The following is a 72,089-nucleotide window of genomic DNA, read 5'->3' as shown; positions in this document are numbered from 1 at the left end:
ACAAGAAAAAGAAGAAGAAAAAAACAAACATATATTGATTGCATTTTGCTATTATGAGGGTTGAATAATCATTGTTGATTGGATTAGATGCAGAGGTTTGGTAATCAGACAATGGTCAGTAAATGTATTTATCCAGCTAAGGACTGTTCCAATAGAAATAAAACCAGATCAACCCGAGAATAACTGAGCCTTGGTCAGTAGCCCAGATGTTCTCCTCTACAGGTGCTCATCCACTAAACCGTCTTCTGGGTGGCCACATCCAAATAGTGGATGTCCGTGAGTGAACTTTGTTTCGGTTTGCTTAATTAGCTCCAACAGTCATCTTTCTTGTTCTGCCTCCCTCGATTCTCCCTCTCCTCGGTTAGCTGCCGTCATTTAAAAGCAAAAGATTTCCCACTAGAAATGCTACATCACGACACTAACCCTAGGCAGCTGGAAAGCCCATCAAGCGGGGTACTCCAAACGTAGCCATTGCCTCTATGGGCCTGCATACATTCTGCACTCTAAATTCATGAGCAACACTGAGGCAATGGCTGGAATGAAGACTAAACAGAACTTTCCCTGTCAGCCTATTGCTGGATTCGTCATATGTCAGAGCTGGGAAATCGGAAGTCAAAATTGCATCACTTACAAACTTTGTGTGTTTGTGCTACACAAGTGGGAAACTAAACATGGATTCCCCCATGAAAGCTGGTGTTCCAGCAACAAACATTAACAAATAGTTCTAATAGTCTGATTGAAGAAAAAACCAATGAGGACAGAAAGGCTCAAAACACATGTGGTCATGTCTAAAAAAGATTTGTATGCTCTTGGCAATGATAAATGGTACTGTTTCTGCTTGGAAGTTGCAATTCACCAAAGCAACCATTGAATGCAATGTACAAACAGCACCAGGTATCATCGGTTGGTTAGTCTGTGTTTTGTCATGGTAGAGTAATATATATATTGCTCTACTTTCCCCTATTGTATTATTAATATGTAGCCTTAGAATGCCTAATCTCACAGACTTACCACTGTCTATAAGGTATTATTTTATATAACTTATCCCCACCTTCCCTTCTATATCTATAACCTCAGGTTATAGTACATTTGAATATTGGCAACCATACAACCTGATCAAATAGTGATGTGTAACTCAGGTGGCACACAGTGTTGTAGTTACTTAAAATGTCTCTAGTTAAGGCATCATTGGTGCTCAGCTTTCTTCAGAACAGGCCTCAAGCCTGTCTCAATATGGCTGAAGCTGTGCTCTTCATTGTGCTGTTCTTGTCAGTTCATGGTGTGATGGTCTTCTTCATCAGTTGTTAACAAGAGTAAGATACTTCTACATCATCACAGGTTAGCAAGAGAGAGAGAATGTGGTTGAGCGAGCAAATTTATAGGTTTTCTGTCCAACCCCTACAGCCAATAGGACATCATGGTACTTAAAGGTCTCTGAGACAAGCCAATTCCAAACGGCCATATCTCAGACCAATGGGGGAAATAGTGCATCTTATGTTAAGCTAATCTGGCTTTGTGTGGGGGATGACAGAAAGAATTTAGCAAAGAAACACTCGCCAAACTGGTTTAAGACACATCCCCCTAAATCCTGTCGTAAAATTACAAATAGACTCAGTCATTTTTTGGGGTATGGGGGCAAACACATATGCCTCTCACCAAAGTAACACTAAATTACATTGCTTCGCCTAAATTACAAATGAAGACATACAAAACATTTATCAAGTTATATGCAAAATCTTACATCACAACAGTCTGTTACTGTTCTTTCTGATAATGTTAATATTTATGTTCTCAATTGTTCAGTATTATGGATTGAGGTGATTCATTTAAAGTGAATTCTTCTAATAAACAAATTTAGCCTTTAAATTGTTACTGTACTTAACTGTTCATAGTGGACATTGCCATTTTAGATTGGCGTCATAATCTGAAGTCAAACAAACTCGGACATGAGAGACCAGACTCAAGCTAATGAGTAGTCATTCTGGGTTTGGGGCAGATTTCTTTGCATTTTCAATGTCAGAGGTCAGAAATTGTGAGTTCTGAGTTTTTGTCGGATACAGCATAAAGCATTGTAGCCTTGCTACACGGTAACCTACTGCAGTATTGTGGTTAAAAGAGGTTATACTGTATTTAGGGGGGTATTGTGATTCTCCTCCTACATCATCGAAGGCATGCATTTCAGGTACAGTTTGGCTGGGTGTGTGTGTGTGTGTTTGTGTTTGAGGTAAATGATTTCCGTGATGTGTAGGGTTCTTGTTCTGTCTCCTAATAATGCTGAACTGGATTCTGTTGTTTTGAAGTTGTTATATCTCTTATGATTATGAGAGTCTGATCACTTCAAATAAAGCTAAATCACTGTACATTAAACAACTGGTTATCATGGCAGAGAACACCAGGTCGAAATATAAAAACAGAAGTCAGGGACATGCCTGTGTCAAAAATAATAAATGAAGCTAAAATCATAACATGAACCAAAGTCACTGTCAGAAACAAGCTTGAGTATGTTAAAAGTACACTCACTAAGCACAGTGGAGGGAGTCCACATTTTGTAAATGGATAAAAATGTCTTTATTTTTAGTTAAAACAATGCCCTCTGCTGGTTATTTAAAAAAGGCAGATGTGAGGAGATCTAGCCACACTGCTCAGTGACATAGATAGATAGATAGATAGATAGATAGATAGATAGATAGATAGATAGATAGATAGATAGATGTGAAAGGCACTATATAATAGATAGATAGATAGATAGATAGATAGATAGATAGATAGATAGATAGATAGATAGATGTGAAAGGCACTATATAATAGATAGATAGATAGATAGATAGATGTGAAAGGCACTATATAATAGATAGATAGATAGATAGATAGATAGATATGAAAAGCACTGTATATAACAGATAGATCATATCATACTCATTAGCATAAGATTTATCATAGTCTTCTGTGGGATTTGTAACACTTTACACCTGTGAAACTGAAATTTGTTGTTTTCTCCATTATAATTGTTGGTGCATTTATAGTTTTTTTAAACATATGCAAAAGAAATATGCAATTAGGAAAAAAAAGTCAATTTGTTACACTCATTGTGATTTTTGCAATTATCATTTCTATTGCATCCAAAGCTTCTTTATCTCAAATCAATTACAAAATTACTGCAAAATGTATTCATGTCATTTTTATGTATATTGTTTTGTTAACTGAAAGACTTGCATAGTTTGTCATTTACTTTTAGTTTGTATTCATGTTATCACAATTTCTTCAAACATGTTAACAATGGCTTACTTGGTTGTTATATATTATAATGTTAACATCAGTCATTTCAAACTACTGAATTTCATTTGGTTGAATACAGTGGTAAATGAATTTATCTTAGATTTGAACCCAGAACAGATATAAGTGAAAAGTAAATTTTAAGGCATTAGACATCTCACACATGAAACTATGGATCTGGAATGGATATATAAATATATAGATATAGATATTTAGATATATACACATACAGTATATATATTGTCACAATTGGGGAATAACTTACAGTCTTAGTTCATGACAATATTACCACCTGAGGGCAGTGTACAATAACGGTATCTCCTTTTCTTTCCCCTCTGTAGAAACGACTGATGTGCCACCATCCATGACGTCACTTCCTCATACAATACCACAGCTCCCCACGAGGCACCCTGTCATATACTTTCTCCAGGTCCACAAAGACGCAATGCAACTCCTTCTGGACTTCTCTAAACTTCTCCATCAACATCCCCAGAGCAAACATCGCATCTGTGGTGCTCTTTCTTGGTATGAAACCATACTGCTGCTCACTAATCATCACCTCACTTCTTAACCGAGCTTCCACTACTCTTTCCCATAACTTCATGCCATGGCACATAATTTTTATCCCCCTGTAGTTACTACAGTCCTGCACATCCCCTTATTCTTAAATATCGGCACCAGTACACTTCTTCTCCACTCCTCAGGCATCCTGTCACTTTCCAAGATTCCTTTAAACAATCTGGTTAAAAACTCCACGGCCATCTCTCCTAAACACCTCCATGCTTCCACAGGTATGTCATTTGGACCAACGGCCTTTCCATTTTCCATCCTCTTCATAGCTGTCCTTACTTCCTCCTTGCTAATCCATTGCACTTCCCGATTCACTATCTCCACATTATCCAACCTCTTCTCTCTCGTTCTCTTCATTCATCAGCCTCTCAAAGTACTTTTTCCATCTACTCAGCACACTCTCCTCGCGTGTGAGTACGTTTCCATCTTTATCCTTTATGACCCTAACCTGTTGCACATCTTTCCCAGCTCGGTCCCTCTGTCTAGCCAATCAGTACAGGTTCTTTTCTCCCTCATTAGTGTCCAACCTCTCATACAACTCATCATACGCCTTTTCTTAAGCCTTCGCCACCTCTCTCTTCACCTTGCTCCTTATCTCCTTGTACTCTTGTCTACGTTCTGCATCTCTCTGACTATCCCACTTGTTCTTTGCCATCCTCTTCCTCTGTATACTCTCCTGTATTTCTTCATTCCACCACCAGGTTTCCTCTTCCTCCTTCCTCTTTCTAGATGTCACTCCAAGCACCCTTCTTGCTGTCACCCTTACTACATCTGCTGTAGTTTCCTAGCTGTCTGGTAACTCTTTATTGCCACCCAGTGCCTGTCTCACCTCCTCCCTAAACTCAACCTTGCAGTCTTCCTTTTTCAACTTCCTCCATTTGATCCTTGGCTCTGCCCTCACTCTCTTCCTCTTCTTGATCTCCAACGTCATCCTACAGACCACAATCCTATGCTGCTTAACTACACTTTCCCCTGTCACCACTTTGCAGTCTTTAATCTCCTTCAGATCAACTCTTCTGCATAGGATGTAATCTACATGTGTGCATCTTCCTCCAATCTTGTATGTAACCCTGTGTTCCTTCCTTTTCTTAAAATACGTATTCACCACAGCCATGTCCATCCTTTTGGCAAAATCCACTATCATCTCACCTTCTTTATTCTTCTCCTTGACACCATACCTACCCATCACCTCCTCGTCTCCACTATTCCCTTCACCAACATGCCCATTGAAATCTGCTCCAATCACCACTTTCTGTCCCTTTGGTACACTGTAAAAATCTTCTTTCTCACCCATTGCACACCCAACTTGCGGGGCATATGCACTAACAACATTCATCATCACACCTCCAATTTCCAGCTTCATAATCATTATTCTGTCTGACACTCTTTTCACCTCAAAAACACTCTTGACATACTGTTCCTTCAGAATAACCCCTACTCTATTTCTCCTCCCATCCACACCATGATAGAACAATTTGAATCCACCTCCAATCCACCTGGCCTTACTCCTCTTCCATTTAGTCTCTTCCACGCACAATATATCAATCTTGGCCACTCCCCAGCGTGGCGGAAGTGCCGGCTGTTCTCCCGGTGTCCTTATAAATCTTCCCACCAGCACTTCCTGGTGTGGCGGAAGGGCTGAGGTCACAAGTCCCAAAGGCATTGGGTCACCTCCTGGCAGTGACCACGGGCACCTACAGGGTGGGGCTTCCATGCCCTGAACCCGTGGCCCCCAAAGAAACCAGGAAGGCGGCCCCCACGTGATCCCAGAAGGGTGCATGCCCACTTCCGGTCCTTCAAGGCGTCCCAGCCGGGTCATGGCCCCTGGCATCCTGGACAATATATATATAGCCCATTTATCTAACCTGCTTATTCAGGTCAGGGTCAATGAGAAACAGTGCAGATCCTGGCAGCAACCAACTCTAGATGGAATGGCAGTCCATAACAGGGAAAACATCACATACGCCAAGAATATTTACATACATTTATTTAATTAGCAGATGATTTTATACAAGGTGACTTACAAAAGAGGCTGAGAAATAATTCAGTAAGCATCAGTCTGTGGGACTGTTTAGGACCAAATGTTACACGATAAGGGTATAAAACTGACCAACAAATGTGAAGATCTCAGAATAAAATACAAGCAAGTTACAATTCCTAGGTAACAAAACTTGAAACACCATTTTCAATTAGACACTCATCAAGGTAGTCAGATTTCTGAATTGAAGTGGGTAGCTGGACTGAGATTTAAGATTTTGAGTCACCGAGAAGGTAGTACAGGACCTCCCAGGTGTCTCCATATACTCAGGTGCTGACCCATTAACTACTTTGTAGGCAAGCATCAAGGATTTGAACTTAATACAGGAGCCAATGCAGTGATCTGAAAATAGGAGTGACATCTGCCCGCCTCAGCTGCTTGAACACCAGATGTGTCTCAACATTATGAATCATCTGCAGCAGGTTGGTGACACATGCTGTTAATGCTGCCAGCAGAGAGTTGCAGTAGTCCAGATAGGACAAGACCAAAGTCCTGACCAGTTGTTGGGTTGCATACTCTTTTTAGATACGGTCTGATCTTGTAGATGTTGTACTGAGTGAATCTTCAAGACCAAGAGACCATTGCAACATGATTAGAGAAGAATGGGTAATCAACCTAAGTTGACGGTCATTGGGGTGTGAGAGAAAAATATACTCATACACAAGGAGAACAAGAAAACACACAGGTAGCAACCGGGCTAAAGTCTGAACACAGGATGTTAGTAGATGTGAGGCAGCAGCCCTAACCACTGAGCCACAATGCTACATAAGTAGCATTAAAAATCACATTTTACACTGTTGCGTCGACCTTTGAGGGGACAGCATGTAAAAAGAAAGAAAAAATAATAATTTAGTACTGTGAAGTGTGAAGGATCTAAGAGGATACAATAACCTAACGGACATCTTCAAGTTGAGACCCCTGCATTTACCTGGAAAGAGCTGTCAAACTCCAATGAAAGGACCTGGGTAAGCAGTCAAACCTGGATGGAATTTTCTTTGATTTATTGATTAAGAAAAAAAAAATCAATCATTCACTGGAGGCTGTCTGTTTAATTGGAAGTTTCTGGGTTTCTTACCTGCCAGTTAACAACAGTTCTGAAAACAGAAGTCAGCTCTAAATTAGAGAGGCCAAATACAACTGTGTGATGTAAAGTGATGAAAAAAGAGAAAGCTGCAGGCATGGCTGACAGAAAAGCTAATCAAAAAAGAAAAAGTGTTGAGATCAAGACAAGCCATTAGACTGTTAGACAAAGACTGGACGACTGAAAAAAACTAAAACCCTGTAGGAAGGGAACTTGTTTGTGCTTTATATCACATTTGAGCTCCTCAGTGTGCCAGACGCGCAGTTGGAATGCAATTCTGGAGGCAGGCAACCGTGGCTTCCTAGTGAGTCACATTTATAAAAATGGTGTACTGTATTCCCAAAAAAAGAGGCGCAGAATGTGGACACAACTCTACATGCAAAAGTCGAGATTTATAAATGAAAACTTGAGTGGAGAAGGTGCGTGTATTTGTGTCAACTATGACCCACGTGTATGCAACACTTCAGAGAAAGTGGTGTGAATAAGTTGTTATAATAATAATAAATTATTATATATACAGCCCCTACTTGATTGCCTAATTGACCTAAGGAGTTGGATGGCATTACATTTTCTACATTTTAATGAGAACAAGACAGAAGTCATGCTATTTAGACCCAATGGCCCCAGCGGGACCCCCTGCATCGACCCTTTCCACTGTGGCTCAATATGAGAAATCCATGATCACAAATTTAGGTGTTAAAATGGATTCTACTTCAAAACTAGATAGCCATGTGAACGCAGTGGTAAAATCTTGCTTTTTCCAGTCAAAAAATCAAGCCTGTTTTGTCTAAACGCAAACCTTGAAACAGTGATACAAGCTTTTGTAACCTCTCGCCTACATTACTGCAATGTGCTTCTTTTTGGAATTAGCCAGGCCTCCATTGCTCGCCTACAGCTGGTGCAAAATGCCATTGCTCGATTTTTAACTGATACAAGCCAGCATGAGCACGCCACCCTGATTTTGGCTTCCCTTCACTGGCTTCCAGTTCGTTTTCAAATCCATTTTAAGATCCTTGTATTTGTTTTGAAATCCTTTAATGGTTGTGCCCCATTTTATTTGTCGGAACTGCTAAATCCTTATGTAGCTCAGCAGATCAGATGCTTTTACTTGTTCCTAAGGCTCGATGCAAACTTAGAGGTGATCGGGCTTTTTCAGTTGCAACCCCAAAACTCTGGAACGATTTGCCATTGCATGTTAGGTCGGCTCCTTCACTCTTATTTACAAACACACTTTTACTCCCTGGCCTTAAACCCAGTATGATATGTTGACTATCTGTGTGCTTTTTATTATGAATTTCTTCAGCTCTTATGTGGTTATGTGTTTCTACCCTTTGGTTATTGTGTGTCTGATAGGTTGGGTTTTATTGTACAGCACTTTGGTCAACCTTGATGTTGTTTTAAAAATGTGCTTAAATAAATAAATAAATAAAACAGAAGAACAGAGAAAAAGGTTTGGGATATCCACCCCGTATACTTCAAGATTCTGGCAAGCAAAATAACAACAATAAGTCTTTACAGACGTGAGTCCAAAACAGAACTGTCTTCATGGCAGAAAGATGGCAGTTTTATAGTTGGTCGGAGGAAGTGATGTCACTGGGACCGGGACAGGAAGTGATGTTGAGAGGGCCAGGTGGGATTTCCCATGAGTGGTGTGCAGGAGAAAGGGAGAAAGGGTTAGTGCACACTGCCACCCCCTGGTCTGGTATGGAATTACCATTTTTCAAGCCATTTAGCTGGCACCCATGTGCATGGCAAATGATGACACCCTTGGTAAAGAAGAAAAAAGCACCAAACCAGCAAAAAGAGACTTCTGCACACAATAATTTGTGTCACTGAACTGTTACTATACATGAGGATCGATGTTACAAACATGTTAAACCTCAGAGTGACGACTTTTTTCATTTTTCAGAGAGCCAATGCTGCATATTTCCACTGTAGAGCCATTGTGGTTTTTTGTCAGTTTACATCGGCTACCTGTTGTTACTTCTCAGGATTACAAACCAACGGAATCCCTTGTTGTTAATAATCGTGTGAAGTAAAAACCCTGCTGTGTACAGAAGTCTCTAAATCGCATGCCCTATAGCCTATTCATAGCCTAATGGTTTGACACAACAAGGCTTGTTTGGTGCTCCTTGAATATTATTCTAACTAGCAAAATACGCGTGCTTCGCAGCAGAGAAGTAGTGTGTTAAAGAAGTTATGAAAAAGAAAAGGAAACATTTTAAAAATAATGTAACATGATTGTCAATGGAATTGTTTTGTCACTGTTATGAGTGTTGCTGTCATCAAAGATTTGATTATCAATATTTCTTTCAATCAGGTTCGTATTTGGAGGACGTGTTGTGTTCAAGTTATATTCCGTGTTTGTCAACCGTTGTAAAGATAACAGGTTTCATTCATCGAAGTGTTCACTACCCAAATCGCTAAAGGCAAGGAGGTGCGTATTTTGAACGAAAAGGGAGAAGACAGCGAAGGAGCGGAAAAGTGAGAAGGAAAACTGTTTAAATAAAGAGCTAGGAAGGTGAATAGAAAGAAGCAGCCAGCGGTAAAGCAAGGAAGTCTCAGTAATAAGGACGGTTGGGTGCACATAGAAGGTGTAATAATAGGATTGTTAAGCCTTATGATAATGTTCCCACACAGAGGAACGTGCGTCTCTCTAAACCCTCCGTGCGGAAACATTATCATAAGGCTTAACAATCCTATTATTACAGAAGGGGTGCCTGCTAATCTAAAAGGGATATTCGGACCTCACGGCTTTAGTTGTCTGTTGTGGAGCGGGCGTTTGATTTATAATATATAGCAAAATACCTGCGCTTCGCAGTGGAGATGTAGTGTGTTAAAGAAGTTATGAAAAAGAAAAGGAAACATTTTAAAAATAACTCTGTGGCGGACCGTGTATTTCACACCTAGGCCTTCAGTACTGCTCCGTCTGAATCAACCCGCCCCTCAAAAACTAATTTATGGTTATAAAAACCATTTTAATATGCAGAAATACAGCATAAAGAGCCGCTGCATTGCAGATAGATACCTACTGTAGCCACAATAAATGACTTTATTGAATAGACAAACCAGGGGTGAGCAAGTTCCTTTCTACTGCAGCTACAGCCGCGACACACATAAAAAACATCAATAATAACTGATAAACTTGCAATATTATTTAGGAAAATCACAACATTTTACTCACCAAAAATTCAGATTATTTGTAAACAGAATCCATCCTCCTCTTTTTCCTCAAAAACAGTTCAATTACTCGGTCGTACGGATTATCCGTGCGCTTCAGTTCCATCAAAAAGTCCCTTTCTATCGCCATCGAAGCTCATGCTGAAAGTCGAACCTGCCCTGTCGTATTTCTGCCATAAGTTTTAATTTCGCTTTAGGGCTGAAAATGTCCGCTCGACAGAAGCAGTGTACACAGGAATGGTCACCGCCAAACATACCAATGTGAACAGCTGCCTCATGCTCTCATTCTGATTTTTCTGATGAAGGAAGTCAAGGTGATCAGTGGGAGATTTTCCTGCAAAATCATCCATGGCATACATTACAGTCAGTTCTGTTTTTAGCCGAGACAGCCGCTCCGTGGCTATTGTGTTAAACTGGAGAAGGCTGCATGTGTGAAATTTGTATTGTATTCCCGAAACTTCTGGGGGTCGAGGAGCGTGACAAACATCAGGGTTTCGTGGTCTTGAAATCGGGTCTTTGTCTGGCAAATCATATTGTCCAGAATCCTGCCATGGAGTTGGCGGTAGTGCGCGCGATGATCTTGTGCTTGACCTCTTTGTGCGCTCGGAGCGCCTGCGATGCGTTCAGTGGCCGTAGAGTTGCTCATATCGGCTTCTATCTCACTCAACGGTGTCACAGAACTCCTTTACCCTAGCTAGACAAAACTGCACGTCCAGTTTTTTGTCCTGTAGTATTGAAAAGAGCACGTCTGAATACTCAAAAATGCCATTGAATGTGTGAAGCAAAAAACAAAACTCAAAATCATCCAGACATGCTTTAAATCCATCAGCACAGTGCACTGTGTCCTCATCATACTCGTCATGATGCTATTACACCATCCTATCCAATCAATGTGTCTGAATACGGTGACGTTGCCGTACGCCTGCTAGAGGGCCCTACTGACACCAACTCAAAATCTGATTGGTTGAAGCAACAGGTTAATTGACATTTATTTTGTGTTAGAGGGCCTGCAGAACAGATTGTGAAGGCCTCGTTGACTTTGACTCTGCCTGGCAACAAATGATGGCTGAAATGTGATTGGTTAAATGCTTTAATACGAAAATACATGTCTGGAAGCAGCACAACCATCGGAAAAGCTATGAAAGGAAGCGGACAGACTATTTGGAATTATTTAATAAGTATTCATGGACAAAATATAATTAACATCAGTTTGTGATTCACATATTTTTTTAGGCCAGCAGAGAATGCCTTGGAGGCCCTGACGGCCCACCACATTAAATGCGTCACTCGCTTCATATCGTTTTGCAGCCTTCTCAATTGTGTAATGCGTTTTTGAACAGGTTTCATTCATCGATGTGATCACTACCCAAATCGGTACTCGTGAATCTAAGATGTTTAACAGGCATTCTCGGTATTAAGTTGTGGATTTGCCTGTGAATATTTAGCGGCAGCGTGTCTATGAACGTAATTTAAACTTAAGCTTTACACCTTGCTTTTCTATTGATATGTCTACAAAGGCTTGTTCAGTGTCAGAGGGTTTCCGCAGTAGCTGCACTTATGAATATGCTAAGCACAGTCCTTCACCCGCGAATATTTAGCGGCAGCGTGTCTCCCTGACCATCTCATCTTCGTTTGCATAAGCGCAGCGAATATTTACCTTATATGGGCAGGCACTCAATTACGTGGGAGGCGTGATGATGCGGGACGCAACTCTGCCTCACATGGCGACCGAGCTGCAGGCTATGGCTGTATATATGGACGTAAGTAGGTTCCAGTTATGACCCTTACGCGTAGAATTTCGAAATGAAACCTGCCTAAATTTTGTAAGTAAGCTGTAAGGAATGAGCCTGCCAAATTTCAGCCATCTACCTACACGGGAAGTTGGAGAATTAGTGATGAGTCAGTGAGTCAGTCAGTCAGTCAGTCAGTGAGGGCTTTGCCTTTTATTAGTATAGATCATCATTTAAGAAGGAAATAAGCCTTTACGGCTGGCAGGACTTTTACTCATGATGATGGCTTACTTCATGATTTATTCTTTCAAGAACTCTCTTAAAACTATCTGCAGAGTTGGGCCAGGCATTCGAAAGTCACACTGCCCAAAATCAGACTCTGCCTGTTCACATGCAGGTCTTAACAACACTTGGCATTCTGCTAACAGGCAACTACCAGAGGGAACTGGCTGAAATGTCAGGAATATCTCAGCCAAGCTTCATCTCCATCACACCCACTGTGCTGAAATCCATGCATTGACTAACAAGGTGCTATATTCCATTTCAGCAGGCCACCATTAAAAGTTAATCTGCAGCAGTGTGTGGGCAATTGACTTCACTCATAATGCTAAAATGGCACTTACTGAAAATGAACTATAAGCAGTGACGTTCCATTAACAAACAAGTTATCTTTGATGTCCAGATGAAACTGACAGATTCTAGGGCTTGATGACTTTGGCCAACCCATGATTCATATTTATTGTGGCAAAGTAGCTTCGGGAGAAGATTTGCTGATGGTGCTGTATGTGATGGCTGACTTGCTGGTAAGGCAACTTGCTGAACCCCCTCAGTTTTTCATATGGGCTGTACAATTCATTGTAACATGTGCCAGGTGATGAAAGCTACCCGCTCAGATGCTTGCACTTTATGCCCATCATCCATGTCAAAAGGAAAGAAGAGAGACACTACAATACGCACATGCTCTTGGCACACTCAGATATGAAGATCACCGTACCACTCCTCACATGTAGGTGCTGGTGTCTTAGTGTTTTAGGTAAGAGGCTGCCCTACCAACCAATGAAGGTTTGCAGCATTGTGATGACGTGCGCTGTACTTCATAATGTGGCAGAGCATAATAATCTTCCACCCACTGACCTCATTGATATTGAGCCAGATGACTGTTTGGCTTTTTTATGATGACAAAAATCTATTAAAGCTTTTATGTATGCACATCCACACCATATGAAAACTGTAGTGCCTCATCGGCTAGATAGTGGTGTTCAGCAAGTGGGCATAATGGAATGAAGCTTGGTCAAAAAATTTCTGACTTGTTCTGTTCCCTGAAAAGCAGGTAGCCGATATACTCTGAAAAAAATAGAAAAATGTTCTTTATTGCAAATACGCAACATTGGCCCTCCTAAAATGGGAACTAAAACACAGACTGTACATAAGATTCATCTCTTTTGGTGTGAAATATTTTTGTCATTTTAACGCACATTATAAAAACGTCTCGGTAGTATAAATTACTATACACGTAAGTCATCATTTAGCTAGTTTGACTGCATTTGAGCCTCTGTTTTTGCATATGCAAGCTTTTATAAATGAGATCTCAGTGTTCAGCATTGGTCTCCATATTACAAAAAAGACAAAGCAGCACCAGAGAAACTCCAGTGAAGGGAAACTAAGCTAATTAGGAGGCAATGAGGCTATGAGGAGAGACTGAAGGAACTGAACCTTTCTCAGTTCAAGCAAATGAGATTAACATAGGAACACGATTGGAGTGTTTAAAATTATAAAAGGAATTAGTACAATGGATTGCACAACAAGAACATAAGGACACAGCTGGAAACCTGTTAATGGCATATTTTGTACAAATGTTTTCCTCATTCTAAGAACCCCAGACACAAGGAATACATGTCCAAGTAGTGTGGCCAAGAGTGGGACTTTCAGGACCTTTAGAACTTGACTTGATGTTATTTTGGACAATCTAGGTTGTGGCAGTGTTACTTAAAAAAGTACAACATCTCCCAGAAGATTGAGCAAGTGGGTCCTTTAAAAAGGAACCTGAAAGACGCAGTAAGAATCGCGATTGTCTGTTTGTTTGTTCATACACTTTTCACACTCAATTTGGTTACAACTCTTCCCTTGGATTACAGTTTCATTCTGGAAGTATGTGCTGTCCTGTGTGTGCTTGTCTATCTCATTTTGTCTTGATTGGATACGTCTTTGTCTGGGGAACGCTCCTTGTCACCTCACGCCGCATCAGGAAATGGTAGGACAAAACTTTACGTTCCTTTCAGAGGGCTGTTCACAAGGCATTTCCTTCACTCATCGATCATCGATTGCTCCTGGTTTACTGTACTGTTTTGGACATTGTCATTAGTGTTTATTGTTTGTTAATGCCGTGTTGTAATTTATTATTGCGAGAAGATCCTTTGCATACGTAGTCTTGTTTGTGTTGTGTGCTCTTTTTTTGTTATTTGATTAATATATTCATTATTATTTATTGTTCTCTCTTTGTGTGAGTGTGTATGTGCCAGGTCAAGGCTCGGTGTGTTCCTCGGTATAAAATAAACAAATCACATAAACAAATCACCATCTTCGGATGGTGTGAATCTTAGCGTCATCATGACCGCTAAGAAGTGAATAGGATGGATGGGCTAACTGAGCTGTTCTTGTTCTTGTTATATCTTTTCTAATGTTTTGAATATTGATTATCTGTTCAGTGGTCCTCTTCGCAAGCTTCCACTCTGTGATAGGAAAAAGTTTCATGTGGATCTTCAGAATATTATGCTTACAGAGGAATGTTCACATTTGAAGAAAAAAACACTATCACAGTAAGGGAATTCTAACTTTTGTTTAATATTGGATTTTATTAACAGCAAAACTGAAGCAAATGAGCACATTACATGTATGTATGGTATAGTGTAGCATATTTAATATATGAAGAATAAAGACAAGAAAAGTGTCAATGAGAACTTTTTGAAAGCAAAATGAATTCTCCTGGCCATTGTACAAAATTTGTGGAAATCTGCAATTGTGCTGGTGGACTGACAGTAGTTAACTCTGACTGCTTTTGCTTTTCCATTTGGCGGGATAAAGAAATCACTGATTTCTTAAAATTGAGTATTATACGTGTGAGACATGACACTAGGATGCTTTCAAATTCAGCATATCATTGCTGAAGGGTGAGGTGTTCAAAGTCAGCACTGTTATTAAGCTATATTGGGACAAGAATGAAGGGGGACTGTGACGATGTGGGTTCTGGCTCCACACTCCCTTTGCTATTGGAAGCACTCGAACCCAACACCGTCGATAATGTAACCGAGTGAGCTAGTCAATGGAGGCAAATGATTCCAGCAAGGGGAAGGTATACAAAAGTGCAAAAGTGCTTTTATTAAAACAGTCAACAAAAACAAAAACAGTGTTCCAATAAATAGTGCAGTACTCTCCAAGTTCTTCAATAAATAAATAAATAATCCATTAAATGAAAACGAGGAGTAAAACCAATAAATAGAAAAAACAATCCTTTAAAACCAGAGGTTAAAATGATCAGGAAGCTGTCTTTAAAAACAACAACAAATAAGCTTGGTGCTTCTTTTCTGTATGCGTCTCACCTGCTTATCCCGTACGGGCTTAGCAACAGGCAAGACGCTCTCTGCAGCTGCCCTCCTACATCACACGCTCGAGACTGGAGACCTCCCGATCCCTGGCTTCGGTCTGGCACTCATCCCAGTCCCCGAGACTTGATTACCCTCAACGGCCAGGTCGCCCACGTTGGGGATTCCATCACCAAGTCTCCCGACTTCCGCTGCCTTTTCCATGGCCTCTCTGCGGCCCGTCGCTTTCACCTTGTCACTCCCGCTACCAGATCACTCAGCGGGAGCGACATCTACACAAACACCTGGGTGTCGGCCCAACACCCAGCTTCCTCGCAGCTGCCCACGAGCGCTCGATCGCGCGCTCACCACACGCTCCGCGTGTCCGTCTCTCTCCTGCACCGCTTGCTTCCACGCTCCCTGTAACCTCTGTCCTCTCCTTTCCTTTCTCTCCGATCGATTCTCTCTTCCCGAACGTTTCTTTTCTTCCCTCTAAAACCGACTCGCGCTTCTTTTTAAAATGACGAGGGCCACAGCAGCTGCAGCATTAGCCGCGGGACAATCATGAATGTGGGCAGTTCCTCACCTGTGCACTAGGTGAGAAACGCCCACACCCTACGGATCGTCCCACGGCCCACTATGGCCCAACGTCCCCTCACTAAGCCGCGAGCACATTGATTATTTATTTAAAAATGGCCTTTACTCAACGAGCTGTGGACCCATAACACCACAGGGACTCAGTCAAGCAGAGGTCTCAATGTCTAAGTTTGGATTTCAGCCCTCTCTGGAGGTTTCATGTTCTCTCTTATCTCTGAGGGTTTTTTCCTGGTGACGATTTCTTTTTCTTTAAATAATAATAATAGTTATAATAGTATAATAATAATAAGTTGCATTTAGCGGTGACACGGTGGCACAGTGGGTAGCGCTGCCCGGGGACTACCTGCGTGGAGTTTGCATGTTCTCCCTGTGTCTGTGTGGGTTTCCTCACACAGTCCAAAGATGTGCAGGTTAGGTGCATTGGCGATTCTAAATTGTCCCTAGTGTGTGCTTGGTGTGTGCATGTGTGTGTGCCCTGTGGTGGGCTGGTGCTCTGCCCAGGGTTTGTTTCCTGCCTTGCACCCTGTGTTGGCTGGGATTGGCTCCAGCAGACCCCGTGACCCTGTAATTAGGATATAGTGGGTTGGATAATGGATGGATGGATGGAAGTTGCATTTATAGAGTGCCTTTCACTTTTCTCCCACATCCCAAAAATGTGTAGAAAGGCAATCAAATATATGAATGACTGGGTTCTGTGTTCTGGACTGGCACCCCATCCATTGCTGGTTCATGCCTTAGGCCAAGGCACTCTAGACAAATTATGGCTTCTTTCAATATTTAGAGAAAGAATGGATTTTCAGGAGTTACGTGTTCTCCTGGATATGCAGTCTAATGAAGCTAAGGAATGATCTGTGGTTTTACTGAAGAAAGGGAAGTGTAAAAGCCAGTTTTACATAAGACTTTAAGGACTAACCTATGGCTCCTACCTTCTAGGATTCTCTTCTCAGGTCTACTTGTGAGGTCACATTTGTCTTCCAACACCCTTTGTCACTTTGTAACTGATGTTCCATTATTCGTTGTCATTATAAAGACAACAGCTTGCTGTACAACATTAATTTACCTAGTTAGATACTGCGTACAAACGTTTCCATGTTCAAATCGTGCTGTATAAAATCTAAACTTGGAGTAAAGCCACGCACATTTCCACGGTAGCTCGTACCCTGTCGTACGCAAGTTCTCTGCTCAGTTTTGCAGACTGGCGGCACCCAGTGTCAAAGCAATGCTGCTGTTCCTGTGTGGTTTATCTTTCGTTTTCAGATCCTCAACCCTGACGCGGCTTTATAAATACACTGAAATTAACCGCATATTGTTTATTAGTTTAATGCATCTGATTTTAATTAACCTGTAACAATATAATGGTATACAGAATGGTCAAACTATTATAAATACAATAGCTGCTTTAGTGTTGTTACTCTCACTGCACCTTCTTCTTCTTCTTTCAGCTGCTCCTGTTAGGAGTTGCCACAGCGGATCATCTTTTTCCATATTACTCTCACTGCACCACTCAGAGCAGCTGATCAGAAAGAGAATTATCGGTATACAGCATCAAGCACACGCTGCCTCAGCCATGCTGCCTATTGAACTGCTCTCATATGGCAAACGCTTCAAAACCTTTACTGTACGGACCTCGCGGTTCAGAAACAGTTTCATCCCAAGAGCTCTAAACGCAATCAATTAGTCCATCAACTGCTCCTTATAAATACTATCAGTTTTAATATTGCACAACCTGAGACACTTTATAAAGTGCATATTTACATATGATGACGATATCATTTTTCAGATGAAATGCAGCAAAATATGTTTATTATATTATAGAGATAAAACTTTAACTTCATTTAAATAATCTATATTGTTAATAATTAAAGGACAGGGTGTTGCTACGCTAGCAAGGATCTGGCGCTCCATTTACGGATTGTTCCTGCCTCGCATTGTATGATTCACTGGGACTGTCATGAAGGATAGAATAATTAAACATGTACTATGAAGATATTTCAATGTTCCTTAAAAGTTTTGAAGAATCTGCATTCTAAGCTTACAGATGGCTTAACGTCTATTACAGAGCTGATTGTGTGACGATTGGGTATTTGGAGAAAGAAAAGGAAGGACAGGAATTGGAGGTTAGTACGTTTGAAAGAGACAGTACTGCTGCAATAAATTATTTTATCGAAGGTTGCGTACAATCACTGCGCCACCATGTCCCCATGTTTAATAACGTGCTTTAACTCCTATCATCATGAAAATGATATCAAGTATACATCTCAGTATTTTCATTATTCAGAGAGCTGTAATATCACAACTGTAATGGATTCTGTGTCCTGTCGGAGGAAGAGAAAGAACGGAAGCACGTAGTGATTCACACACACAGAGCACATGGAAGAACAAATAAAAAACAAAGCATTTAATGTGCTGCTATAGTTATGATGGGATTTGAGAAGCTAGTAAATTAAACAATTTTAAGATTAAGTTTATGATGTTCTACTTTAATGACAAAATAAACTATGTGATTAAAGTGGAAATTTTGAGATTAAACTCGACATTTTGTGCTTTTCCCCCAATGTTTGTTTTTTTTTTCTGTTCCCGAATAAGCTTTCATATGACAGTCAGATGGTAGGCTACGACTCGTCTTTTCACGGTGACTTTGATATGCGACTTCTTTTTTATTTTGGGCACTGTGTGACTTTGTGAACTTGAGGTTTCCAGTTTCTCCGACACACTATATCACTCGATCAGCTTCGTTTTCTTGTTTATACCACTGTTTAAACCAACAAATAGTACGTTTTTCCTTTGCCTCCACTTGGTATTCGCTGAAATTGTTCTATTTTTCCTAGTGGTTTTGCCAATCTCTTTTCACAGAAAGCTGAGCTTAAGGGCTATTTATATTGATTTACATATTCAAAGTGGTGTAATTCTGGGAGGAGTTGGGGCGAAACACGAGTGTTACTTTTCACGCTGATCGGGATTAATGTAGCGGAAGAATGTGGAAGTTTGCGTACACACAGATTGGATTTTTCTGTGCGTATGCACATTCCTGCTTTTGTGCTTACGTCATGTTATAGTGTGAGTTCTATGCATGGCGTTATACATGAGGCTCCAGGACTTTTGGGGTGGATGAAGCTAAGATATTCAGAGTACAGAAGTTAGAGCTCTTCAGGCCCCTGAAGCCTTCCAGTTGTTCAGATCTTACAGTGCTAAGAAGAAACTCTTCCCTTAGTTTGTTTGGACCTTGCAGACTGCTTAACATTCCCAGTGTTCCATATCATCAAAGGACTTTGCAGGTTATTTCTCCGATCATGTTGTATCACAACCTGATCGAACCTCATTGAAAATCCTGCAGAGCAGTAGTGATGAACGAAAGAATTCATGTGAAACTGAATTCATAAAAAAAACAGTGTTTCCCCACAAGTGAAATCTCCACCATAAGGACACATATTTTCATCTCGTCTGTATACTTTCTCTTCACATGCAAAAGCATGGCACAGTTTATCATGACACACAAGAGTAGGTCACAGCTAAAGAGCAAACACCTGCAAGCACTTCACTGCTGCTGCTAAAATCCAAGTGGCTGCTATTTAGGGGCTTACCGAGATGGGGAAACTGAGCGCAGATTATGTTAGCCATGGTGTTACCTGCCACTAAATGAGTGGGGTGAGGTGGAACTGGCGGTGTGAACGTGAAGGTGGGCACTGAGATGATTTTATATGGAGCCGTGGAAGGAGCTGTGGAACTTCAGGACAGTGCAGGGTGGGTGGTTGATGAAAATAAGGGCAGTTTAGGATGTGGAATAACCTTTAGTTAGCAATGTTCTTACTTAAGTCAAAATGTTTGAACAATCCACAAAATCTCATCTTGATGAGTTTCATATTTCATAGTTGTGCGAAGTAAATTTTAGGAGCAATTTCATAAAACTGTTTACAAAATGAAAGTGGGGTTTCGCTCACCATTACAGACCGGGCACTACTGAAATCATAGAGAGTTTAGGACTATGTACTGTATATGTAATCCATGTAAGAAATCTACAAAAGTTACGTGCATTTGAAGTTAACCAGTGTTTTGAAGTTCATCTATATGTTCGATCTGCTCAAACTGTGGAGTGGCCAGACGTGTTTTAAGTTAACAAGGCCAACATGAAAACACAATACATACATAGCTAATTGGTTTTGGGTATCCTAAAGCTAAGAATAATGTTTTTGAACATTACTACTCTGTTACAGTGTAATAGAGAGCACCATGGTGACACAACGGTTAGCACTGATACCTTGTATTTCCTGTCTTTGAAACCACAAACCAGTTGCTGCCTATAATTATGTATTCCACCCATTCAACCATTCTCTGGACTCCCTTTTTCTAGAAAGTTCTCTGGGCACTGTGGCATGGTGGTGGTCATCTCATTTCATCCAAGTTATGCCTGCTGCCCTCCTCACTGACCTTCTTCCCTCCCCAGAAGTGTCACAGTGCAAGTTCATGATAGCACCAAGTCTTCCCACCTGAAGCTTCCTTCCTTCAAATCCAGCATCTTCTTGCCATCTGTGTGGAGTCTGCATGCTCTCTTCTTGTCTCTGGGTTTTTATCTCATGGTCAGCCCCATTCCAAAAATGTTAATGTCTGATTAAATGGTTATATTAACCCCTTGTGAAAATAGGTGGTCACTTGAATGGACTAAATACTGTCCTTTGGCCTGCTGCATCTCTGGTATCAATTTCACCCACTTCTGTCACAAGGAATCTTCCCTTCAGCCAACTTTAATGGGTTGAAACCTCACCATCCACTGAATTAGGACTCGTTACTTGAATTCTTCTCCCATCTGGGTCCATCAAGCTTTCTTTATATTTGTAATGAGGTCACTAATTTGTTAGACCTGGAGGAACAGCACCTGCTTGCCAAAATCTGGCCAAAAATTGAAGCCCCCTTGTGTTCTTCAGGGCACTGATTGCTGTTGCTAACTGGTTCTGGTTATCTTCCCATTTTCTAGTTCCTCCATACATTTGTCTGTAATTTCCTGAAGGTTCAGGTCTTCATCAACAGCATTCTAGTCCAAAAATTCGAAGCTCAGGCCAAACAGATGGCTTCATAAGTCTGTTATGCACCAAAGACTGTTGCAGATCAGACAGTGAATCTAAATGAATGCTCTGCGGCTTTGAACTCCATTGGCAGAGGATCCAGGCACTCTGTTGCATCATTTGGTTCATTTCAATCCCACTGTCCGCCTCAGTGACTGCTAATACTTTGCATTTCTTCCCACCCTAAAGTTTCAAAGTGCAGGTTCATAACAATCCCAAGTTTCCCCACCAGTATGCTATTACCAACTACTGTACTTAGACCCCGAGATTTTCTGGAATAATTGACCAAGATATTTATTTAATTTTAACAGAGAATTCATTCTGTTCATTTCATCTTAATGCCTCTTCTGAAAGTTCCGACTCCTCAACATCTGCTAATGTGGCACGCTGGGATACAACCCGGGAGCCATCGGGGGGGGCACACTTTGTGCAGTGATGATGAGGGGCCTCTTCTGGTGTTTTAACTCACGGGCCATTTGGCACCAGGAACAGGAGTTACAGCAGACCACGACACAGCAGTCACCACAAATGGAGCCCTGCAGAGTATAAAAAGACAAAGGGGGTGAGTGAAGAATCTGTGTGAGACATCAAGTCCTGTCATTGCTTATAGAGCACTGCCTTACAATAGACTGGCATATAATGCAGAATGGACTGGCACCTTATTCACTGTTTGTTCCATACAGGAAAATTTCCTATAGTTTGCCAGCCTTCTGTACAGGGTAAGGTTTATATGTGAATGTGGCCTGAGATGAGCTGGCAACCTGTCCAGCGCTGGTTTTTATGTAGGACTGTCTGCTACAACTGACTGGCACTTATGTCATATATGAGTATATCCTAACATACAGTGTCTGTAAAATGTATTTACCCCCTTGGATGTTTTCACATTTTATTTTTATACAACATTGAATCTGTGTGGAATTAGTTTTTCTTTTTTGACAACAGATTAACAGAAAGACTATTTAATATCAAAGAGATCTCTGCCAAGTGGTCTAAATGAATTAAAAATGTAAAATACCAAATAATTGATCTCATAAGTATTCACCTCCTTCAGGTCAGAATGTAGTTGACGCCCCTTTGTCAGCCATGACAGCCTTGAGTCTGAGCACACAGGTCTCTATCAGCTTTGCACATCTGGACATGGAAGTTTTTTTTTTCCCAGTCTCCTTTGCAAAACCTCTCAAGCTCTGTCAGGTTGTATGCAAATTCCAGCTGAACAGTCTGGCCACAAATTCTCAGTCGGATTGAAATCTAAACTCTGACTCGGCCACTCCGGGACATTCACATTGTTGTTTTGTAGTCATTTCTTTGCAGCTTTGGCTTTGTGCTTGGCGCCATTGTCTTGTTGGTAAAGAAATCTTTTTCAAAGGTGCAGGTTTCTCGCAGACTGCATTGTTTCCCTCCAGGATTTTCTCTAATTTTGCTGCATTCATTTTATCCTCACAAGCCTTTCAGGGCCTGCTGCAGAGAAGCATCCACCCAGCCTGATGTTTCCACCACTATACTGGGAAGAGTGTGTTTTTGATAATGTGTGCTGTTCAAATATGCAATTTTACCAAAAAACTCAATTTTCGTGTAATCAGACCATTTTTCCAGCTAACTTCAGAGTCTCCTCTGCACCTTCTGGCAAACTCTAGCTGAGACGAGCATCGTTTTTAACGTTGGCTTCTCTTTGCCACTCCCACTTAAAGCAGCAGCATTTGAAACAACTGGTGTTGTCTGCACAGTCTCTCCACTCTCATCCATTGTAGCTTTTAATGCCTTCAGAATTCTCAAAGGTCTCTTGATGGCCTCCCTCACTAGTCTTCTTCTTGCATGATCTCTCAGTTTTTTGTGGATGGCCTGCTCTAGGCAGATTTCCAGCTAATTCGTACTCTTTCCATTTCTTCATGACTAATTTTACTGGACTCTAAAGGGTATTCAGTGACTTGTATATTTTCTGGGTGGCACGGTGGGGCAGTGGTAGCGCTGCTGCCTTGCAGTTAGGAGACCCGGGTTTGCTTCCCGGGTCCTCCCTGCGTGGAGTTTGCAGGTTCGCCCCGTGTCTGTGTGGGTTTCCTCCGGGTGCTCCGGTTTCCTCCCACAGTCCAAAGACATGCAGGTTAGGTGCATTGGTGATCCTAAATTGTCCTGTGTGCGTGCACTGTGGTGGGCTGGCACCCTGCCCGGGGTTTGTTTCCTGCTTTGCACCCTGTATTGGCTCCAGCAGACCCCTGTGACCCTGTAGTTAGGATATAGCGGGTTGGATAATGGATGGATGGATATTTTCTCATGTCCATCCTATGACCTTTGCTTTTTAAATCCCGTCTCACAGACTGGGACCTTTTCCAGGTTTAGTTTCTGGAGCGGGTGTGCCCAACAGTGGACTGGCAGGTCATCCAGGGTTGGTTCCATGTGTGAGTATGCCCTGACTTAGCCTGGCTTCCCACCCAGGGTTAGCTCCATATGTTAGTGTGTGAAAAAAGAACTGGGGAAGGTCCCCATCCAGGGTTAGTTCTGTGCATGAGCGTGCCCTACAATAGGCACTTCATCCAGTCCTGAATTGGTTACATGAGTAAGTGTGCCCTCTAATGAATTGGGACTTCATTCATGCTTGAATGTGCCCAGCAAGGACTGAGTGTGCTCTACATTGAGGTGAAGTCCCATCCAGAATTGATTCTGATGTCTGAATGTGCCCTTCAGTGACTCTAATCCCGTTCAAAATGACTGCCTGGATAAGCAACAAGTCCTCATGATGATAAAATTGTATTGGATAAGATCAGAATTTGGATGTTAAGCGACCAATAATAAACAAGCGTTACAAATCCTCAGCCTTAAGTGTTGGGAGGCTAAAAAGGACACCATAAGACAATCTATTTGTGAATTTTCTCCACAAACCTGTATATAGAATCGTTCCCTCATGGAACTGCGCATAGCGAGGGAAATTGGATGGATACCCGAATAATCAAGAAGTGGGAGGCACAGACATTCCCCATATTCGCTGACTGTCTTGCACATGAAGCAGGGATAACACCAGAAGGCACAGCAACCTGGAGATACCAAAACAGAAAAAACAAGAGAAAAAGAAAATACATTTTAGACCTTCTGAAGTCTGACATAATAGCTTCTGGAGTTTCCATAGAAGAACATATCATAAAAAAGTAACGATGTTTATTTAGGAGAAAAAAAAATCCCTTGTCATATTAATTGGCCACAGAAGATCTTGCTATAAGAAGGTAACGTCAGTCATGGAGGAAAACCCTCTGCACTGCCACATTAACTATGAAGAGGTGTTTGTTGAGCCCATCTATGTGACTCCACATCTATCAAAAAGCACCAACTATGACACCTGGTGCTCCCAACATATCTCTTAGGACGGGGCTATTTAATTACAAGTTTGTTTGGGCCAGATTCTCAAACCAAGAAATATAGCTGGGCCAGACATTTTCAATGGCCAGTAAGCAGCAGGTAATGACACATTTTGAATGTATTAAAAAACAAGTAATGTTTGTTCATTTGGTCACCTCTGACACGGGCACATCAAAAAGGTGCATAAATAAAACAATAAAAAGCTATAACTGAACAGAATCTGAGGAAGTATCGATACTTGTTTTTCCACTTTGGAGTTTTTATTTATTTATTTACTAGGGGGCTTTGCCCCCTGATCGCTTTGCGAGCCCACCCCGGAGCGCGTCTCTGCAGCTCGTGTTGTGAAGGGAGTGGCTGAACGCACACTTTGGAGATGCGGACGGATCACCTGCTTGCTTACTGCTCCTCCTGCCATGCTGCGTGTTCTGCTTCTCGCACGGTGCGTCGATCATTTCAAAGCCTGTACAGCAGCTGTCCTCGCTTTGCTCACTTAACCCCCCTCCCAAGCTCACCATCCACCAACCAAAACTCCCCGGGGGCGTGCTAAGCGCTTGCCACTTCACGTCTCTGTCACTCACATTGTGGGTTGGCTGAATGCACTCTAAATAGATGCAGGCTGATCATTACTTTCCTTATTTTCTGAATTTGCACATAAATAATTATTGTTCTGCATCCTTTTTTGCCTTCTTTTCTCTCCAACGCTTTTGTGTCTCTTTTCGACACGCTGCTCTCTTTTCTTTGCTTAGTCATTCACATGCCATCTAGAACGTATAACATTTTAAGAGCTGGGAGCACATGAAGTGTGTCTGCCAAAAGCACCCCAAGAACTGCGAGGTTAGATGTCCGTGAACTTGTTTTAAATTGTTTGTAAGTAGGGCGTGACGTGCAAAAGTCACCGTCTCACAGGTCTTGCTTCCTAAGGCTGTAATGTCTAGTCTCGTGTGACGTCAAAGTGTCTCTCCAAGACGATCTCATCTCGACCCAAGATTTTTCATATAATAGATTTATTTATTTATAAAGCACTTTAAAAACTACATCAGTGCTGATCAAGTGCTGTACAGTAAAACCCAACATCTAAGACACACAATAATCAGAAACACATAAGAGCTGAAGAAGATCATAATAAAAAGTACACAAGATAGTCAACATCTCACACTGGGTCAAAGGCCAGGGAGTTAAAGTGTGTTTATAAGTAAGATTTATAGACAGCAAGTGAAGGAGCCGGCCTAATGCACAATGGCAAATCGTTCCAGTGTTTTGGAGTTGCTACTGAATAAGCCTGATCACCTCTAAGTTGGCATCGTGTCTAAGGAACAAGTAATTAAAAAAAATTTAGAAAATACATCATTTTGCTCACCTCTGACACCTCTGACTCAGGCACATCTCCAACCACATAACATCAAAAACGGTGCACAATATTAATAATAATATTTGTTTCCGTTTTGAAATATGACCCAGGAGAACATCACAAAGTCCATAACAAAAATGAACAATCAATGCAATCATTGTGCAAATCCATAAGAAGTGATTACAGTGACTAACACATGAATCCAACATCTACTGCACACCGAGGGTTTTAAATCACCGCAGGTATGATTAGCAGTGCCCCTTTTTGTGAAGATAAAGGTGGTGGTACGCATACATTGAGTTTGGATTAAGTTTGAGGGTCTGTGAAAGTATACAGAGGCCGAGAGCCCTAGTGCTACTTGTTTTGTTAATTTGGTGAAAAAACGTAACTTTGTAGTTCGTCTTCATAGTAGAGTCTAAAAAAGGAACATAGGGTCACCCTAGGACCCTACCATGACACAACAGTCCTGCTGCACCCTCAGTGATGACTAAGAGAACACGATCAATGTGAATTTTGTAGCATCTCAAGCCAAATGCAAACTCTGCCAACATTGCAAGCCAAATGCAAAAGCTTACAAACGCTTATTTTGTAACATTGTGAAACAAATTTAACAAACTATTCCTTTAACATCATCCATCCTGTTATATCCTAACTACAGGGTCATGGGGGTCTGTTGGAGCCAATCCCAGTGTGCAAGGCAGGAAACAAACCCTGGGCAGGGTGCCAGCCCACTGCAGGGCACACACACACACAAATCAATCACACACTAGAGACATTTTAGGATCACCAATGCACCTAACCTGCATGTCTTTGGACTGTGGGAGGAAACCGGAGCACCCAGAGGAAACCCACGCAGACACGGGGAGAACATGCAAACTTCATGCAGGGAAGACCCGGGAAGCGAAACCAGCTCTCCTAACTGCATGTCTTGTAAATAGCAGGTTGTTGTGATGTGAAATTTTGCATACAAGTTGATAAATATTTTGTGTCTTTATTTGTAATTTAGGCAAAGCAATGTAATATTAGTGTTACATTAGTGAGAAGCATTCATGTTTACCCCTGCCTTTTAGGAATGGGTCTCTTTGAATTTTACGACAGAGTTGGGGGGAAGTGCCTTAAACAAGTTTGGTTAATGTTTCTCTGAAGTCTCTCAGTCAACCCCCATAGGAAAGTCAGGCTGCCTAAATGGCAAACTTTAGCTCAACAAATGGTTTTGGGGGGTGGCAGGTGTGAAGATGTTCTATTCCCCCATTGGTCTGAAGTATGGCTGTTTGGAACTGGCTTGTATCAGAGGCCTTTAAGTACCATGATGCCCTATTGGCTCTAGGGGTTGGACAGAGAATCTATACATTTGCTCACTCCCTCATACTCTCTCTCTCTTACTAAACTGATGCATGAACTGAAAAGTACAACACAATGAAGAACACAGCTCGGCAGCCATATTGAGACAGCCATGTGGCCTGTTCTGAAGAAAGCTGACCACAAATGATGCTTTAATTAGAGACATTTTAAGTAACTAACAAGTCTGTGTGCCGCCTAAAACTACACATCACCATTTATCAGGTTGTATGGTTGCCAATATTCAAATGTACTTTGCATTTATGAATATTACCAATAATACATTGTTTAAATTGTAACTTAACCCCTGCTTGTGTTTTACTACACCTAATTGTCTGAGGTTATACTGTAGATGTAGAAGGGAAGGTGGGGAGAAGTTATATACTATAATACCTTATAAACAGTGGTAAGTCTGTGAGATTTGAGGCATTCTGACAAAGGCTACATATTAAATAATACAAAAGGGGAGAGCAGAGCAATATATTATTCTACCAAGACAAAACACAGGTCCTATCTTACTGTGCCGATTTCTACAGGAACAGGAACCAGTGCTGAATATGGGCTGTTGTGAAGTCAGGTTGCCAGAATTCACTTAACGTTCAAGCCTCTATTTGATGGGCAACATTGCAGGACTACTCAGTCTTTCTTGGCACCTCACTGATGGTAAGTCATTTTTCAATCAATTTCATTTCATTCAAAGGGCCAGAGTGACTGGTGACATGCAAAATGTATGCAGTGCAATGCACACATCTGAGGAAAATCTCCAAGGCTTCATTCTGCGTAAGGGGTCTGTTCATCTTTAACAGTGACACAGCATGTCTTCTTCAGGTAATTCAGTTGACACTGTCAAATCACCTGATATTGTTACTGATGGTTCCTTTATAGAAAAGAAATAAATCTGAGCACAGGCAGTCCTGGGCCTCAACCAGCCCAAGGACCGGGACAAATGTTCCCATTTTCTCGCCCTGTTGGCGCCCCTGTAGAGGAATATACATTATGTAACATAGACAAATTTTAATAATTATTAATAATAAAATGAACATATCTAACATTTCATTTTAGTGTTCATTTTTATTAATCATCAATGTTTGGTAAATCTTTATCATTCCTTAAAAAATAAATACCAAATCAGGACACTGCACTAAGTGTGGCGTGGGTTTATGAAGCATAGAATAAGTGGTGTGGTGCAGTGAGCCTTCTGGAATTCAACCCCTAGCATCTAGGCACCACATCTCGACAACACAGCTACCAAATATTGGAGTTTACAAGAATAAAAACTCACAAGGTAAGGATAATAACAATCTGATAATGCTAGCTTGTGGAATGTCCACCTAATTTGCACGTCTTTGGACTGTGAACATTAGAACATTCTAGATGAGAAAAGGCCATTCAGACCAGCAAAGCTCGCCAGTCCTATCCACTTATTTCTTCAAAAAAAAAACATGAAGTCGAGTTTTGAAAGTCCCTAAAGTATTACTGTGTACCACACTGCTTGGTAGCTTAATCCAAGTGTCTATCGTCCTTTGTGTAAAGAAAAACTTCCTGTTTGTGTGAAATTTACCCTTAACAAGTTTCCAAATGTGTCCACATGTTCTTCATGAATTAATTTTAAAGTCACAGTCGATCCACTGGACTAATTCCTTTCATAATTTTAAACACTTCAGTCATGTCTCCTCTTAGTCTTCTTTTGCTTAAACTGTAAAGGCTCAGCTCTTTTAATCTTTCCTCATAATTCATCCCCTGTAGCCCTGAATCAGCTTATTTGCTCTTCTCTGGGCATTTTCTAGTGCTGTTATGTCCTTTTTCTAGCCTGGAGACCAAAACTGAACACAATACTTAAGATGAGGCCTCACCAGTGCATTATAAACCCTGAGCAGAACCTCCTTGGACTTGTACTCCATACATCAATGCGCTATATAACCTGACATTCTGTTAGCCTTCTTAATGGCTTCTGAACACTGTCTGGCAGTCGATAGCTTAGAGTCCACTTCTTCTTCTTCTTCGTCTTTTGGTTGCTCCCATCAGGGTTCACCACAGTGGATCATCTTCGTCCATATATTTCTGTCCACTGCATCTTGTTCTGTCATACCCATCACCTGCATGTCCTCTCTCACCATATCCATAAACCTTCGCTTAGGCCTTCCTCTGTTCCTCTTACCTGGCAGCTCTATCCTTAACATCCTTCTCCCAATATACCCAGCATCTCTCCTCTGCACATGTCCAAACCAATGCAATCTCGCCTCTCTGACTTTGTCTCCCAACCGTTCAACTTCAGCTGACCCTCTAATGTACTCATTTCTAATCCTGTTCATCCTCGTCTCCCCCAGTGCAAATCTTAGCATCTTTAACTCTGACACCTCCAGCTCTGTCTCCTGCTTTCTGGTCAGTGCCACCGTCTCCAACCCATATAACATAGCTGGTTTCAGTACCGTCCTGTAGACCTTCCCTTTCACTCTTGCTGATACCCGTCTGTCACAAATCACTCCTGACACTCTTCTCCATCCATTCACCCTGCCTGCACTCTCTTTTTCACCTCTCTTCCACAATCCCCGTTACTCTGTACTGTTGATCCCAAGTATTTAAACTCATCCACCTTCGCCAACTCTACTCCCTGCATCCTCACCATTCCACTGACCTCCCTCTCATTTACACACATGTATTCTGTCTTGTTCCTACTGACCTTCATTCCTCTCCTCTCTAGAGCATATCTCCACCTCTCCAGGGTCTCTTTAACCTGCTTCCTACTATCGCTACAGATCACAATGTCATCAGCAATCATCATAGTCCAAGGGGAGTCCTGTCTAATCTCATCTGTCAACCATCACCATTGCAAATAAGAGAGGGCTCAGAACCGATCCCTGATGTAATCCCACCTCCAACTTGAATGCATCCATCACTCCTACCGCAGACCTCGCCACCGTCACACTTCCCTCATACATATCCTGTACAACTCTTACGTACTTCTCTACCACTCCTGACTTCTTCATACAATACCACAACTCCTCTCGAGGCACCCTGTCATATGCTTTCTCCAGGTCCACAAAGACGCACTGCAACTCCTTCTGGCCTTCCATCAACATCCTCAGAGCAAACATTGCATCTGTGGTGCTCTTTCTTGGCATGAAATCATACTGCTGCTCACTAATCATCACCTCCCTTCTTAACCTAGCTTTCACTACTCTTTCCCATAACTTTATGCTGTGGCTCATCAATTTTATTCCCCTGCAGTTATTGCAGTCCTGCACATCCTATGACTCCTAAATCCTTCTCATAAGGTGTACTCTTGATTTTCAGATCTCCCATTGTGTATTCAAACCTAACATTTTTACTCCCTATGAGTGGGACTGTGGGTGGAATCTGGGGCACATGGCAGAAACCTGTGTGCAAACTCCATGTATGGAACCCTGAAGTTTAAATCCCAGGCTCCTTCGTGCAAGGGTGCATCATTACCACTGAACCACAATGCTGCTCTGCTCCACTGTTCTTACATCAAAAAAATAATTAATAAAGCATTTACTGTATATGAGCAGAATTATAGCTCTGAGGCGCTGGCAATCAGAAGGTTGAATCCCGTAAATGCCAAAAGTGACTGTACTTCGTTGGACCCTTCAGCAAGGCCTCTTTAACCTGTAATTGCTCTGTCCTGGGCATGACGTTAATCTGCATCCAGCCCTGCTTGTAGGCCCTCCAACCTGCAGGGAAAAACCTGGGCTCTTGTGGCAGAATTGGCACTCCTGTCACCATAAAAAACCTCACACTGTTCCATTCCATCTGAAGTTGTGTGGTGCTGAGGTGTCACCCATTGTATGGCTGCACTCGGGTCCTAATCTGGGATCCTGAGTTGGTTTGTCATCTGGTGGGTACAACAATGCGACAATATCTCTTACTGTTTATAAGAAAAATGAAATGAGACAGACCCACACAACCAATCTATAATAAAATCTGCAAAGATAATATTTTTGGTGTTAAAAAAGATACCCCCTTTAGTTGAGCTTAGTAAGAGTTCAGTACAGTTCTGACCAAAAATATAAATTCCTGGATATGGAAAGAAAAAAAAAGTTGAGAAGAAAAGAAAACTTGAGAGCCCTTGGCCTGGAGATATCTCGTGATATTTTTTCACATATTTAAGTTCCTTGAGCATGGGAAAAGGTGCTATATAAATAAAATGTATTATTATTATTATTACATATACAGGTATATCAGTAGTCTGCCAGAGTTAAACTTATGCTGTGATTAACTGGTCTGCTACTATCCAAAAATCATGCTGGGTGCAAACTGTTAGACCCAAGATCTTGCTCTGCACTTGCTTTATATTAAAGGGGAGAGCCTTGACCAGATCATACAATATTTTGGGGGGCTTTGGCTTAAAACAAATGAGAGCCACTGGCATAGCCAACCATGAGCGGTACTGATGTTTTAATAAACTGACTTCCTCTCCTGTGGCTGATCCTCATTTAATTTAAGCCACTCTGGGTTAAATCAGCTGGTCATTCTTCTTTTACCTGGGGAAAAGAAAGGCACTATATAACTGAAATGTATTATTATCTTTTGCTTTTGGGTGCCTACCAGTGGTAGCTGGGCCAGAGCATCTAGAACGTCTGCATGGTATACTCTTTTATAGAAACGTTCTTATTCCCCTTCAATTCATGGTACACCCTATATCAGGGGTGTCGAACTCCAGTCCTGGTGGGCCTCAGTGCTTGCAGGTTTTCATTCCAACCATCTTCTAATTTAGTGACCAGTTTTTGCTGCTAATTAACTTCTTTTGCGTTAGTTTTAATTATCTTGACCCAGGGCACTTAGTTGTCTCTTCTTCAATTAGCAGCCAAACAAAAATGAGACACAAAACAAGCAGCCACATGACCACCTCACCTGTGCTCACCACACAATATCTGAAAATAAAGAAAGGTGAAGGTCTCAGTAATGTTGATCTCTCAGGGCACCAAAACATTTTGACGATATTCTTAGAAAAAACAGAAAAATCAGCAGTTTTGGAAATGTCTGCTGTGGCAGAATGAGAGCAGCAACAGGCCATGGAATTAAATAATGGCTTTAATTAACAGCAAGATTCGGCTTCTCATTAAGGGATTGGTTGGAGTGAAATTGGTTGGAGTTTGAAATCCCAGTTTAGCTGGTCATCTCTCAGCTCGTTTCACATCTCATTTCTGCTTGGCTGTCATTTAATGAAGACAGGAATAAATTCAGAGGACCGAATCCTTAAAAACATCCATCCATCCATTATCCAACCCGCTATATCCTAACTACAGGGTGACGGGGGTCTGCTGGAGCCAATCCCAGCCAACACAGGGCGCAAGGCAGGAAACAAACCCCCGGGCAGGGTGCCAGCCAACCGCAGTCCTTAAAAACAGGGCTATTAAAATGAAGAGAAAAGGAGTTAATTAGCAGTGAAAACTGGTCACTGATTAGGAAAAGGGTTAGAATGAAAACCTGCAGTCAATGCAGCCCACCAGGACTGGAGTTGGACACCCCTGATATAGGGTGTACCATGAATTGAAGGGGAATAAGAACGTTTCTATAAAAGAGTATACCATGCAGACGTTCTAGATGCTCTGGCCCAGCTACCACTGGTAGGCACCCAAAAGCAAAAGATAATAATACATTTCAGTTATATAGTGCCTTTCTTTTCCCCAGGTAAAAGACGAATGACCAGCTGATTTAACCCTGAGTGGCTTAAATTAAATGAGGATCAGCCACAGGAGAGGAAGTCAGTTTATTAAAACATCAGTACCACTCATGGTTGGCTATGTTTCTCATTGTGAGTCCCTTAAAAAGTGCAGACACGGCAACAAAGCATTTTACACAGCTGGTTGCCTTTCCCAAGATTTCTTCCATTTTTTTTCCCTATGAGGTTTTTGTTATTGGGAGTTTTTTCTTGTCTTCTTAGAGAGTGAAGGCTGCGGGATCTGTCAAAAAACAGGGCCTGTTAAAGTTCACTGAGGCATTCTTTGTGTGATTGTGGGCTATACAAGAAATAAATTGCCGTTGTTGTTATTCTATGCTTCAAATTGTTTCCTTAGTTAATCCAACAGGCATACATTTGGGGTTTGGAAGGAAAGCAGAACACTTTGTGTAATGTAATATTACATCCTTCATATAGGTTGATATATCTCTACAAATATATCATTTTTAAATGCATGCAGGTTGATAAGCCAGATATTTACTTTGGCACATTTATGACCCTACTACAACAGATCAGATATTTTGTTGAGTGCTGCTCTAAGGTATGTCATGTAAGGTAGCGGGGATTGAAGGATCACTTGCACCCCTGCTGAGTGTGAAGCTGCTGCTTTGATACTCTATCTGTGACTTGAAAAGCAGAATTTATAAGCCTCACGTTTTAAAAGCATGAGCACCCCCATCCTTTCCCATAGAAATATCCTGGGGGAATACAGGTAAGCCAAGATGAAAAGCCAGGGGTGAAATGGAGGATGGCGGCTGAGATGAAAGGACATAAACAGACCTCCATGAGTTCAAGAGGTGTGCTAAGGACTGGATAAACTGGTGCTTGCAGAAGCATGCTGTGTCTCTTTGCTGCTCCTTTCATGCAGACCGCCATGCTGTTGTCTCTGTCTTGGCCTTGCTGTCTCTTTCTGCCATTCCATCCTAGGGCTACACTTGACAACGTCGGACAAGAAGCCGATGTACAAGCTAAGACAGAGAGCCACCTGGTAGCCTAAGCAAGATGAACTGATTATTATCCAGGTTATGTTATTTAACCAATGCTCATATCACTTTGCTTATATTTTAAGTATAACTAAAAATCTTAAAAGTGCATCTATCTGTGAATTAAAGTGTAACTTTCTCTTCTGCCTCTTCTGTTATTTTATCCAACTGCTGTGTTTACAGATGTAAAAGAAAAATGGAGGTGCTAAACTACAACAGCCGTCAACTCTGACGATGGTCAGGCCAGTAACAGTAAATGTATAAAGGATATTAAATTAGATTTGGGGTGTTCTGTTCAGGTCTACATAATAAGGAGTCTGAAAGGGAAAGCAAGGTCACCCTAGGAGCCTACCACAACAAAACCCCTTGAGAAGACCTTATGGGCACAGGGAGAATTGGCATTTTCTGAACACGCAGTGACCTAAATACAGATCTCTGGAGATTAGAGGCAGCAGCACAAGCCACTGAGCCACCATGTCACTCCAGAGAGCTGAGCTAATTTCCCTTCTCTCACAGGTTTGTTCTTTCTGAACACAGAGCATCAGATAGCACACATGGCACTAGACCACACAAATCTGAGAGAAGTGGAGAGACAGACTTACAGATGCCCATGTCTTCGCAGCAGTCAAAGAGTCCCGAGTTCCATTTGTTTGGTTTTTGGTTGACCACAGCTAATGCTGTTCCGGGCTGAAAGGTGACAACGGGCTGAACAGCCATGGTTGAAGATGGATGATCACTGTCAGAAGATGCTAATAAAACACAAAGAAACACAGAGCTCAGGAGTAAAACAAACTGAATACTGAACATTAAACAGGAGGGTGGCCTCTAATGAAATGCAAGGGCAGGAATGTTCAAGAGAAAACTGCTTTTTGTTGATGGTATGTGAAGGAATAGGTAATCGGACTGCTAACTGATCTATAATTCTCTGGGCTGGGGTTCCTCCAAAGTACCAGGACAACTAAAAGGTGGAAATTAAATAAATCAGACAATCCTCCATTTATAGTAGGGGTCCTCAATCATAGTCCTGGAGGGCCACAGTGGCTGCAGGTTGTTGTTCTAACCTGGTTGCTTAATTAGAAAGCAATTCTTGCCAATAATTTCATTTCATGGCCTGTCAGTGCTTTAACTCTGCCATGTCAGGTCATTCTCCTTTCCTAGATTTTCATCCCCTTTCTAAGGATATCATCTAAAGGATTTAAAGGCTAAAATGGAAGAGTAATTCTCAGTCCTTCACTTTATTCTCTTCACTTTCCTTCCAAGTATTTAATTAAACCCAATAGTGCGTGATAAATAGACACAGATGTAAATGGAAACACGCTAAATGGAGAAATGCTGGTCTCTTTTGTCATTTGCAGCTTATTGCTAATAAGGAGCCATTAAAAATCAAGACTACAGCTGTTTAAGACTAAAATAAGCAATAAGGGTTCAAAATCTTAATGAGCGAGACGACTAAAGTGAAGCAGAAGTGTTACTTGAGCAATAAGTGCTTCTTATTAAGCAATTGAGTTGGAGCAAAAACCTGCAGCCACTGCGGCCCTCCAGGACCGTGATTTACAGATTCACCTAATGGACAGAATGTAGTGTAAGTAATGCCATTAGGCTTTTGCAGTCAGGCACCATTTTTGTCTTGCTTTACCATCACTATGGTAACAGGCTAGGTATGGATGCTGTCTCCAGAAGGGGTGTGGCTATGAGTGGGTGTGACTGAGCAGTGTCCGCCTAAATGGGGGGGTCTATCCACCCAATGAATAATCAGAAAATATTCACTTTTATTTTAATCCCTATTCGGATAGGACAAATGTCTGTAAAGTCTTTGTTATAACCCAATGCATTTGCAAAGGATGAGATACGTCTGGAAAAACTACAGAGGCAGAAGTGTCTGGTATGGTTCACCTCAAAACAGCTGCACGTGTTGTAGCTACATAGCTATTGCTACTCCTCAGAGCCTGAAGTGCTCTCTTAATGGCATTCTTTATTGTTCTTTACTGGGTTGTATGGTTCCTGGAGCTATTTCTTCACAAAGCACCATTATAGTCTGGGAAGGGTTCTCTACATATGAAGTTGGTTCTTTGTGCTTTGATAAACTCCCTAATATGTAGAAAAAAAATGAAATCTTTAATGCATGGTAGACTACCTAGCAGGACAAAAACAGATTAAGCAAAACTTGGACTTAGCCTGTGTTATTACAGAGAGCAAGATTTTTTTTTCAATTATGACCCATTGGTATTTCACAGATGTGTTACCATCTATTCAAAGATGGTATTTATGAAGTCAGTTATGGATCTAAATAAAAGGTTCTCTCTGGAATCTTCTTGTGGCTGAGTCTTTTGGGAACCAAAAATGGTACCCCAATGGCATCACTCTGAAAATAAACCACTCTGGCACCATTATTATTATTTAGAAGTATGGCCCGATACGCACCAGAACGGCATAGCAGCCTTATTCCATTTCAGAGGCCGGGTACATTTTTGCGTAGCAGCACCTCTCGCTCTGCCCCAGCCCCACTCCCAGGTCCATCAGCATACTGGAAACACAAAGCCCTTTGCACTCTTCAATGTACTATGTGAATAACAACACACTCAAAACTCCAAGGGGACCTGCCCCCGTCGGATTAAATTGTATAAAATATAAAACGCATTACTAGGATGACCAAGAGGCCCACAAGAACAGGGAGTAACAGCAAATATTGGTGTTCATTTCAAGCACCCCTCATCTCCATAACAAGAAAAAATCAAGAAAATAAACATGTTGGAGCAAATTCTTTAATGATTTACTTAGTACTAGGGCGTTGTACCGTGTTAGCCATTAATGGATTAAAACAACACAATAGGTCTTGTGGGTTGTTTTACCTAATGGACACCACAAGCACAAGCCCTCTCATAAGAATTCTATTCTTGGGGCTCCTTTGTCCACAAACACATCCATTTGATGGATACGGTATATATCCGTTTGAGGTGGTTCAGTGTGGATCACACAGAGCAAGGACAAGTTCTTTGACTGCCTTCGTTTTTTTCCACCTTTAAAATCCTTGGGGAAATGCCATTTTCAGAGAAAATGGTGGAATTTTACTGACATGTTGATTCACATGGGACTAGTTTAACTTGGGGTTATGTTTATTGGACTTTTTATAGAAGGTGACAGACTTCATAATCTTTACCGTCCAAAAAAAGTTACTGTCAATTTGGACTGGACTAAAATTAAAGGGGCCCTCTAGTAATAATAACTTAGTCCACCTCCAAATACGGCTAATCTTGGTATTCAGTCACCCTCCCTACAAATTCAAATGCCAATCTTTGGATGGTGTTCTAGTAACTCCATAGCTCTCCCACAGTAATCCTTAGGCTCTTCTGGGGAGTTCCTTTGTTCTTTATTTCACCTTATATAATTTCTTAGCTTTCAAGTATCCTTATGGTGTTGAAATTCCTGGTTCAGCTTCAACTTTCAGACAGGTAGCCTCACATTCTCCTTGGGGTCAGAAGGTATTGTATGGCACCCCTGGAGCAAATGCAGGTTAAGGGCTTTGCTCAAGGGACCAGCAGAGTAGGATTCCCTTTGGCAGTAACACGGATTTGAACCAGCAGCCTTCCAGATACTGGAATAGATCCTTAGCCTCAGAGCCACCACTCCACCCATATCACTGGACATTAAAATATATATACAGTAGAGTCTCGCTTATCCGACCTTCGCTTATCCAACATTCCATATTATCCGACGTCCCACCGCAAAAAAAAAAAATATGCATCAATCGGCAACAAGAACTGCAAGTTGCGAGCGTGAGCGTAGTCTGTTTTTGTTGCTCCCGACTCTACCGCAGCTAATTACAGTGGAACCTTGGTTTGTGAGCATAATTCATTCTGGAAATGTGCACGCAGTCCAAAGCACTTGTACAGTATATCAATGCGAATTTCCCCATAAGAAATAATGGAAACTCAGATGATTCGTTCCACAACCCATAACTATTCATATAAAAATGATTAATACAAATTATAAAGTAAAAATACATAAAGCAAATTAACCTGGACTTTACCTTTGAAAAGAATCATGGCTGGCGTGAGTGAGTTTCTAAACTCTTGTTGGATTCCACCCAACGGGACGACATGCGGAAGAGCGTCCCAAAGCAATCGCAGTGTCCCGGCGCTGTAGCAGTTCGATGTAAAAATGAATCCGAAAAGATCGCGCCTGCTGTCGATTGGTGATACAAGGAACAAGGAACATTATAAACGCGCAGGGCTCAGTATTACTTTCCCCCCAACCCTGCCTGACTGCTGTGTCTGTGTATAGGAGAGTGGCAGATCCCGCTACAATAAATAACCGCGCTGTTGCTGTTTCAAGCTTAATAAAGCTGGTGTTTCTAAAGTACTGAGACTCAGCTTCGTGTTTTCAGGTGCAAGACGGAGACTCGCACGTCACAGCACAAACACACACACGCAGTCACAATGCTGTAGTAAACAGTATACGCTCGTACGGATGTTGACTATATTAGTGACGGAGTTAAGGCTAGAAACTGCAATTAATTACATTGAGCAACAAGAAGCTGCTACAGGAATCGACATAATGATGCTACAAAGATGGCGAGACTTCACAGCGAAGAAACGGCACTCGTCAGGAAAGCAGACTACGATCAAAAATTGTCTTTAAATCATCACAAGACTGAACTTTTTAAGTACAGTACATACTGTATTTAACGTCAGACAATTCTGTAACTGTAAGTTCACTTTTTCAGTTAATTTATTCTGTTGTTTTGTTGTAAAACATGATAATTAGGTTCGGAATGTGTAAAATTATAACATAGTTTTACGTTTAATAGGCTTTTTCTTAACACCTGCCATTATCCAATACTTTCATAAACATAAACAGGCCGGCCGAACGTCGGATAAGCGAGACTCTACTGTATATATATATATAAAGGTGGTGTGGCAGAAAAGTAATGAGACTGGCAACACTGCAAGCGATCTGGCAACGCTGCGCTGTTGTCCTTGATAGAGCACGTGTATCAGTACCCTCCCATAGCTCAGTGCGAGTTTCAACTCCTTCCGTTAACTACGTGATTTTTGTGACTGCTATTAGCAAAGTTGTGTTTTTGGTTGTGCGTCACGCAAAATGGAACAGTGGAATTTGGAGCAACGTTGTGCCATTAAATTTTGTGTTAAGCTTGGAGAATCAGCAAGTGTGACGTTTGAAAAGTTAAAACAGGCCTATGGGGAACATTCTTTATCCCGAGCTCAAGTTTTTCGCTGGCACAAATCACTTTTGGAAGGCAGAAAACACGGTGAAGATGAACACCGTTCAGGGAGGCCTTCAACTTTGAAAACCAATGAAAACATCGAACGTGTGAACACTCTTGTGAGATCAGACCGTCGTTTAACATTAAGAATGTTGAGTGAACAATTAAATTTGAACAGATTTACCGTTCATCAAATTTTGACTGAACATTTGCACATGCGAAAGGTCTGTGCCAAAATGGTGCCGAAAAACCTCACAATTGAGCAGAAGGACAATCAAAAAAACGCATTCCTGTGGTTCCCCAGTCCCCTTATTCACCTGACCTCAGTCCGTGTGACTTTTTCCTAAACTGAAAAATGTCCTCAAAGGACGTCATTTCAGGACTTTAGAAAACATCCAAAAGAGTGTAACGGACATGCTGAAGACCATACCGGTTGAAGACCTCCAGCGCTGCTACCAACAGTGGGAACAACGCTCCATCGTGTGTAGCTGCCCAAGGAACTACTTTGAAGGGGATAACATTGATGTTTGAAAAAATAAAAACTTTGGTAAATAAAAATCAGTCTCATTACTTTTCTGCCACACCTCGTATATATATATATATGTATATGTATGTATATATATATATATATATATATATATATATATATATATATATATATATATATATATATATATAGTAAATATATATGGCCTCCAGCCTGTCCTATGCCAGTCCTGGATCTCATCATAAGCAGCAATACCAAGAGGGACTAATAGCTCTGGAGGGCACTGTCCAGTCTGAGGGAAAACGGATATATTCATTCTTGTCACATTAGTAATAGACCTCAGCTACAGGCTGAACTATACAATCATGTGAAAAAGTAAGTACATCCCATGGAAACGATTGCCCTTTCATCTTATTGGAACAGTCACACAGTAGATCTTCATGTAAAGAGTGCCTATAAATAAGGGTGAAATACTTGAATAAAAATACAAGGAAAAATTGCCATTTTAATCATTGATTCAACAAAAATATCAAAATATGTAATAGTCTACTAGAGCAAAAGAAAGTCCACCCTTGGCCTCAGAAACTGGCACTGCACCCTTCAGCAGAAATTACTTCTTGTAGTTGTTTTGCGTAACTACCCACCAGTCTCTGGCATTTGCCTCTTCTCCATGCAAAATTTCTTCAGTTGCAAGATGTTTGCGGGCTTTCTTGCACAAACTGCCCACTATAAATTCCCCCTCAACATTTCGATTGGATTCAAATTAAAGCTTCTACTAGGCCAGTCCATAACCCTCCATTTCTTCTTTCTGAGCCTTTCCCTGGTGGATTGGCTAGGGTGTTTCAGGTTGTTAGGGTATTAAAACGTCCAATTCCTAGTTCAACTTCAGCTTTCAGACAGGTGGCCTCACATTCTCCTTAAGCACACTCTGATATGATGCAGAACTCTTAGATGATTCCATGAATGCAAGCTGCCCAGACTCTGAAGCAGCAAAGCAGCCAAAAACTGTAACATTTTCAGCACCTTGCTTCACAGCTAGTCTGAGGTTGTTCTTCTGAAATGATGTCTTTGGTTTGTACCAGATATGTCTCTTGTTACTGTTGACAACCAACTCTATCTTGGATTCATATGTCCAGTGCTCCACGTTCCAGAAGTCCTGGTCTTTGTTTACATGTTCAATCACAAGCTGGACTCCTACTTTAATGTTCTTTTTGTGCAGTGAAAAGTCAAGCAAAATGACACCTTTTATTGGCTAACCAAAAAGATTACAATATGAAAGCTTTGGGCATCTGTAAAATATCTTATAGTACCAAATGGTCAGCTCTTGGGTTAAACTTGCAGGGCCAGTCTGGCCAAATTAGCAGTCATTTGAAAGTTTAGGCCTCTTTTAGATGATTTTTAATTACAGCTCAATGATTGATTCCAGTTATTTGGTGATCTTTTTAAATCCCTATCACCAGACTCTTGTCATCAACAACCTTCTTTCTGAGGGTCTTGGAGAGCTCTTTTAATCTTGGCATGATGACACCACACATGTCAATATCAAAGAGAACACCAGACCCTCAATATCTGCTGTTTCAATAAAAAAGGGTCTACCTTCAACTCACTAAGGAAGTTCTAATCCATGGCAGCTGATCTTGAACATCTCATTCTAATTTGCTGAATCTGAAGTGGTGATAAATGTTGAGCTGGACTTACCTTTTCCATGTGTCAAATCTACATTTTTAAAAATTAGATAATGAGAAAGAATCCGCCATGTCAATTTGATGTGTCGCTTGTTCAAGTATATCACCTGTATCTGTTTGCACCGTTTTCAGATATGTTGAAAAAAGATAACAATTTCAATAGGGCGCACTTACTTTTTCACATGCAGGCGCAGCCTATGATGCCATCTGTCAATCTCCTCTTCCTGTAGGTTTTAGGACATTACTGTTATAATAAAGGCAGGGTCGTTGTCCTGGCTCAAATTTATCTTTTGTGCATTTAGTGTTGTTATTTAGAAATTATTCTGTAATAATTTTCACACCAAAGAGCTATAGAATATACAATACCTGACATTTTTTGTACTGTATAATGAAAGTGAAATAGTCAAGAGAGGTCTGATATCGCCTCTTCTAGCAGCAGTGTGCATTCTGATTCTGCGATGTCCCATGGAGGCTCGGTTCAGGTCTTTTCATTGTGTTGTGTCCTGCCAGGTAGCCCACTACACAATGAAGGATTCAGTTTTGTCCACATATAAGGAAACTTTTCAAAGCCCAAAGAAACAATTTTACATGTGAAGATCCTTTTCTTTATTTGGATTCATAACAGTTTTCGTAATTGGCATGAATAGATGATAATAAATCCCAGTGGGTTGCTGATTTTTTAAGGACTCTTCCTGCATACCACAACACAAGCTAAACTCGGGGTTTGTCTGTTTGTTAGTGTCCTGCAGCTCACCATACATTAAAGATTTCTGTTTTGTCCACATTTTAGGGAACCTTTCAAAGGCCAAATAATCAATTTCATATGCAAAGAAGCCTTTCCAGAATGAAATGGCTCTTTGTTTAAGGCTCTATGATGAACCACACTAACCCAGTAAAGAGCCATTAAACAATCGTTATTTGTACAAGGGTAGTGAAACTCAAATAGATGGAGCCCATTGTGAAGAGGAGACAATGCCCCAGTCAGATGCCTGAATATCTAAAAGGTCAGCATTGAATGTGGGCTGTGAATTTGGGTTTGCATCCCAGTAGCCTGGCTACTGAGTGAAAAGAGCCCATTTGCATGCTGGGACTGCAAAAGTTATTAATCGTTTTTCTTTAACTACCTGTGCTGCCTGTCTAAGACAGGCTGAAATCTAAGTAATCAACGCAGACATCAGCATCAATTTTTGCAGTGCACCATTGTCTCTATTATATGCCATTTGGTATGGGATTTGTAAAGGCAGAGTTAATTTTTGTGATGTGCCATCAATTGGAATAGAAAATGCAATGCATTTTAGTACTAAAGATGTTTAGGATGCACCATCTGTTAAAATGAAAAATGCAATTCATTTATTTACTAAAGATATTAGTGGTGCGCCATCTGCTGGAATGACAAATGCAATGCATTTTAAAATCAAAAAATATTTGTGATGCTCCATCTGCTGGGATGACAAATGCAATGCATTTTATTACTAAAAATGTTTGTGATGTGCCATCTATTGGAACAACAGAGACATAGCAACTGGACAGACACACAGATGCTTATCCTTTTATTACTGTGAATGAGTAACTCTTTTCCCTGCCATTAAGGGAGGTGATTTCGAAGATAACACTCAATCATTCAATTGATTGCAGAAAACAAATTGATTCATGTCAGGGATAATTAATTTTAATTTAGTAAAGGTTAAAATAAAACATGCTATGTCAAAGCACGGGCGGCACGGTGGCGCAGTGGGTAGCGCTGCTGCCTCATAATTAGGAGACCCGTGTCTGTGTGGGTTTCCTCCCATAGTCCAAAGACATGCAGGTTAGGTACATCGGCGATTCTAAATTGTCCCGTGTGTGTGCTTGGTGTGTGTGTGTGCGCGCCCTGTGGTGGGCTGGCGCCGTGCCCGGGGTTTGTTTCCTGCCTTGCGCCCTGTTCAGACACCCATGGCCCCGTAGTTAGGATATAGCGGGTTGGCTAATGGGTGGATGGATGTCAAAGCACGAGGTGTTCATCTGTCTATGTATTTCGTATCCATCTATCATGAGAATTATAGAGATGGAGCTAGAGTTGACACAAATCTCAGCATAAGAAATAAAATTGGCTATTGTGGTTTACTTCATCATAAATTGTTTTACTTGTTAGTTGCAAGTGAAATAAAAAAGTGTATACTGTTTGTAACAGCGATACTGCAACAGTCACCTTTTTTTCCAGAAACGCGACAATTGTTATATTTAAATATAAGTTGTTTTAAAAATTAATTACATAACTGATTCTTTCGAGTGATTTTTGAACGAGCCACCCCTGTGATTCGCACCATCTATGCAACTCGACAGGAAACAAGTATAACCATTTGTCCGTGAAACGGCCAGCTTAGAGCGCTGAGTAGAATTTTCGGCAAAGGGGAGAAGAGTTTGCGCGGCTTATTTCGGAAGAAAGCAGTTTAATAAAGTTAATGTTAGATATGCCCGACAGTCTGGAGTTATGGATCGAATTTCAGAAAAAGTACTTAAAGAAACAGAATTATACCTTTGCTAAAAAGTATTCTTAAATTTTGTATTTGGAATTTACTCGCATATTGTGGCAATACATTTGTAAGTTAATTAAACTGAGTTGGAGTTGCATCTACTGCAGACGTCCGTGTCTTACGGCTTAACGGAACCCTTAAATCGGATAAAGAAGGTTCATAGATTAGGAGGACGACGACGACTACATACTAGTGGTACTGTGGTGTTACCTTCATCAAAACGACAGCATGACCTGAATACAGAAAAATGCGAAGAACCGGCCACTAATTTAACTTTGGTTTACATCGGAATACCCGCACCTAACATCTGTCCTCTTACATTTAAATACGGTTCAGTGACGGCAGTTGGCTGTGTGGTCCTGACTGAACCCTTGCTTGACAAAGAACAATTTCATTCTGTGACGCTTCTGAAATGGGTTCTGTGCGGGCTTTGAAAAGTTCCTTGATATGTTGACAAAACAGAAATCTTTAATGCATAGTAGGCTACCTATAAGGGTACAGCAGATCAAGAAATCCTGAACTTATGTATAACAGAGTGATGTCTGTCCAAGAATCCCAGTCCTGATGAACGTCCATAATCGGCAATGTTGAAATCACGGATGAAAAGCCGTCTTTTCTGATGAAAATTATTTTCCTCTTTTTGTTATCCTGATTCTTCCATTCCTGCTGACTTTATTGTTCATCATTTATTTTTTTACGACTGTGCAATTCGTTCTTTATTTCCCGTATGCATTTAAATGACCTGAAGAGTTTCGTCGTGTAATGTCTGATTTTGAACGGCGCTGTTTTCCTTTTTGAATTCGATTTTTATGTTTCATATATTTTTTTTGCCATGCGTGCTTTAAATTAGGTTTGTTAAAATTAATACTTATAACTATTGACACGTGCTGGAAGGGTGCCATATAAATAAAACGTGTTATTGTTCATTTTCTAAAGCACTTAATCCGCAGGGCATGTCACGCTGGAGCCTATCCCAGTTAGCATACGCCGCTAGGCAGGAACAAAGGGTTTGTATAAATAAACAACATTTATTTATATAGCACATTTTCATACAAATAATGTAGCTCAAAGTGCTTTACATGATGAAGAAAAGAGAAAAAAGACAAAGTAAGAATTCAAATAAGACAACATTAATTAACATACTGTAGAAGTATGTAAGGTCCGATGGTCAGGGAGGACAGAAAAAAAAAAAAACAAAAAAAAAAACCTCCAGATGGCTGAAAAGAAAAAAAAAATCTGCAGGGGTTCCAGGCCACGAGACCGCCCAGCCCCCTCTGGGCACACAGCCCATCCACACACCTAACACACAACAGGATCAATTTAGGATCGTTAATCCACTCAAATTGCATGTCTTTAGACTGTGGAAGGAAACCGGGGCATCCGGAGGAAACCACGAGGACACGGGAGAACATGCAAACTCCAACGCAGGGGGGACCAAGGATGTGAACCCCGATCTTCTTACCACGAGGCAACAACGCTACCAATGCCATACCAAAAAGCAAAAGACAAAAAAAAAAAAAATCATATAGCGCTTTTCCCATGCTCACGATGATGATGGTGATGATAATTATTTATGAATGTTTTGAAATTACATTGTTTTATTTATCCAGGGCCTCCTGACTCACCCTTACAAGAAAGCCCCAGCATACTTTTTATTTTTTCTCCAGCCTCCTGGAGTTTTTTTGTTTTTTCTGTCCCCCCTGGCCATTGAACCTTACTCTTATTCGATGTTAAATAATGTTGATTTATTTTGTTTTATAATTGTGTCTTTCATGTTTCTATTCTTTAATATGTAAATCACTTTGAGCTACTGTTTGTATGAAAATGTGCTATATAAATAAATGTTGTTGTTGTTGTTGTTATGACATGTAGTTCCACCCGTCATAGTTTAGTTATGCAAGACGTCGAGTTTTTTTGGGTTCTCCTCTATTTTTGGCTCTCATGACCCGAAAAATCCCTCATTTCTTTCGTGAAGGAAATCAGACCCTTATTATGAGTAAACCAATAGGTGTCTTCAGCAACAATGATCAGAAGAACTTATACTAGAGACATTGTATTGGACTAATAATGATAAAATAGTGATAATACATTTTATTTATATAGTGTCTTTCCTTTGCGCTTTACAGACATCTACATATTTAATAAATCACAGATAGGTATTTAAATAAGTAAAAAGTAACGTGTAAGATGATGTGTCTAATATTTGCAGCTCACAACCCGCTCCCTCAGCACGTACCTGCGCTTCTCGACGCCTGCTCCTAAGTTACCGCACTGAGCCGGCCGGGATGCTTTTATAGTGACATTTGTCTGCACCTAATTTTAGCTCACAAGTGGAAACGCAAGAATAAAAAAATTAGGAAGGTGGAACGGAAACCCGAATCGTTCCCAAACCGCCCACATTCTTAAAAACAAACGTGTCATAGCGATTCTTCAGCGGTTTCCTAAACAACCATCTCCATGGAGGTTCTAGAACGATCCGATAGATAGATAGATAGATAGATAGATAGATAGATAGATAGATAGATAGATAGATAGATAGATAGATAGATAGATAGAGCAGAATGACACTATATTAGATAGATAGATAGATAGATAGATAGATAGATAGATAGATAGATAGATAGATAGATAGATAGATAGATAGATAGATAGATAGAAGGTTCATGATTTTAAAACGAATGTGAAAAAGACTCTTGCTACATACAACCACACAGGCTAAGTTCAGATTTTCCTGATCTGTTGTATCCTGCTCCGGAGCCCACCATACATTAAACATTTCTTCATTTCTCCACATACTGTATTAGGGACCTTTACAAAGCTAAGAGAACCAACTTCATAAGCAAAGTAAGCCTTGCCAGAATGAAGCGGTTCTTTATCAAGCGGTGGCTCTATGAAGAACTCAGTCAAGTGTCATTTTCGACCTTTTCATTTTTAAGCGCGCACAATAGTGCTCCAATTTTCGAAACCCGTTCATTTGGTTTGCTTTGTATCTTGCGATACGCTTAAGTTTAACTTATAATTAGACTGACTTACACAAACGTTTAGCCAAACCCACAGTAATTTAAGGCAAAGTCCCACAATATTTGTTTGGCTCTTTCCTCAGGCTACTAGCAACAATTTGCTATTTATTTGACGGACACCTGCACATTAGAAATGACTGCGCTCTCTGATGTTTAAAAAAGGCACTTCATTAAATTCAGCAAACAGTAGTTTTCTTTCTAATTAATTCAATGACTCATTACAGGTAATATTTATTTTTAATTTGTGATGTCTTGTCTTATATCTTTAGAATTAATAACAACGTGTTCGTAAAATCGAATACTGTAATAGGAAGTAATTTATTTCATTGATACTGTGCGCTGAACTGCACGCAATTCTGTTTTCTCTTTATCGCTCTAATTAAAATGTGAGTGAGCATTATTTACAATGAAAAATTGCTTAGAATTAATCAATCTTCATTTGCATTGATTTGCTTAGAAGATGCTTTTATCCATAGCGACTTACAGAAGAAGTCAACATAACCGAGTGATCGGCAGTCTGAGGGACTATTTGTACATAAGAGTTATGGGCAAGGTTACAAAATTAACCATCATGTGAAGACAATTCGGATTTAGAATTCCTATGGTACAAAAACCTCAGTTAGACAGAAATTGATAGAAGAAGAAAATCTTCAAAATCTTAGGGACTCAGCATTTTGGATGGAGGTGGGCTGCTGGTTCCACCAGCTTGGAGCTACACATGAAAAGAGTGATGCCACACTAAATACTATGGACAACCTGAAGGATTAATGGGACATTTCTACTGGGCATGACAGAGAGGTGTACCTCCTACTTTCTCCTGAAAGTCAAATAAGGGTGTGTGTTACATGGGCTTTGATTACCTATTTTAATTTTGGAATGTAATGCATCATTGAATAAACAAGCCAATTTTATCTTTAAAAAAAAGATTTGATGCCAGGCACAGGTGATATTATCAAATGTCATTCATCAGTGAACCTGAGGGGGTGAGAAGGAGCAGAAGACCACATAAATGCCTCCATACAGGTGCTGACCTACTGTTTACTCTACAGGCAAACATCAAGGATTTGAACCTAAAGTGGGGAGCAGAGACTCAGTCGAGGTATCTGAGGGGAGGAGTGCCATTTGCCCACTTTGGCTCGTTGAATCATGACTTACATGGGCATGTCACAATAGTTAGTCCTGCTATCTAAAAGTCTTTGGAGCCTGGGCTCAAATTCATACCAGTTTTCTTTTTCCACTCAGCTTTCCTCCATCAGTGCAAGAGCATAAATGGTTAGACTTATGTAATTTGGCCATGTGTGAGCGAGTATGCTATGCGACTCTTCAATTCCACCCGGGGGAGTAAATGCGAACATTAATTTTATTTTAATTCTTTTCATTTTTATTACTATTTAATTTAATATTGTTTCTTTGTATCAGTATACTGCTGCTGGATTATGTGAATTTCCCCTTGGGATTAATAAAGTATCTATCTATCTATCTATCTATCTATCTATCTATCTATCTATCTATCTATCTATCTATCTATCTATCTATCTAATGCGCTAGTATCCCTTTGGGTTTGTTTCTGCCTCATCGTTATGTTTCTGGGATAGGCTTCAGCTCCAATAAGTTTGTCATGGTGATGTCAGGGCTCAAAATGTGGATGGATGGTTGATAAATAATAACATGTGGCACAAAGGTGAATTATGTGACCATACAGCTGTCCACAACCCTGTAAGTGATCTAGAAAATACAACCACAGATGTGAAAAAAGATTTAGTATTTAAAATGAATGTTGCTTGTTCAGATGAAATTGAGAAAAAACAAGAAAGAAATAAAACTGTGCTTTGGTCTCAAGTGATACCATCTTAGGAGATCTTCCAGGCTAAGTTTAATGGAGACCAGACGAGGTGGAGTTACAATGCTATGGCTGGGATTCTGTTTATCTGCCTCATTCTTTGTGATCTTGTTTTGGGGGTTTTTGGGGTCACCTGAGGGATGTCATTTTTGAAATTTAAGTGGCACACTCTGCAATCCAAACCATACTGACTCTCACCTACCTCTGTGCTATGTACACTGTTTTGGTAACTCAAGGGACACATGCTCCACACAACAAGGGGGAACCCCACCACGTCATTGATTTTTAATACAATTGAATGCATGCTTTGGATGCCATTTATGAAACTCAAGTGGTGCTTGCTTCACACCATTTTGACCCCCAGATCCTTCCATCCATGCTATGGTAACTCAAGAGGCACACTCTGGGCAATGAGGGCTGCCACCTTGGGTTCTATAAGAGCTTAGATCAGCACTGCTTTTGCTCACCATTCTTTGCTGACTATCTTCATCTTTTACTGTAGTTCTGACCTTTGCTCTTTTTACATCAATTGTTGTCTCTCATATTGGTCTTGACCTCCATGGTTTTCTTTTTTTTTGTATCTTTTTTTCTAGAAATGTGTATTTACTTGTATATTTTGTATTCATATTTAGAGAAAAGCCAAGCAAATGGCACCTTTTATTGGCTAACCAAAAAGATTACAATATGCAAGCTTTCGAGGCAACTCAGGCCCCATCTTTACATCTTGCCTGAAGAAGGGCCCTGAGTTCCTTTAAAAGCTTACATATTGTAATCTTTTTAGTTAGCCAATAAAAGGTGTCATTTTGCTTGGCTTTTCTCTGCATTCATAATGGTACAACACCCTAGTATTCGTATTTGTATATTTTACACATCCAATGACTTGGGATGTGATGTAAATATGTGGAATTACAGTTGTGTAACTATTTGTATGGTTTGTCTTGCTCCCCCCAAACCTGATGGTCCCATACACTGTCAGACACCCCATTTCGGGATTTGAGCACTTAGGTGGACTGGCATTCTGCCATTTTTGCTGCCTAATCTAATTCTTCTGCTGCAGGAATCAAAAGCAAGTAAAACAAAATGCAGCAGATGCAGCTGGTCAGATCTTGTTGCCTTCACACACATAAATTAAACAATGCGTAGGGACAGAATTAAAAATAGAAATAATAAAGAAACGTCTGGAAGTGAATGTTTGGAAACAACGGTGGTTTAAAGGCATTGCAAAAATGGCATTTGCAAAACTACACTATGATTTCAATATTTTCAAGAGTGAATGATTAAATGTGTCGGATTTGCTTTATCAAAATAAACCCACTTATCATAGCAGCTACTGTAACTACAGTATTAGTAAAGATGGATAGAAGCAATAGACATAAATCACAGCAATAATTTCAAAACAATAAACAAAAATACAGCCAATGACATTTTCATAGACACAGTAATCAAAAAATCAGTTAACATACAGAGACAAATTAGAGATACAGATGAAAATGAATCAGCATTAGAGCTGACAGATTACGCTACACAATATCCAGTTCTTATCCCCTAGAGCAAATCCCAATTCCAAGAACATCACAGGGGAACTGGTAGTTTTTTTTGCACCTATAGACATCCCTAAGGACGTCTTAACAGGCCAGGGAACGCCTTTCACCTCTGAGACATTTAGAGAGTTTGCCAAAATTATCAAAATTAAGCACTCAGCATATCCTCCTCCAACTGATGGTCAAGTAGAGCAATTCAATCAGACGCTCAGACAGATATTGTGCAAGGTGGTCAGCGAGGACAGATGGAACTGGGATCAATTACTTCCCTTTGCTCTATTTGCTTACAAGGAGGTCCCAAATGCCTCTATGGGCTTCTCCCCTTTTGAGATGTTATACAGACGACAATATAACTACTATATAATATTCTAAAAGAAGGCTGGGGGGATGAGGCACTCCCTTCCATAAATATTCTTGAGTATATCACACAATTATGTGATAGAGTTGCAAAAATTCAACCTATTTTAAAGGAAAATGTGGAGCATGTGGAAACAGCACAGGCCAACGTTATGACCGTGGCCTAATGCTCTGTGAGTTCCATCCTAGGGACCATGTCATGGTCCTCATTCTCACTCCCCATTCTAAATTATTGTCCTATTGGCAGAGTTCCTACAAAATTAAGGAAAAAAATGGATTGGTCTGTTCTTTGTTGAAACAATTGAATCTCCGGCCTCCTGAACGAGCATATCATATCAATCTCTTAAAATCATGGAAGGAAAGGGAGCCTAATCACTATTCTGAACAATCTTGTTCTTTCTTAGCCCACCAAGGTGACCTTAATTTCAGAACCAATGTGACACCTAAACAGCGACAAGAGCTTGAAGCAGCCATCTTGTCTGTCCCGGAAGTGGTGAATGAGAGACCTGGTGGGACCTCTCTGATTGCTCATGATATCATTACAGAACCAGGGGTAGTCATTCAAGAAAGCCCATACTGCCTCCTGGAAGCAACACATAGGGAAATGGAACTTGAAATCAAATGAATGCTGGAACTTGGTGTAATTGAGGAAATTTTAGTTCCTGGCCTAACCCTTTCATATTGGTCCCAAAGCCGGATGAGAGTTGACACTTTTGCAATGACCTCTGCTGACTTAGTCAAGTCTCAAGATGCTTATCTCAATGAACTCTCGAATGGCTTGGTAAAGCTCAGTTTTTGACAATGCTGGACATGATGAAAGGTTACTGGCAAATTTCTTTAATAGAATCCGCTAAGGAAAAGATCACATTTAGTACCTTTAGTGGTCACTAGCAGAATCAAATCCTCCCATTCAGATTGCATGGACCCCCAGCGACTTTCCAACATCTGGTGGATAGAGTCCTATGTCTCCACAATTCCTACAGTGCCACCAACCTGGATGACAGATTATTGTCATCTACTTAAGCACCTGGGAGGAACACATCCAGCATGTTCATGACATGCGTCTGACATTAAACAAAGCCACAGAAATGTTATTTTGGATTGATGCGAAATATTTAGGCTACTTGGTGGATAGTGCTACAGTATGTCCACAGTGCACCAAGGTTGATGCCATCATGAAATGATCCCATCTGAAAACAAGCAGTAAATACAAGCATTCTTACAGTTAGTGAGGTACTACTGCCAGTTTGTTCCCTGCTTCTCTGAGTGGCCAGTGCCCTTGACAGACTTAAAGATGTAGGCTCCTAATTCAGTGGCATGAGATATTAAAACAAAAGTTTCATTCTGTGACTTGAAACAGGTTCTTATGTCTGCACCTATTTTGTCTGCTCCTGATTTTTCTGTGCTTTTCATTCTCCAGACCGATGGTTTGGACACAGGCCTTTTTGCTGTATTCATCCAAAAGGTCGATGGTGTAGAACACCTCACCATGTATCTGAGCCAGAACCTGCTGAAGTGAGAGACCAGGAGTGTGGCGGTGGAACATGAAACCTTGGTGATCAAATAGGATATTAGCCAAATGAGGTACTACCTACCTGGCCGTGAGTTCACTTTGGTTATAGGCCCTGCATCCCTCCAGTGGACGGCTTTGTATCTGTCACCCTGGACCTGCCTCTTCCTGCCTGGCCTGTGTTTAACCAGGTGTCGCCATTTTGGAGCAGTCACTTTGAGACTCACATTTATAAAGATGTCTTTTTTGCCTTTTTTCAATGTGTTAATAACTCACTTTTATTTTCATTTATATAGAGGGTTTGTCCTGTGGGTGCCCAAAACCTTTATTTTTACACACACACTCACCGGCCACTTTATTAGGTACACTTTGCTAGTACCGGATTGGACCCCCTTTGGCCTTCAGAACTGCCATAATTCTTCATGGTATTGATTCAACAAAGTGTTGGAAACAATTCTCATGGGTTTTGGTCAATATTGACTTGACAACGGAGTTGCTGAAGGTTTGTTGGCTGCACATCCATGATGCAAATCTTTTGTTGCACCACATCCCAAAGATGCTCTATTGGATTGAGATCTGGTGACTGTGGAGGCCATTTGAGTGCAGTGAGCTCATTGTCACATTCAAGAAGCAAGTTTGAGATGATCTCAGCTGTATGACATGTCATGTTATCCTGCTGGAAGTACAGTAGTGATAAGAAGATGGGTACACTACAGTCATAAAGGGATGGTCATAGTTTGCAACAATACTCAGGTAGACTGGGGCATTTAAACAATGCTCAATTTGTACTAAGGGGTCCAAAGTGTGCCAAAAAAATATTCCCCATACCATTAAACCATCACCACCAGCCTGAGCAGTTGATGCAAACCAGGATGGATCCATGCTTCATGTTGACACCAGATTCTAACCCTACCATCCAACTGTTGCAGCAAAATTGAGACTCAACAGACCAGCCAACGTTTGTTCCAATCTTCTGTTGTCCAATTTTGTCAGCCCATGAGAATTTCAACCACAGTTTCCTATCCTTAGCTGACAGGAGTGGAACCCAGCGTGGTCTTCTGCTGCTGCAGCCCATCTGCTTAAAAGATTAAATGAGTTGTGCGTTAAGAGATGCTCTTCTGCATGCCTCATTTGTAACAAGTGGTTATTTGAGTTATTGTTGTCTCTTCTATCAGCTTGAACCAGTCTGAACATTCAACTCAGACCTCTGGCATCAACAAGGCAGAACTGCTGCTCACTGGATATTTTCTCTTTTTCAGACCATTCTCTGTAAACCCTAGAGATGGTTGTGCATGAAAATCCCAGTACATCAGCAGTTTCTGAGATACTCAGACCAGCCCATCTGACACCAACAACCATGCCATGTTCAAAGTCACTTCAGTCATCTTTCTTCCTCATTTTTATGCTCGGTTTGAACTTCAGCAAGTTATCTTGAAAAGGTCTACAGGCCTAAATGCATTGAGTTGCTGCCATGTGATTGGCTGATTAGATATTTGCGTTATATACAGTATATCCATTCTGGATCGATAGTTTCACATTTTTGACAAGGAAATGTCTGATGCCTTCAGATTTGCTTGTCACTTATATCTGCTGAGCATTCAAGTCTGAAATAAGTTCACTTACTTCTGTATGCAGCCACTTGAAATGCAGTTATTTGAAATGACTGCTGTTATATAACAACCAAGTAAGCCATTATTTACATGTTGGAAGGAATTATAATAACATGAATGCAAACCAAAGTTAAATGACAAACTATGCAAGACTTTCAAGTATCAACTGATATACATGTAAATGTCATTAATAAATATTGCAACAATTTTGTAATTAATTTGAGAAAATTAATGGCAATTGCACACATCACAATAAGAAATTACAACAAATTAACTTTTATTTCTTTTGAATATTCTTTAAGAAACACTTATAGTAGAGAAAACAACAAATGCAAATATCTCAGGTGTAAAATGCTGCAAGTCCTGTAGAACAATATAAGTTTTATGTTAATGAGTACGACATAATTATCCACAATTGGAAACTCCAGCAAACCCCAGTAATTGGAAATCCTGGAAATATAAGGAAAAAAAGAACTGCAAAAGTTAAAAAATTACAAAGAATACAATAGATGTTCAATAATTAGAAGAACTTAAAGCAGTGGAATGGTGAGGCTGCAGGGAGTAGAGTTGGTGAAGGTGGATGAGTTTAAATACTTGAGATCAACAGTACAGAGTAACGGGGATTGTGGAAGAGAAGCGAAGAAGAGAGTGCAGGCAGGGTGAATGGATGGAGAAGAGTGTCAGGAGTAATTTGTGACAAACGGGTATCAGCCAGACTGAAAGGAAGGTCTACAGGATGGTAGTGAGACCAGCTACTGTATGTTATATGGGCTATAGACGGTGGCACTGACCAGAAAGCAGGAGACAGAGCTGGAGGTGGCAGAGTTAAAGATGCTAAGATTTGCATTGGGTGTGACGAGGATGGATAGGATTAGAAATGAGGAAATTAGAGGGTCAGCTCATGTTGGGCAGTTGGGAGACAAAGTCAGAGAGGCGAGATTGCATTGGTTTAGACATGTGCAGAGGAGAGATGAGGGGTATATTGGGAGAAGGATGCTAATACAGTTGCCAGGTAAGAGAAAAAGAGGAAGGCCTAAGCAAAGGTTTATGGATGTGGTGAGAGAGGACATGCTGGTGATGGGTGTAACAGAACAAGATGCAGAGGACAGAAAGATATGGAAGAAGATGATCCGCTGTGGCGACCCCTAACAGGAGCAGCCTAAAGAAGAAGAAGAAGAAGAAAAAGAAGAAAGCAGTTGTGACTTCTTCTCGGAGGGGATGTCAAACTTGGTGAGCGCTGTCGCCAATCTCGTCACCTGAGGATGTTAGATTACATGACTAGAATTCGCTTGTGATGACAGATTACCCAAATCCAAGATGACTTTCCAGCACAGATCGTAAAAGAATCGCGTGTACTCCCCCTTTTTTGACAGCCAATAATGTGGCCCCTGACAGGGTTGTTGTTTTTTTTTTCCCATTCTTGTGTGGTACGTAAAGCACAAGATATCAGACAGACGAGTCTATTTTCTGTTTGTGAGGTCCAAACTTCCAGTGCTTCTTATTTTATATGAATTGAACTCACAGGTGAGTGCTCATTGGTCGTCAGCTCTCACGTGCACAGAGCCCGCCCCTACAGCTTAAGAGAGAATCTAACCTGCTTGATTTGGTCGGGGTGAGCTGAAGAATGATCCGACTTAGCTTCTGGGGCTGTCAGATTAGATGACAGACCTTCTCAGGAGCGACCGCTGACTGCCTCTAAGATTTTGTACATGAAGCCTGTGACTAAAAGTCGGCAGAGAAGTCTTATCATGTGACATGCCCTTTCTGGATGAAATACTACTAAGAGATAGCAAAGCATAGGAAAACAATAAAATACTCCAAATATGGACATAATCTAGCACTCCAAAGACGGTAATGTTAAAAATGTGCAAAACAGGAATTTATGAATAAGTGCACTGGATAAGCTGTCTAATATGCTTAAATTCAACTATTGGTAAAGGCTGCAGAAATTAAATATGCAAGCAAAAGGTACACACTGGATGTGTATAAATGCTCTGTACTTTCCAATCAGAAAATGGTGGAAATGGAAATGCAGGAGTACCAAAACGCGGCAGAAGACCTGTTAGGCTAAATAATTCTCCTCCAGTCTGGGGGGCTTCTGCTACTCTTCATCTGGCTGCAGTGCTGATTCCATTACACTCCCCGAGCCAACTGCTGATTTAGCTTTAGCCTGGAGGTCCCCCTAAAAGAGACTACATTCAAGTCGTTATTCACATGTTTGCACTCTTCCTCACCGGGTTTGGAGTTTTAGTGATACTTCTTACACCATCTGCAACACCTGGCTATACATCAGGGGTGTCAAACTCAGATCACAGAGATCACTTCTTTCTAGCCACTTTCTCCATTAGTTACCAATTACTGCTGCTAATGGAGCATACTGTGTCCCCTTGATTTTAATTGACTTCCACTTTAATTGTTTCATTATTTTTTCAACAGCAAAGCAATAATGAGACGTAAAGTAAACCGACAGATGACCAGGATCACTGAGATTGCCTTTTCACCTGTGTATCCATCACACATCTGCCTTTAATAAAATATTTGAAAAACAAACAAAAAAAAAAAGAAATATTAATCTGCTCTGGTATACAAAGCATATGGACGGTGATCTCAGAAAAAAAACAACATATTGGAAATGCTTGGTTGGCCAGAATGAGAACACTAAAAAATGGCGTAAAATTAAATAACGGGCTTTCATTGGCAGCTACAGTAAATAGGAGATTGGTTAGGAGCAAAAATGGTGGCCCTCCAAGACAGCCATTTAAGGAAATAAAAAAACAACTGAACCAGCCAAATAAAATTAAGATGAAACACATCTGTTAAATCAGCTGCAGTAATTGGTTACTAATTAAGGAGGTGAATGGAATGAAAAGCTGATGCTACTGCAGCCCCCCAGGACCTGAGATTGACACCCCTGCTGTACATTATAAGAATATACAGGGCCTTCGGAAATATTTCACAAGCCCCTTCATTTTTGCACATTTTGTTATGTTTCAGTATTCTGCTACAGTGCCTCGCAGTTAGGAGACCCGGGTTCGCTTCCCGGGTCCTCCCTGCGTGGAGTTTGCATGTTCTCCCCGTGTTTGCGTGGGTTTCCTCTGGGCGCTCCGGTTTCCTCCCACAATCCAAAGACATGCAGGTTAGGTGGATTGGCGATTCTAAATTTTCAAAAGTGGGTGTGCTTTGTGTGTGTGTGTGTCCTGCGGTGGGTTGGCACCCTGCCCAGGATTGGTTTCTGCCTTGTGCCCTGTGTTGGCTGGGATTGGCTCCAGCAGACCCCCGTGACCCTGTATTCGGATTCAGCGGGTTAGAAAATGGATGGATGGATGGATTCTGCTACAGTCATATGCAAGTGGATGATCTGTCAGGCAGACTGCAGTTTGTGAGACAGGAGCACCACAAGGAACCATCCTGTCAACTTTTCTGTTCACTCTGAACACCTCTGACTATAAATAAAACACCAGGCCAAGTCACTGGCAGAAGTCCTCAGATGATTCTGCACTTATGGGATGTTCTGGTAAAGGGGATGACAAAAAGTATAGGAGTCAGGAGGAGAACCTTGTTTCTTGGTGTAAAGAGAATTGTCTGCAATGTAACATCAGCAAAACCAAGGAACTGCTTATTGACTTTCACTGCACCAAACAGCCTCTATGTCCAGTCACTATTCGAGAAGAGGATGTAGAGGTGGTCTACTCCTACAAGTATTTGGGGGGCCATATTAAAAGAATCATCTCATAACACTGAAGAACTATGTAAGAAAGGACAGAGCAGACATCCTTCACATCTTCGACAACTCTGTGATGGCCAGTGTGGTGTGTTGGGCTGGTAACGTCACTTCCGTAGAGGTCCTTATTCTTAAATTTCAGCACCAGTACACTTCTTCTCCTCTCCTCAGGCATCCTCTCACTTTCCAAGATTCCATTTAACAATCTGGTTAAAAATTCCACTGCTATCTCTCCTAAACACCTCCATGCTTCCACAGGTATGTCATCTGGACCAACAGCCTTTCCATTTTTCATCCTCTTCATAGCTGTCCTTACTTCCTCCTTGCTAATCCGTTGCACTTCCTGATTCACTATCTCCACATCATCCAACCTCTTCACCTCCTTCCTGTTTCCTTGTTTGTGCGTCCTTTTCCCTCTTTACCCTAACCTGCTGCACATCTTTTCCAGCTCAGTCCCTCTGTCTAGCCAATCAGTACAGGTTCTTTTCTCCCTCTTTATTGTCCAGCCTCTCATACAACTCATCATATTCCTTTTCTTTAGCCTTCACCACCTCTCTCTTCACCTTGCACCTTATCTCCTTGTACTCTTGTCTACTTTCTGCATCTCTCTGAATTTCCCACTTCTTCTTTGTAATCCTCTTCCTCTGTATACTCTCCTGTACTTCTCCATTCCACCACCAGGTTTCCTTTTCCAGGTTTTCAGGTTGGGGTTGATTTGATTTTAACTTTGTTAAGTTTGACTTGATTGTATGGAATTTGATATGCTTTTAATAAATTCAATAACAGATCACTCATAACACATGCGTCTTGACCTAGCAACACCAAAAGTTGTCTGCTATTTCTACTTCACCTACAGATTCCTGATATAAAGAGAATGCCCAAGGAATCACTCTAGCTTATGACTTTCTTGTATCAACTACATTTCATACTCAGTTTGAAGCTCAAGACAAACAACCTTTCATCAAATAACTGGGGGCTTTTATCAGACGTCGACAAAATTGTTGGTTCCCCTCCATGAAAAAGAAGAAAACCCACAATTGGCACCCATCATTGCTTATTCTATATTCAATAATAGTCAGACTTTGCATTAAAGTATTGATTCAATAGAATATTTCAAATAACATCACAAATGAAGATGGCAAGGACAGCAATGATTGGATCCTTAACCTAATATTTTGTTGCACAACCTATAGATGCAATCACTGCTCACAAGCGATTCCTGGAGCTCTCCATGAGACTTCTGCTCCCGTCCACAGGTCACTTGGCTCACCTTTCCTGAGAAAAATGCTCCAGCAGGGTCAGGTTTGAAAGGGGTCTCTTCTCCGGACTGCATGTTTCAGTTCTTTCCATAGATGTTCAATAGGATTCAAGTCAGGGCTCATAGAAGGCCACTTCACTATACTCCAATGGCATCCTCTTTAATAAAAGCCCTGTGTGCGTCCAGGTGTCCGTGTGTGTGTGTCTTTTGGTGAAGTGCGCATGCGCGAGGCTCGGTGCGACACACATGACCGGCACCGTGGACGCACACACACTGGAAGTTGGGCGCACAGTGAATCACGTAGCCAAGGCCGCGCATGATAAACAAATAAAGGACAGCATTGCTGGGGAGAGTGCTGATTGGGTAGTCGCGGCCGTGCACATAAAATCCATTGCTGGGGAGACGTTTACTAACTAACTATCTAATAACAACATGCCACCCAAAAAAAAGGACACATCAAGCAGGACAAAAGACCCAGACTCTCAAATCGTATATAAGTAACATCTCCTGGAAGAACGGTCAGCTCAGCAAGTAAACATCAACAAAAGAAAGGCTGAAAGACAAAGAAAAATACGAGCAGATAGATCGATTGAAAAAATGAAAATGAGCGTCAGAATATTCCTTGTGTTGATTTGGCTCTATCCTCTACTAATTTCCCCTTTACCACTAGAAGGCGACAATTTCCAGTTACATTAGCCTTTGCCATAACAATTAATAAAGCTCAAGGACAAACCTTAGAAAAAGTTGGCATTTACTTGCCAGAACCAGTATTTAGCCACGGTCAGTTATATGTTGCATTATCAAGAGTTTGAAGTTTTACAGATGTTGTTGTCAATGTTGTAGATGGTCCTGAACAAGGCAAACTGTTGCCAAACTCAGACAGAGTATTCGCAAAAAATGTTGTCTATAATGAAATTTTATTGAAAAATTTCCTGATGTAAAAAAATAAAAACATTTTCCTAAATATCTTCTTCAGATATTGTGTATTACAGATTGTTGTAAGGTTTTACACTAAGGCAATATTAATTAAACTTACTGTATTGTCATATACGTTTCTATTTTATTTTTAATATTATTTTACTTTAGGCTTCTTGCAAAAATATTTTTAACAAAAAAATTAAGAGAGCAAACAGAATGAGGTCAGGGTCCCTTGCCATTTAATATAGACTGTTCCTACTAATGTTTATGCACTACTGTTCTAGCGCCCGTTATTGTAACAGGCTTAATGTCTAGTATATATATAAACAAGTAAAAAGTGAAAGTTCTATGTGCATGTATTCATCCATCCCCAGTTATGAAACCCCTAATTAAGATCTGGTCCAACCAATTAACTTCAGATGGCTCATACTGTAATCAGTTGATTAGGGTCCACCTGTGTCACATGATCAGTCACATGATATCTGTGTAAACAGACCTGTTCTGAAAAGTGTCTGAGTCTGCAACCCTACTAAGCAAGCAATATGAAGACCAAGGAGCACTCCACACAGGTCAGAGACAAAGTTGTGGAGAGAAGTAGAGATCAAGGTTGGGTTATAAAAAAATATCCCAAACTATGAATATCCCCCCATTAAATCCATTACAACCAAATGCAAAGAGTATGGCACCACTACAAACCTGACAAGAGAAGGCCGCCCACCAAAACTCACAGACAACGGCACCAGGGGTAACACTGAAGGAGCAGCAAAGATCCACAGCTGAGATGGGAGTATCTGTCCATAGCCGTACACTCTGTAGTTGCGACGTTTTCCAGTTTCCCAAAATTGAGCTGCTACTGGGTGGGCAAGGTAAGATCAGCATGAGTCAAACATGTAACAAAAGACATTTCTCAGTTCAATAAAGTTTGTTTTAGAAAGGTCTGGTGAAAATTCAAAGCAAAACAGTTCACACAAAAATAGACAAAAAAGTTATTACACACACAGGGAAAAAGACAAAAAAGGAAAAATATTTCTTCTGCAAAGTTAGTTTATTCTTGTTAAACTTCAGTTACTTTCTACACTTAAAGGTGGTGTTATTTCTCTATGGCAAACTTACATATGCTTTACTTATTACATTCTCTACATTGTATGGCACATTCAATATGGTCAATATGATACAATTTGGGATACAATTTGAAACTCTTTGCCCTCCAACTGCAAGGCAGATCATAAACTGGGACTAATCTGTAGTCAGAGGGACAAGAAATTATGAGAAAATTCAATTTCACTATAGGGAATATAATAGATTCTCCCATAGACTATGCATTTTAATACAACTAACAACATTTTAACACAATTTAACATAACCTAACTAATGTAACTAACAAATGGCTGCAAAGGGTGGGGCTTTATGGAAGAGTGGCCAGAAAAAAAGCCATTGCTTAAAGAAAAAAATAAAACACTTTTGGAGTTTGCCCAATAGCATGTGGCAGATACCCTAAGCACATGGAAGAAGGTTCACTAGTCTGATGAGACTAAAATTGAACTCTTTATCCATCATGGGAAACACCATTCATGTGGATCAAACTCAACACTTCCCATCACCCCGAGGAAACCATTTCAATAGTGAATTATACTGGTGGCAGCGTCATGCTGTTGGGATGATTTTCTTTGGCAGGGACAGGAAAGCCAGTCAGGATGGAAGTAAAGATGGGTGGCACTATATACAGGGCAGTTCTTGAGGAGAAACCTGCTTGAGTCTGCCCAAGATTTCAAACAGTGATGAAGGGACAATGAATGACCCCAAACGTACTGCTAAAGCTCCACTGGCGTGGTTTAAAGGGAAACATTGAAATGTTCTGGATTGGCCGAGTCAAAGCCCAGAACTCAGTCCAATCTGTGGCACGTCTTGAAAATCGCTGGACACCAACACAACCCATTGAACTTGAAGGTGTTGGATCAGATTTGTGTTGTGGACTCGGCAGAAATCCCAGTGGTTGGATGTGCTAAGCTAATGGGGCCATTCCCCAGGAGACTTTCAGATAGAATTGCAGCAAAAGGGGGTTTTACAAAGTATTGACAGTGGGGGTGAATACCTATGCACCAGGGCCATCTTAATGCATGGGCATGCTGGGCAGTTTTCCAGGGGCCCCATGAGCATAGGGGCACCATGCTAATCTACTGTATGTATGTTGTGACTTGCTGTCACTAAATAAATTATATACTATATTATACTATAAATATTTGTTACTGTGTTACAAGTGGACATTGGCATTCACCTCTGATTTAGTATCACGGTCACCTCTGCAGCCTCACCTGCAGGTATGTGTACGGATCTCACGCACTAAAACCTAAAAGCGTATATATGTTAACGTCACCTCAACTCAATTCTCTGCGAAGAAATTTCGCAAATGTTTGTGCTGAATGCTTGATTAATAATAAAGAATTCACAATAATTTCATACTGTGTTATCTTCGTCTGTATGGTTTACCAATTGAGTATCATTTACAAGTTGAAATTTTTGTGTTTTCCGAGGCTTGTGTTATATTGTTCAGACGTTTGTGCTGATTAATCTTTGCTGTACAACATGTTTTTTAATGTTTAAACACTGATTTTGTTGGAAGTACCAATACAATTAATATATGTTGAATTTTATCGACCATTTATATTTTTATTCCTGTGAGTGGTTGTATTGATAGGGGCCTCAGTGCACTGCTTTGCCCGGGGGCCTATAATGCTGTTATGACGGCCTTGCTATGCACACACAGGATTTCTGCTTTTTGGTCTTAATTATTGTTTGTGTCACAAACCAGTGTGTTTCTTCGTGCCGGTCCCAAGCCCGGATAAATGGGGAGGGTTATGTCAGGAAGGGCATCCAGTGTAAAATTTTGCCAAATCAATATGCGGACAACAATTTTGGATGATCCGCTGTGGCAAACCTTAACGGGAGCAACCGAAAGAAGAAGAAGAAGAAGAAGAAGAAGAAGAGGTCTTAATTATTGTTTGTATCACAATAGAAAATATCTTTCACTTTCAAAGTGGTAATTTCATCATCATCTGTGTGCTGCCACAAATCTCCATTTTATCTGGACTGTACAGTATAAGCAAATAGCTTTTTGTTGTTGGTCACCACAAAGAGCACTCTATGAAATTAAAGATTGTTCTGACTTGTTTGGTTTCAACATCATTGTGGTGGTGCGTGCAAGGAAACTGATATCATTATAGCTGGTAAACAATTTTATTCAATGTAGCCTTTTTGTTTGTCAGGGCCAAATTTTGTAATCAATATTTTACTCACTTTTACTGAACCAATTTCCTTCAAACTTTGCTTGCATGCTGATCTCCAGTGATCAGTTTTGACTCAGGATCTGTGCGTTAATTATGTTAAGTTTAAATTTCTCATTTCCTTATATTATATTTTTAGTGATTACACATATATATTGTACTTTTAGCCAACACACACATATATATGAAAAGTTAACAGTTTTGGAGAAGTGGTTAGCGTGTTGGACTTCCAATCAAGCCAATGTATCCATCCATTATCCAACCTGCTGTATCCTAATTACAGGGTCACGGGGGTCTGCTGGAGGCCAATCCTATGGCACAAGGCAGGAAACAAACCCCGGGCAGGGTGACAGCCCACCTCAGGGTGCACACACCCACACACCAAGCACACACCAGGGACAATTTAGAATTGCCAATACACCTAACCTTCATGTCTTTGGACTGTGGGAGGAAACGCACGCAGACACGGGGAGAACATGGGAAGCAAACCCAGGTCTCCTAACTGTGAGGCAGCAGTGCTACCCACTGTGCCACCGTGCCGCCCCTATGTAGACAAATTAATTTGAAAAAAAGAAAAAAAAACGTATTTTGATTTTGAAGTTTTGTCAAACATGACAGCTAAGCAGCACTGATCAAGCAGCTAGCATGTTGGATGTTCAATCAAATGGTTGAAGGTTCGAGATCAATGTACACAAACCAATTTTTTTTATTATAACAATTTTTTCATCATTTATATACAAATCTGGTGAAATGCTCTTTTCAGTGATTTGGTGATATTGGCTCAGTGGATACAGTGTTGGACTTTTCTAACAAAGATGAAAAGTTTGATTCTCAAAATAGACAAACGCACATTTCAAGTACTTCACATGTGTAAGGTTACTCCGTGGTTAAGATTTTCTGAAAGGAGAAATGAACGTGAATGAATGTTACGTTTCACTTAAAGATCGGAGGTTCCACTCTGTCGCTAATGTCAGTTCTGTCAAATCACCCAAGTCGGTGAAAGGCACCATATGAAATACACATCTCCCAGTTCTTTTGGGTCATCCTCATCAGAATAGATATTAAAATCAAGTCCTGTAACAAAATCAAATATTCAAAAGCTTTGGTCTGTTGGTCACTCTGAGAGGAGCTATATACAATCCGTATTGCTGGCTTGTTTGCACTGAGCTTCATTGGACTGATGTCTTTTAGAGACGTCATCATGATTCCTACAATAAACTCCATCCATCCATCCATTTTCCAACCCGCTGAATCTGAACACAGGGTCATGGGGGTCTGCTGGAGCCAATCCCAGCCAACACAGGGCACAAGGCAGGAACCAATCCTGGGCAGGGTGCCAACCCACCACAGCCTACAATAAACTCCCACTTTATAAACAAATAGTTTAGGCCTTTGGAACACCTTAAAAGGAACAATATAAAATAAATATTGCTAACTTGTCCGCAGTCATCTTCACTGGATTGAGAGCTTTCTGTCTTGCCATCATTCTTTGTACAAGAAGCTCCCAGGCCACTGCATAAGCAAATAGTTTTTTACCTTTTGGACACCTTGAAAGGCACTATAAAATAAAGATATGTCACTTGCTTCTGGTCATTCAGTTCAGAATAGTTTTATTGGTGTTTGGTGATCTTCACTCCTGTATCAAAATCCTACTTTATCATTGCGGAAACATTAAATAGCTTTGGTTTGGTGGTCATCCTGAAAGGAACTGCTGCATATACAACATAAACATTGCTTGCTTGTTTGCAGTCATTGGACTGATGAGTTTTAGGGATGTCATCACGCATCCTATAATAAACTCCTGCCTAATAAGAAAATAGTGCTGGCCTTTTAGAGACCTTAGAAGGCACTTTAAAAAAAATTAAGACTGCTCACTAGCCTCCAGTCATCTTTATCAGGATAGTTCTTTGGTTTTCAGTGGTTAGGATTTGGCACTGTCACCGCCACGACCCGGGTTCGATTCCCGGTCAGGGAATGGTGTCTCTGCTTTCTTACAGGCGGAGTGGTGGCTCTGAGGCTGGGGATTTGCAATGGCAATCGGAAGGATGCCGGTTTGAATCCCGTAAATGCCAATAGGGACTCTGCTCTGTAAGGCCCTTAACCTGCAATTGGTGAGCGCTTTGAGTAGTGAGAAAAAGTGCTTTATAAATGCAAATAATTATTATTAACGAAATCTTGTTTTACTTGTACTAATACATTAAATTACTTTGGCTTGGTAGTCACCCTGAAAGGCACTATATAAAATAAATACTGCTTACTTATTTGCCCTCATTTTTATTGGGTTGAGAGGGTTCAGTATCTTCATCACACTTCCTTTAACAGGCTCCCAGCTTATATGTACTGTATAAGCAAATACGTTTGGTGTACTGGACACCTTCAAAGGCACTATATAAAACTTATTTATGTCTTTTTGGGTTTAATCATTATTGTCATAGTGAGGGTAGCAGAGATATCAATATTGCAGCCAAAAAAACTCTTCAGTTTTACTAATGGATGGCAGGGATGGAACTGTTAAGGCATGTGAAGGATGCCTGGTGTCCTTACCCAGCCAGGATGCCCTCAGGATAGATGGACAGGGGAAGACAGCTTATACACAGCTTTATCTCCCCCAGGAGGCTCAAAACATGCCGAGTAATGGAATCCTGGGGGACAGCCCTGTTGGGTCCAGTGGGGGCCGCCAAGGGGAGCTTCATGATTGGAGAGTCCCTACATCATGGGGGAAGTGCTGACAGACCACACGTGCGGAAGATGGGGAGCACTTCCAGGGTGGCTAAAATTAAAGGAGCTGCCTGCCTCACATCGTGGAGGAGGAGGAGGAGGACGAAGCTTAGGAGAGGAGCAGCGGAGGCAGAGTGAGGCAGACAGAGAAAAAGACAACGAGTGCGCTGTATTTCTTTGTGTTGTACTTGTGGCTATGGAGGTGGCAAATCCTTATAAAAGACTAGGGGGCTTTGTCCCCTCCTTGCTTTGCACAACCAAAACCTGTGCTACGTGCCAGCCACTTTGCATCTCTGCCGTTCGCATTGTGAAGAGTGGGGCTGAACGCACCCCAAGGAGATGTGTTCGCTCCTCCGACATCCCCTCTTAAACGGTAATACAATGGGAAACAAATATAGTATTTATTTTTACCTCCTCTTTGCTTGATCAGCTGCTGGCTTGCTGCTGCTGCCGTGCCACGTGATCTGCATCTCGCACAGCGCACTTCTGTCATTTCACCTATGTTCATATATATTCGATCTCTTTTCGCTTTTACCTTTTCATCAATATTGCTTTGAAGTTTGATTCCATGTTTATTGATAATAATAATAATAACACAGGTGGCACAGTGGGTAGCGCTGCTGCCTTGCAGTTAGGAGACCCAGGTTTGCTTCCCAGGTCCTCCCTGTGTGGAGTTTGCATGTTCTCCCCGTGTGGGTGCTCTGGTTTCCTCCCATGGTCCAAAGACATGCAGGTTAGGTGCATTGGCGATTCTAAATTGTCCCTAGTGTGTGTGCGCACCCTGCCCAGGGTTTGTTTCCTGCCTTGCGCCCTGTGTTGGCTGAGATTGGCTCCAGCAGACCCCCATGACCCTGTAGTTAGGATATAGCAGAATGGATAATAATACATTTTATTTATACAAGGCGCCTTTCTGAGAACTCAAGGACACCGAACAAACAATAAAAAAATAAATAAAAAGACACATTATAAACAACTTAAAACATCAGAAAAAATAGAAGATGTGAAAATGAAAACCAAACAAAGCCACTGTAATCATAAAGAAAAAAACATTTTAAACAGATGCATTTTAAGTTTACATTTGAAGGTTGAAAATGATTTGATATTTCTAATCTCAGTAGGTAATGAATTCCAGAGCTTGGGAGCAGAACGACTGAATGCTCGGCTTCCCATGGTGGTAAGAAGGGCAAGAGGGACGGTCAGGTGGATGGAGGAAGAGGATCTAAGGTTACAGGAGGGAATGGCAACATGAAGAAGGTTGGACAGATATAGAGGGGCAAGGTTAGGTTATGAATGGCCTTAAATGTTAATAGCAGAATTTTAAAATCAATTCAAAACTTAATCAGGAGCCAACAAAGCTGCTGCAAGACCGGAGTAACATGGTGAATAGATGAGGTTTGAGTAATGATGCGAGCTGCAGAATTCTGGACTAGCTGAAGCTTATGGAAAGATTTATTACAGAGACCAAAGAGGAGTGAATTGCAGTAGTCCAGACGAGAAGTAACAAGACTGTGAACAAGAATGGCAGTGGTATGGGGAGTGAGGGAGGGGCGGATGCGATTGATATTACGTAGGTGGAAGTAAGCAGACCGGTGATGTTATTAATGTGAGATTGGAAAGATAGAGTACTGTCGAGGATGACACCCAGACTCTTGACCTGAGGTGATGAGGAAACAACTGAGTTATCAATCACAAGAGAAAGATTATCAGCTTTGGATAATGATGATTTTGAGCCAATGAGGAGAACCTCAGTTTTGTCACTGTTTAATTAAAGAAAATACGAAGAAAACCAGTATTTAATTTCAGCAATACAGTCAATAAGCGAAGATGGTGGAAAGGAAGAGGTGTGTTTGGAATTACACAGTGATGACGCAATGTATAACTACCTGAGCGTGAATACCGTTTCTTTCTCTCTACAAGAAATGTGTCTGACATAACCACACAGGACTTTTCCAAATCTCTTTGCACAAGCTCTTCTCTCGCTGGGCTTCTGGCCCCGGGCGTGGTTACATGGCTTGGCACGAAGACTCGTCTCGAGAAAGTGTCTCTGATACAGTTATGTCTCATCTCCTTCCAAGATTTTTTTTTTTATATAATAAAGAGAAACGTTTACCTAAAATAAAAGACTGATGGCCTTTAAACCTGTTTGTGTTGGGTTTGGGAGCTGGAGTTCCCCCTACTGTCCACAGGCACTATATATAATATACATTGCATGCTACGTGCTTTAGAGTGATACGACTTTCAAAAGAGAATAAAAGAATTAATATCAGTAATTGAATTGCCACCATTTGAGTGCCATGGCAGAGAGGAGACATGTCACTTGCTCTTCTGACGCGAGGGATTTCTTGTCAGGCACTGCTTGATTCAGCTGGAGGCCATTGTTTAAGATCCATTACAGCTGGCTGCTATGATATCGCTATTGATACTAATAACGTCATCGGCGGCAGATTGGCAATGCACGCCTGTTTCCAAGGAGCTGAATAAGCCGGCAGGTAGGCGCCTTGAAAGGAGCTGACGGGACATCAATAAGCGGCTTCCCTTTTATTCCTTGGGTGTTACGCGTGGTACGTGGGAGTGACAAAGCGAGCAAGCGGAGAAAAAAGCGGAGCCATTTGACATGATGGAGGCACGAGAATGAAGGGGAGCCTCAGTGCAGACTGGCTGTATCCATTACGTTACTTAGGGACGGTTATATTCCATAGAGAGTACAGCTTTCCGCGTCTTCTGAAATTTACAGCCCAATAAATAAATAATCTAAAAAAAAAATTCTCGAGTAGAAAATCAAATAGCATCTGCAGTATCCCCAACAGAGATGAACATCCCGCATAGAAGAAAACCAAGCAGCCGCTGATTCAGTCCCGTCCACATCAATTATTTAGCGTCTGCCATCACCGTTTGTTCCATTATTGATACGGCACGTGTAGTCGGTACATAAGGCGATTTGTTCCTTAAGGAAAGAAGGAAAGGCTCTTTGATTTTCCTTCATTCATTGGCGCCATTGTTATATTGTCATTGCCCTTACGCACCATTAAAAGAAACAAACACTTGTACCCGTGAATAAGAAGACAAGTCATATGGAAACTAAAAGTTCTCATTGCCCTGACGCACCATTAAAAGAAACAAACACTTGTACCTGTGAATAAGAGGGCGAGTCAAATGAAACTAAAAGTTGTCATTCTCCTTCCTCCCCTATTCAGGTGACAGGAAGCCTAAACAGATGATTATTCTTGAATAAATGATCGGAACCACTGAAAAATATTGAGGAGCAGGGAAGAAAGACGACACTCTTAAAGTTAAAGGTTAGCCGGCCGGTGGAGCCGATGACGTCACGCGCCAGGGCTATGGCGATGCACTCAGGACAGAGCCGGCCCTAGACAATTTCGGGCCCGAAGCAAACCCCTGCAGCTAGGGAGTCCGGGGCAGAGCTCCGGCTGCCAAGCGATTTCCTGCATTCTGAGATGCAGAAATGCATTTTCCCGGCATCTACAACCATCACTTTTTGACGATTTCCGTTTGACACTGACAACCGTAACCGTAACACACTGACAGGAGCCAAATTTGCAGGCTGTCAGCGCAGACACCCTGAGTGAACAACAACAACAACAACAACAACAACATTTATTTATATAGCACATTTTCATACAAAAAAAAATGTAGCTTAAAGTGCTTTACATAATGAAGAATAGAAAAATAAGAGACACAGTAAGAAAATAAAATAAGTCAACATTAATTAACATAGAACAAGAGTAAGGTCCAATGGCCAGGGGGGACAGAAAAAACAAAAAAAAAACTCCAGACGGCTGGAGAAAAAAATAAAATCTGCAGGGATTCCAGACCATGAGACCGCCCAGTCCCCTCTGGGCAATCTACCTCACATAAATGAAACAGTCCTCTTTGTATTTATGGTTTTCACGGAAGGATTTGATGATGATGATGATGATGATGATGATGATGATCACGTGGACTTCTGGCTTTTAGTCCATCAATGCTGGGGCATCATGGTGCTTTGAGTAGGTTGGTGGTGGCGCAGGCCGTCACCACAGAGAAACCGGAAAAAGAAACAGAAGAGAGAGTAGGGTGTGAATGATGGAGGACGGAGTGGGCCCACATAAATGTCTTTAGTGACGATACATTAACAGATAACACTACATTTTAGCCAGCTTTTGCTGCTTCCACCAGGCAGCATGTGGAGGTAAATAGCTAGGCCAAGCACTTTTTTTTTGCTTTTTATATTTTTTATATATTTTTTTATTTTATGAAGATGAGATCCACATTATTTTGTTTTTACATTTTTATTCGGTTTTAAAGCTTGCTTTCATACTTTCGAGATATTCAGATTTCTGTATAAAATAACTTACCTGCAGATATTGAAATCTATTTTCACACAAAAGACACTTTTCGAACCTTGGCACTGGCAAACTCATGAATAAGTTCAGAATAATCAAGAGATTCGACTATCTCTTGCTCAATTGAAATCAATGCCAGACTATTCAGAATTTCGTGGCTCATGGAGCTTCGCAAGTAATTTTTGATAAGCTTGAGTTTTGAAAAACTCCTCTCCACCGGATACCATTATAGGCACAGTCAATGCTATTCTGAGAGCCACAGCAACATTAGGCATGGCAGTTGCTAACTCCTTCTCATACAGATATTCTAGTGCTTGCATGGCCGGTTGGTAGGAACTAAATTGGCAAACATGCAAATTTCACGGCATAGTGCGTGTGGATCGATGTCTGATTCATTATTCTTCGAGTCAGTTAATGCAATTTTCAAGTACATAGAGTATTTCATCAAGGTATTATCATACATGGATGATATTAACTGATAATTGTGGAGAAATCCAAAATTGTCGAAATGCTGTTTCATTTGGTCAGACCTTTCATTCATGGACATGATTGCTTGATCCAGAAGGACAAGAAAGAATTCTGTGTGAAACTTTTCCTTTGGATCAGTTATTAACTCATCCCGGACTTCCTAATCGAAATGTTCGTCTCCTGCGTAAACTGGCTACTGCAGGAAATGCGACATCCTCGGAAGGCATCTCCAATTCATTAGCGAGCTCTCTGGCTGTAGCTTCTGCTAATTCTAGTCCATTTTCTCTGTACAAAACCAAATAGTCAGAGACAGTGTTGATGCATTTGAGAGCAACATCATAGTGCATATTTTCATTTTGCAAAATTTTGCTGGCTACATTGAGCTGTGAAAGAATGTCGTACCAAATCGCTAAGGAAACAAGAAATGGAAAATTTTTCAGCTGCTTGGCTAATGCAGCGGCTTCAGTTCTAGCCTTAGGATCTTTAGAATCTTCAGAAACATCTACCAGCGCGTCATACACAGAGCGTATTTGGAATCTGACAGCTTTAACACTCTCAATCCTGCATTCCCATCTAGTGTCACAAATGCACTTCAGAGTGAAATTATTGATGAGCTTCTCCAGAATCTGCCAGCGTACGGCAGAAGCACTAAACAGCAAATAGATCTGATGTAACGTTTCAAAACATGACATGGCAGTTGGTGACGATTTAGCCATGTCTCCAACAAGCAAATTAAGGATATGACAACCGCATGGGATGTAGAATGCTCTTGGATTTTTATCCAGTATTCATTTCTGAACGCCACTGTGTTTGCCTTTGATATTGGAACCGTTATCATATCCCTGTCCCCTACAGTTACCTAGGTCCAATTTCAACTCTGAGAGCACCCGTAAGCATTGGTCTGTGAGGTTGGAGCCAGTGCTATCATCAACGGCTATGTACTCTACAAAATATTCTCGAACTTCCACTGAGGAGCCATCAATATGAACGATCCTTATTATCATCGTCATCTGCTCTTCATGGCTTATATCAGGAGTGCAGTCAAGAATGATTGAGAAATACTTGGCCTTATGAATATGGGAAATTATTTTCTCTAACGTAGCATTACCCATCAAATGAATTATTTCATTTTGCACGTTTTTGCCCAGATGATGATCGTGGATTTCATTGTCTGTAATCCTTCGAACATGCTCTTGCATGCACGGATCAAATTTGGCTAAACAATTCCACTTACCCAAGAAAATTGCCATTATGCGGGGCAAATATACTGTACGATCGCTAGAACCTCGAAACGTCAGGTTTCTTTCACCCAGAAACTGAATAATAGCAATGATTCTTGTTAATACATTGTGCCAATGCTCAATTTCTCTTAGCAGAAGTTCTTATGCACGCTTATCAATGGCGCATCCTGCCTTCAAGTGATTTTGAAGTTCCAACCAATCCTTAAAGGCACGTATATGATTGGCAGATATTTCGTGACTGCACATGTCTCGGGACACATTTCTCCAATCACCGCAACCATCAGTAGTCAATTTTATCTGGATAATCGAGAATAACTTGCAGCAGAAACAAAAAACTGCATTTTTGTTCTTTGAGTAAACAAGCCAGGGTCTGTCAACAAATTCCCCATTTGGTAATTTTCGGGAATAAAAGGAATCAGAAAAATGGCGCCCATCATCATTCGTCGGATATTGAATCCCGGTTTTGTGTGAAAGGGCCCCTTTTGGACTAGGAAGACACGTTCCTTGTCTGTGATTGCTGCACCCCACAAACCTA

General features: G+C 40.9%; 2 protein-coding genes across 2 annotated transcripts; both read right to left on the bottom strand.

Moving 5' to 3' along the window:
* Positions 1-21,384: 21,384 nt before the first annotated feature.
* Positions 21,385-46,021, bottom strand: LOC120526760 (cornifelin homolog). Its single transcript, XM_039749910.1, has 4 exons — positions 45,965-46,021; positions 34,422-34,568; positions 23,979-24,130; positions 21,385-21,640 (listed from the first exon to the last, which is right to left on the bottom strand). Exons 2-4 carry the CDS (start codon positions 34,534-34,536, stop codon positions 21,479-21,481), a joined length of 429 nt encoding a protein of 142 aa, XP_039605844.1. The 5' UTR covers positions 34,537-34,568; positions 45,965-46,021; the 3' UTR covers positions 21,385-21,478.
* Positions 46,022-70,459: 24,438 nt separating this feature from the next.
* Positions 70,460-71,563, bottom strand: LOC120526452. Its single transcript, XM_039749619.1, has 2 exons — positions 71,128-71,563; positions 70,460-70,857 (listed from the first exon to the last, which is right to left on the bottom strand). The coding sequence occupies exons 1-2, from the start codon at positions 71,561-71,563 to the stop codon at positions 70,460-70,462; spliced, it is 834 nt and encodes a 277-aa protein (XP_039605553.1).
* Positions 71,564-72,089: the final 526 nt, after the last annotated feature.

This window comes from Polypterus senegalus, chromosome 3 (genome assembly GCF_016835505.1).
Source record: "Polypterus senegalus isolate Bchr_013 chromosome 3, ASM1683550v1, whole genome shotgun sequence".
NCBI classification, from domain to species: Eukaryota; Metazoa; Chordata; class Cladistia; order Polypteriformes; family Polypteridae; genus Polypterus; species Polypterus senegalus.
The sequence above is the reverse complement of the archived record's forward strand: the minus strand, read 5'-3'. Positions and strand labels throughout refer to the sequence as shown.

Excerpts from the sequence above, each read along its gene's own strand:
- LOC120526760 (XM_039749910.1), bottom strand. The coding sequence starts at position 34,536 with ATGGCTGTTCAGCCCGTTGTCACCTTTCAGCCCGGAACAGCATTAGCT. Across the intron at positions 24,131-34,421 it reads CTGCGAAGACATGGGCATCT|GTTGCTGTGCCTTCTGGTGT; the intron begins GTAAGTCTGTCT and ends TGGTATCTCCAG. Across the intron at positions 21,641-23,978 it reads GGGAACGATTCTATATACAG|GGCTCCATTTGTGGTGACTG; the intron begins GTTTGTGGAGAA and ends TATACTCTGCAG.
- LOC120526452 (XM_039749619.1), bottom strand. The coding sequence starts at position 71,563 with ATGGCAATTTTCTTGGGTAAGTGGAATTGTTTAGCCAAATTTGATCCG. Across the intron at positions 70,858-71,127 it reads TAACGGTTCCAATATCAAAG|CTGTCAGATTCCAAATACGC; the intron begins GCAAACACAGTG and ends AGAGTGTTAAAG.